Raw genomic sequence first — 70,314 nt, 5'->3', positions numbered from 1 at the left:
TCTCTAAACCCGCCCCGTAACAACACGCAGCATCAAACCGCCGTCACCGAGGCTGCAGGGAGGGTCACGTGATGTCTGAGGGACGGGGGCAGCACCTCACCACGGTATCATCTGAACTGGGAAAGTGCTGCAGGAAGCAGCAGTGGGAGAGTTTCAGCTTCCTCTCAGGTATTAGAATGAGCAACACGTTATCAGATGATCACTTACAGAGTCCTCACTCGTCACCGGGGGACAAGCGGACGGAGGCTGAGGAGAACAACCACAAGGAAAACACACAACACACATAATGACACAACTTTCTGCAGCTCGATTTCTGCCCACTGCTATAAATATATAAATATAGCTGGCTGTGAAAGTCAAGAATCAGCTGGAAACAAAACAAAGATGTGAAGCTCGACACTGAAACCTCAGTCTCTAATTTCTCTCTCCACGTTGATGCTTGACTTTTAATAACAACCAGTTTAACAAACTGCTCAATGAGAAGGAGGAGAATAAAACAAAGTAAAATAATATTAATGACAGGCTAAAAATGAACAAGGACACCTAAGGTTTCTAGATTCCCCTCAAACATTAGATTTTACAACTCAAGCATGAGTTGTAAAATCCCCATGAGGGGAAGCTTCAACAGCTGGGAAACCTTTCCACTCAACACTCCGGCTCATGGAGATCGATGGAGCTGAACGCACATTTCCGGGTTTTGTCGTTTTCTAAGAGCCAACGTTTGCAAATCCTCCTCAGTGAGAGTGAAGTCATCAGTGATGTGAACAAAAACAGGTTCAATGGGATCTGACCTGTTTATTTATTACTTCTGTCATTGAGATTTGTGTTTCTACTCAAGAAATATTAATTTCCATCATAGATTCAGGATTTTACTTCTTTTCTTTAACATTTCTGTGGATTTCTTAGAGAAAAACTGGACTTTTTCATCATGACGGGAGATTTTATCACTAAATTCAGTCTTATGATAAATTAAAGCAGATATGAGATATTAAAATAAAGAAACATACAATATTTATTGTATTATTGAGACAAGTTTGTCTCAGAAATGTTTTCTCAGTCAAGTTAAAGACACTTGACTGGAAGCTTAGCTTTTTACTGGTTCTTTTCATGTATATATATATATATCTTTATATTTTCAATCATTCAGGGGCAGTTATACTTTTTTGTTATTAGTGATAGAGAGGAAGAATCCAGCAAAGTCCCTTGTTCAACTCTGAGCTGCAATCTGAGCTCTGAGAAAAGAGAAACTTAGCAAAATTTCAAATGTGATTTTCTTTAATCACTTTGTTTAAATGTTGACTGACGTCTTTTAAATCAATCAAACCTTGAGTTTGTGAAACATGAATATAAATATAACAGATTTAACAGTTTTTGCTCTGACTGCCGAGGAACAGCTGCTCCTCATCATCATGGACGTTTCCGAGTATCTAACTTTTATCTACAGTCACAGTTTAGACAGAAGTGGACGGACCCACTCTGCGCTCGCTCTCAGCTGTTCTCATCCGGCTGGTGCGTCTCTCAGCCGGTGACGCGCTGCATCTGGAGGCGGCCATGTGCACCGGCTAATGGACCCAAGGCAAAACACAGTGCACGGCTGATAGCGTCTGTTTGCACAAGCCGACCTGAACGGGCGTCGAGAGCCGAGGGGAACAGGACGTGCTCGAGACCAGAGTGTTAATGGAACCGAGACGTGCAGGTGTCTGGAGTCGAGAGCCGCCTCTAAAAGCATCTAATGCAAACTATATGAAGAGGATGATAAAAGGTCGGAGGCCGATCTGAAACGTTCGGCTTAAGCTAATGCACGGCGGCTAGAGGATAGTGCAACAGGGATTATTTGGATTAAGTGTGAGAAATGGTGAAAGGTCATCGAGGAGAGCAGCTTCAGGGAGGAGAGCCGCCTCAGCTCCTCCTGTAGAGGAGACGTGTCTCAAGACATCAGAGACAAGAGACACGTTGGGATTAGAACTGAATCCTTCTTCATGCACCAGTTTAGGTTTTGGAATTAATGTTTCATACTAATGTATTTTCATGTCCTTCTGTTTTCCTCTTCAGGTCAGAGGTCAGAGAAAGAGCCGTTCTTTACCAGGAAGCTACTTGTCCTGAACACGTTTTAATATGATTTGTGGTTTTCTCAGAAGAATCATAAAGCACAGACCTGCTTCTTCCTTGTTGCTCAGACCGACGCAGGTTTATCTTAAATAGATGATATATAAACTGATATAACTTTTAATACAAGACATTTCTAAATGGAAAATCTAATTTCATGAATGAATTCTCTCTGGTCTGACAAGAGCTCATGTTTTGCACATTTCTAAATAACACACTCATGTTATTATTCACACGTTCATTATCTTAATAACTCGTTCTTTCTGCCTGACGTGTTGAAGCTGCAGCCTCTCGTGGTGTCGCTCTGCAGAAGAAGCTCCTACCACCCACGCTGATCCTCCACCCTGCAGTTGACCTCCTGACCTCCGGCGACCCCCATTTGTCCGGTCACACACCATCTGGGCCTGCAGCGGCGAGCGGGGGTCTCCACTCCATCAATGACATCAGCACCAGTGGCCCCCGCTTCATTCCTTTAATTGTGCTAAATGAGCATCAGACACATTTGTACTTGCAAACCCTCGAAATGTTTGAGCCTCTTTCCTGCAGGTCAAACATGCATTCGAATCAAATATGCATTTATTATTCATAACAGGTCGACCAGCCCACGGATTGTAAGTTCATCAAAAGCCAGAGGATTCACAGCTGTGGATGAAACTGTCTGGACGAAGTGGAGGATTGTAGAGAAACAGAGGAATAGATGACGGCAGTAAAACGCATCCTGGCTCTGCTCCGTGGTCCAGGTCTAAATTAAGATGAGCCTCGTTCACTGCCGTTCCCATCGTGTGAGATTTCCCAGGTGGCCCTCAAATTGACCTCACGCTATCCGGAGCACATGCTAATTACATGTCTTTATCCTGGGTGGACCTGCAGTGCACACTGTGGTCAGGGGCCTGGCGGTCTTCATAGCCTGTGGCCACACTTAACTGTGTGAGTTAAAAAGTCTGGTGTTCGACAGCATGGAGCGGGGGATGATACCCGCCGCTCGTTAGGACTTTTGTTTTATCATCATAAATCTCTATTAAACACGTGCAAGAGACAAAACACTCACTGGTTCATTCTGTCTAGAGGAATTCACCATATGTGGCATGATCACCACAAAATCAATTAATATCATTTTCAGCTATATCCAAGGATAATATTAGATTGAGTGTAGCAGCATGATGGTGCTTGGTTCGAATCCCTGTTCAACCAGGGTCGTCCTGCTGCATGTAATGTTTGCATGTTCTTTTCTGCTGCGTGTTGTATGTGCGTGTTCTACTGTGTGTGCATGTTGTGTTGCGTGTTGTGGGTTTTCTGCAGGATAGAACAGGATGAACAGATGCAGGAGTTTCTCCTCCTCCTGACGCAGCAGCTGCACTCGGGGAAACTCTGAACCACGTGTTGGTTAAAACTGTTTTTAATGACGACGAGTCGACCAGGACAGAAACCGTGATGAGTGATGAACGAGAGGCGGCAGCAGCTAAAACTGTTACAGCTTCAATTCACAGCAACAATGAAGACTGACACACAGCCCAGTTTTCATCTGGAGACAAAAAGTCCTCTCTCTGTGAGGGAGTCAGGATTCTCTCTCTCTCTCTCTCTCTCTCTCTCTCTCTCTGCACATACTTGTCATTCTCCCACTCACAGCCCATAACTTCATTCTTGGTCGCTCTCCAAGAGACTCATCGCCGGCTTGACCAGGACCTCATGTATTCAGTTAAACCAATCAAAGCTCCATTCATTCCACCAGCCCCATAGTGGCCAATTAATTTCCAGCCAATAATAGAGAAACTGTTGTCGTTTTTAAATAGAGAAGGAGAATTATTTCTTCTCCCTCTATAAGCCGGAGCAGCGGCAAGTTTGAAATGCATGAAAACCTGAGGTAATGCTGCGTTAAGGAAACCCAGCGTGTTTACTTTGGATGTGTGAAGAACACAGATAGTTGCAGTTTCTAAATTCACAGGCGTCCACTGTTCTCCAGCCTCTTGGGCTCCTCGGACATTTATTGGGAGAAAGAGAAAGAGAAAGGAGCCGATATATTGAATTTTCCTTCTCTTTTTTTTTCAACCTTAGAACAACCTCTAGGCTGTAGGTGCAGATAATCAACAAAGCAGTGCTGTGTCTAATTGACCAGTTAATCTGAACATGCAGTGGCCCAGTACGATGGAAAAGGCCCAAGATCGTTGGATTTGAAATGAAATATCTTTGAGCCTCGTGCTGGAGGCTGAACATGATGTAATAAATTCAGCTGCAGAAATCACGTGTCTTTGTTCACAGCTCATCATCACCAGCATCAGCCCAATACATCACAACTTTATTTAAATCACATTTTATATAATCGCTCTAAACGGCGGCGTCTGAGCTTTTCAGTCCAGGTTGACACAGGATCAATCTTTTGTGTTTTGACTGCATCTACATCATAGACAGATTTTAAGAATTGAAGGTTTCAAACCCAAGTTGCTGCCAACAAATTCAGCAACAACAACAAAAAACCACTTTCCACAGTCGAAGCCCGACGCAGAGAAAGTTATGTTTAAAGCCGAGAGAAGGAGACTTGGTGTGAAGCCAGAATCAACAATGTAAAAGAAGGTAGTAGACGTACAGGGGTGTTTTCTATATGTTGGTTCAGAGACAGATGTTACAGACGCACAATGCACAGCTACAGACCTCACACATACACGCCTCCACAGGTTATCACACAATGTCCATTCATGCACTGAGGTCTGATGCAGTTATGCTGCTCTGTGCTTCCTTCCGATGGTTCCTCTCTCTCCTCCACACTGGGACTGGGACGCGAGCTGGAGACATGTGGTCCGTTCACAACAACACGTCATCGATCTGGAAGGAGACGGCCGCTCGCTGAAGCCTTTCATGGCCTCAACATGTGATCAATACCAAGCAGCACTCAGGCCGAGTTGAAAGCAGATGAACTGAATTCAAATGGGATTTTCTTTCCATGTTTACAGTTTTTACCATGAAAAACAGAAGCCGCGTGTTGAGCGTGTTAAAACTTACAAAAAGTATATTTTTGCCGAAATATTTTGAAATGAAAAACTTATCGTGACGCTCTGGAGAAAAGATGCAGATCCAGAACTTTTACATCTCTTTCTTGAACGTTATGAGATGAGTGGTTTTGACATTTCCACCAGTTTCCCAGGGAATAACTCCTAGTGGATCTTGATGAAAGCAATCAATCAATTTATATATTATTAAGTTATATGTATGTTCTGGACTTTCTTTGCAGTTTGCACACGTGTTCACAACAGCAGCACATGCTCCAGAGGATTCAGGTGAGGGGTGGAGCAGCTTGAGTCCAGTGGAGGATCTCCACTTCATACTCGGAGGCCGGGTGCAGGAACTCATCAGAAGCTCCAGAGTTCAGTGCCCGTCTGACAGCAGCTGGTGAGCGTGTGGATGTTGGTGCAGCTTGATGAATATACAGAGACTGTTGAACCTATTCTCTCTACTGAGCTACATTCTAGATGTAACAGTGATCCTGTGTCTTTGGGTTTGATCCCGTGGGACGGAGAGAGCTGTGAACTTGGTTTAAAAGATGGAAACCACTGAACAGCTCTTTCATATCAAACCAGATGAAAGCAGATCTTCCTCATCCGGGTGTTTTCTCATGTTCCAGCTGAGTCAGGAAGTGAAGGCTGATGAGAGGCCGGTGATGGACGTGACTGATGTCTGGGGCGCGTCCTGATCCAGAGGAAGGTCTGACCTCAGTAATCACAATTAGCTCGACCGACACTCAATCCCACTCGATGGCTCCCGAGCGGATGAGACCGACTCACCAGCGCTGCATCCTGGGAAATGAGCCCGTCTTCATGGGGAAGGAATGTGCTTGGGTCGAGCGCTCTGGTCATTTATTTGGTCTGGAGAGAGAGTGAAGGACTTTGGTTCTTCTGGATGTTTCCGGGAAGTCTCCTCCTGACTCGAGGTGCTGACACCATGATGTGTGAGCTGGAAGCGGTGGAGCTGCTGGCCGGCCGGCGCTCGTGTCCCTGATGGTTCTCACAGACACGTCTGCAGGAAAACTCCAGGTCCTCTGTGGGATTCGGTTTTTACGACTCGAACATGGTCGACACGTTTTTAAAATGTCTCTTTCTGGAGTGGTGACATGGTTGAAGCCTCTCAGGGTCTGAGAGCCACTTGTGGTTCGGCCTCTGAAAGGGTTTTTAAACTGTTCATACTTCTAACCATTTATTCCTCCATGTTCTGCGGCCTGAGAGAACAGATCTGTTACCGACATACTTTTAACTTAAGGTCTGACCCAACAAAACACACTTTGTAGGAGCGAGTCAGAATGAATAAAACATCCACGTTGATCCTGGAGGGGCGGCCGCCAAGCTGTGTGTGAGGTGAGCGTGGAAAAGGAAACCAACGACTTGATGCACTTCCCTCTCACGGAAAACTCAAGGCCGTGCCCAAAGAGTTTCATTCACTCCCTCGGCCGCCGGCTGCCAACAAAGTGTCAGGAACTCACCTGAACTGCAGACGCCTGCACCGGGAGCTCCACACGTCTCCAGCTTTCCCAGGCTAAATGTTGCAGCTATGAATTACCAGCACATATTTAATACACAGAACATTTTGGGGGCTAAAAGCTGCCGGCCTCATCTGGAGAGATTTACAGATGGAGCTGCCACACGGTGCAAAGAATGAAACCTCAAACACCTTGTATTGATTTCTAGTTCCACATTTATGTTAAAAATAAGAAACACTAATAAAAACGAAGTAATAAACAAGTAAAATGCAAAAGGAAATATTCAAAATGTGTCTCTGAACTTTGTAGGTCAGTCATAAGCTGTACATTTTGTGTATCTGTGTCCAAACCCATTTCCAAACATCTCCTGAATTCACGTTTAGAAACAGCCGGGGATCTTTCACGCCCAAAACACCATCACGCTCATTTTCATTCCCAACATCCTGTATGTGTAAAGTCAGCGTATTATCCTGTTGATTCTGTGTTAAATCACAAATATTAGGTTTTTAAAGATGGATTTGAGAAGCACGTCCCCGACTTTGGATCATGAATGTTTATGAGAAGGTTGCTGCTTTGACAGAGCGGCTCCAGAGTTCCTCTCCCAGTCTCACCAGTCTGGAGACCTGACTCACTCTGACAGACTCCACTTGGACTTTCCTCAAACAACTTGAAAACACCTCCGGGCAGAAGAGAACAAGCCAATTCCTCACTCTCCCAAGTCATAAGCAAATAAAATCAAGGCCAAATATTCCCATGTCATTGGAATAATCTTGTACTGCAGAGAAATGCCAGCTACAGAAAATATTTTTACAGCCGTATATAAAAAGAGAGAGAGAGCCTAACAACTTGATTTCCATGAAAATGTTATTGCAGGAGGATTTTCACTGTGATTCAGAGTTTCAGTTCGATGCCAAAGCTGCGGTGGAACGAACACTCGAGCTGTCAGACGGTTGTTACGTATCGGGGGGGGGGGGGGGGGGGAGAGTGACAGGAGCTGGGAGCTGGACCACAACCAGTAAGAGAGAGAGAGAGAGAGAGAGAGAGAAAGGGGCGAGGAAGAAAAGAGAGACCGGGGCCAGGAAGTGAAAGATTCAAACTCATGTCTTTAAAGCCCCGGTGAGTGAGAGGCTCTAAAACACCCCCGCTCTGTGGCAAACAGAACCTGAGCCCGTCCAGTTCCCCGTGACGCAATCTGCCAACAATTCACAACACAATAAAAAAAGCACGAGGGGAACAATGTGTGTACATGTTCCCCTCGGAGCGCGGCCGTCCGGTTGCCACCTTTTTACAGCTCGAGAGGCAATTTCCTGTGCGGCTCGGCTGATGAGCTTCCAGAGCAGAACCAGTAATTGAATCTCCGAGCTCTTGTTAAAAGTGCAGCTGTCGATGGTGAAGCTCGGTGGAAGCGGAGTGTGAATTCTTGTGCCGGTGCTCACGGCTGGCACATGTGACCAGGGGGCTGTGCGGCGGGGGCCTCGGTTCAAGTCCCGGCGGAGACTTCTCACGCACATGTGTGGACAGATGACACAAATACACCGAGTGCAAAGACTCACACTTTATATGTGTTTGTACCAGGGCTGAGAAGTAACTGTACTACAGTTAATGCTATTCGTTATACTCATTCACTGTAACTCAGAGGATCCAATCTTTACTCCATAGTCACTTGACTGAACTAATGAAATGATCCATCCATTCACTCTCTGCACCAGCAGCTTCACGGGCACATTAAAGTCTCCCCCCCAACCTCTGATCTCAGACCTGACAGAACAGAGAGGACATTCAAACTCCACAGAAACTCCACCATCAAACTGGGAATGATGCAAATTGATGATGCGGATTGGCTTTCAGGTTTTTTAAATGTTTCAGCAGGAGCGGATGAAGCAAAAGATCCACGTCATTGCATCTCTACAGGTTCCTGGATTGACCTGTAGAGATTCTCTCCTGGTGTGGACGCACCTTCCAGATCTCACAGTGGCTTTGATTCATTCTTTTCTAGAGTAGAAAGATTTCACTACTTGTAGATGTAATTCAAAGTAGAACTGGTAACTTAGATCTTCATCGAGCCCCATCAACGAGTCACTCGAGTTATTACACATCCTGAAGACGGGAGATTCAACTGCATTGAGGGAAAATCTCTAAAGACCTGAGTATTCTCTCAGTATATGTTGTTTATCCTCTTGGGACAATGAATTTCAGTCCAAATTCTGACGTTCTAAACATCTCAATGTCGAGGTCGTAACTTCATCATGTCACAACCTCCATTTCCTTTTACAGCCTCAGAAACATGTTATACATTTGACAGAGATGATTTGATAGTGCCTCTATTTTTACTTTACAGCTTCCAGACTTTCATTGTGTTGCTGCCGACCTGGATTCTTGCCGTTCCCCCGGTTGCAGAATTGCACAACAACCCCCCCCCCCCCCCCAAAAAAAAAAAACACACACCCAAACCCCCCAAAAAAGGGCCAGTCTGTAAATGACATCAGTCAATCACGGTGCTGGTGGAGGAAGGAGCCGTCAGATCTGCGGCTCTCGAGATGCTTTGTCGAGGTGCATATGCAGGTCAGCACATAAAATTACACCCCCTCGGAGTTGGAAGAGTCCGGAGGGGGAGAAGCTGAGCTGCAGACAGGGGGTGGGGGGGGGGGATGTGATGCGCAGTCGGAGCAATGAGAGCACGTTGAGGGTGGGGAGTTTATTGGGATTTTATACTGCACAACTCAACTGCTTCACATTTGCCAGCTACAGATAAATTCACACCGACGTGGCCAACGCGGGCAGAGAACACTGCCACAGTCATTTTCATGTTCCTGGATCCAAGCTCCTTTTTCCAATACACACTTTTCTCTGATCATAAATGCTTCTCGCTCGGTGCCTCGTTTTGAACAGATGGATTTGAGTTCCTCCATCTTCTCTGGGCCTCGTGTCGCCTGACGCTGGAAACGATTGTTCAATTCACATCGTTGTGAACGACCTTTATTCAGCAGCAGCCGCCACCACCTGCTCCTTTACCTGCTGCTGCCCGGGGATGTGACAGGGTTCCAACTGTTCACAAGCAGCAGAGACACGAGAAGTGATGCGAAATCTCCTGCTGCAGCTCAGGGCCGTGACAATGTGAAGTGCACGACAAATCCATGTTGTGTTGGAAAAGAACACAACGTCTTTTTCTTGTAGTCGGAGCCAATGTGGACACGATAAGGAGAGTGAGACACAGGACAGGACTGGACACATGTCAGAGAGCCTGGGAGACAAGTGTCCTTTCATTAGGGTCCTGGTTTCATTAGGGTCCTGGTTTCATTAGGATCCTGGTCTCATTAGGATCCTAGTTTCGTTAGTGAAGTGCATTTGTTTTGTAATTAAAACCGCTAAAGAGAAAGCTGCAGTAGTAACATTTATTATTGTTATATTTAAATTAGTTTAATTCAACATTTATCCAAGAATTGACATAAATATAAACTTTTTTATGGAGGAAACAGACAAAGTAATATATTTGTATTCTCATTCTTGGATTGATCTGTCCAAAAATCCAAAAGGATTTTCCTTACCCTGTCTAGTGCCATTGAGCAAGGCACCTTACTCCCCCAACATCTGCTCCCCGAGCGCCGTACATGGTCGCTCACTGCTCTGTGTGTCCTGAACCAGATGGGTTAAAAGCAGAGGTTAAATTTCCCTACCTGCATGAGTGTGCCTGTGCATGTCTGTGCATGTGTTTGGGACAAATAAAGCATCTTAATCTTAATCTTAATTGTTTAAACCATCAAACTTTTGGATTTTATATTTAAATTGTCTCCACACACGTGTGATTCTTTATCTCAAGACACTGCAGCACCTTGAGACAGCGGGTGCTGAGCCACACAGGGAGCATGGGAATGATTGCGGGAGGGGGGGCTGGGGGTGGGGGTCAGAGTTCACTGAGGGAGTCCAACAGGAAATACCCAATATGCTGAAAAGCATTAAGCTGCTCTGGTCAATTACAAAAAGTGTTCATCACTGGTTCTCTGCCTCCACGTGATGGATGAAAGCTGTCACTGTCTATTCTGGAATTCATGTCCAATGAGTGTCAGCTCAAGTACCAGGCAAACATATTTAAAAAAGGTTCTAATATATTACATACATAGAACAATAAAAACTGGTTGAGTAGATCTAAAGTTCTAAAGAGTCGTGTTTGTCTTGGGGACGGACAGAGGACACATTCTGACCTCCAGTCCTCATAAGTAGCTTCTCATCGGGACACGAGGTCTCTGCTGGTCTTCTGCTTCCAGCCGACGAGCCAGGAAACAATCAACGCAGTTCAAAAATCAGCCCGGCTGTTTCAACCCGACCAGGGAGGCCCGGCTCGCTGTTTGTTTTCCTTGTATCGCGTTGCATTCTCTTTTTAATTTCATGGCCAAGTGGACCTCCCTGACATCCTGCCGGGCCGCCATCCCCACGTCCACCTCCACCCTCACCCCTCTACCACCACCCCCACCCCCCTGTGGCCTTGAACCCCCTCGTCACCACCACTGGAAAACCCCTGAAAGGCCGAGTTGCTCACACAAACACACACACACACACACTTTGGAAGATGCAAGTAAACTTTCTCATGAATTATACCTTGTCTACATAACTACGTAAAAACATAAATCATTTGACCAGCCTGAAATTAAAATCATATCAGACACATGACGTTGTCCAGGTCAAGATTCCTGAGATATTTATATTCTTTTTCTTTCTTCTTTTATTTCCACCTGGGAATTTTTCTTGAAATTTATTTCCTGACATTTTACTCAAGGCAGGAAAAGTTCTGGAAAACGTTCAGAGAAACTTAAACTTCGGTGAAGTTAAACCCTCAACTCTCTCACTCAGGTTCTCTCAGTTTAACTGTGCAACTATCATTATCAATTGATGTATATTAAATTTGATATAAGTGCAATATATTTTGTTTAAATTTTTCTTCATTTTTTCGTAGTTCCTTGTTTATTAATTGTCATTGTTTAACGTTTGCTTTGTGTATTTCGCTCTTCACTCACTTTCCCCATAAGAACCATATTATGTGAATTAGATATGACAACATTAGCTTCCAATCCAAACATCTGAAGCACTAATCAGTAATTGGTGTGAAGATTGGGTCAAATTATTAATGTTTAAAAAAAGGTTGTTTTGGTTTTACGCTACAAAACAAAGCTTCAGATCCATCAATTGGCCGGAGCTCATCCAGATGTGCGGCTCAGTGTCTGCTGGGTTTGTACAGATGCAGCTGTCTGGTAACAACTCTACAAGGTAATAATATATTTTCCCATTTCCCCCAAATGACCAATAACAAATGAGTTGTAAGTGGAATAATTTGAAACAGCCGTTTGTGTTTATAAAGTTTTCAAAGTGAACGAAAACATCGACTCCACTGCCAAAGAGTTTTGTTTCTGTGCAGTTCATGAAGAAAGATTCATAAAGTTTTACATTAGACTGATATGAAACAACAAGTGTAAAAAATGTAAATTAAAGCAGTAAGATATGAAAACTGTGCACAATCTGTCGTATCAGAGACCGATTTTATTTCCTTCTGCCCTCATCACATCTTTAACAATGGCTTCTATAGAAAATGGGAGGAAGAAAAATCCTGGTTTGAAAACTGAGACAATACTGCTCTGAAATTTAAAACAGCTGTGAAATGACCACAACTTGGACGGACGCCGCACATCGTACAGTATGAGACACACACATAAAACACACAAACACACATGCACAGAGAGAACTGCACACATTGTGTCATGTTGGGAAAAATAAATATGCCTGCAGGTATGAAGCCTGCAGGCAGCAGCACAATTACTTTGCACCATGTTTGACAGATTATTCTTAAAAACATGACATGGGGCAGATCACACACACACACACACATTGAGTAATGCATGTACTGTACACACAGGGTTCAGTGTGCTCCTGACAGCTGCTGTGTGTGTGTGTGTGTGTGTGTGTGTGTGTGTGTTTCCAACCCCGACATTTCCATAAGGAAAGTGAACGTGGCTCCGCCTCCCAGCAGATCCTTTCTGCACCACATAAAAATGTCATCGAACGGCTGCTGTAAATTATTCAGCTGGAGCTCTTCATTCCAGGCGTGATGAATGAGGTCGATTCAGGCAGGAGCCATATACCATAAACGTACGATTACATGTCACTGGAGCATTGGCACATTTCATTCATCTGTGTTCTTAATAGAAAAGGAAACTTACCGGATCTATTTCAATGATAACAATGGCACCTCCACAGAAACTTGCCAAACCACATGTACAGGTTCATTTACTCATTGTCAAACTACATGAAGTCATACGTTTGTTAAACTACTTTTTCTTTTTTCTTGAAATAAAGATTTTTCATTAAAGTAAGTGAAATATTTGGTTTGAAGTTAGATATAAAGTTCAAATCAATCAAACCAAGTAAAAAGCGTCTGGGTCGGTCCATTTATTTCTCAGTCCTGCTAAACAAGTCATATCAGAACCTTTCTTGGTTTTACAGGTTTGTGAGGAAACAGGTCACACTTTGGTTTATCTGCAGCTAAATTATTGCGTAAACATATTCATAACATACAGGCTTATGAAGTATGTGGAAATATTGTGATTCATATAAAACCATTAAATCAAGCTGCAGAGTTCTCGCTTTCAAAGTCTGGAAGTTAGAGATAAATAATCTTTTCATCTTTTATTTGATCTGTTTAAGTTAAACGCTCAAATTCCATCACATCCTTTGGTTTTTTAACCCGAACTTTGCAAATAAATCTGCTGCCAGTGAAGAAAGACAAATGACCCGCCACCCCCCCCCCCCCCCCCCCCCGCAGGTTGCAGCCCACGGCCAATCAGCAGCGGATGTTTGTAGAATCACGTTCGTCTGTCGGCTTCAGGACTCGCTGCCAAACCAGAGAGGAGCCGAGGGGCCGAGGGCCGCCAGCTCGGACCCGGTGTGTGTGTTCGAGTCCCGCCAGTACCTGCAGGACACCGTGAGTCTGCTGATGTTCACGTCAGATAACATCAGCTGAGGCTTCCAGAGCTCGGACCACCGGAGAGGAAGCTGCTCAGACTCCAGGGTTTGGTCTTTTTTGCTTTTGAACAGTTTTGGCAAAACACAGTTCAACACAAACACACACACACACAAACACGATAGATCACATTTTGATACAAAAACCCTTCATGACGTCAGAGTCACCACGTTGTTCGTTATATTGCTCAAGGAATTAATCATAACATAATGATTGACAGCTACACTTCTTCCATAGCTGTCATCCCCTCGCTAAAAGCTTCATCTCCACCCAGAGTGACGAGGCTGATGAGTCAGTCGCCCCCCCCCCCCTCCTTCTCACTGGGTGTCCCACAGTTTGTTGCTCGACTGGTCTGGAAACAGTCAAATGTGTCGAGCGCCTGTTCGAGCCAACACAAGCTCAGACACTTTCCTCCAGGACACTCCTTAACAAATTGGCTCCCAGCAGAAAGCGGTGGTGCTCTGTCGTGGTGCGGCCCTCCTGCTAGCGCGCCTAGCTGTGCCGTGCACGCAGCCAAGAGAAACCCGTCACCGGTAAGGTGTGACGGGCGGCGTGGAACAGCACGCACAGTGCAGTGTGTGAACTTGAAATGGGTTGTGCAAACACACGGCCTATGATTTGGGTTTGGAGCCGTGAGGCTGCCAGGCTGAGCGCGGGTCCAACAGAAGGACAGGAGCTATGTGGAGCACAGATGGTGCAGCATATGGGCGAGTTTAGGAATAAAATATATCGTATTCCATTCGTCCAAAAACGTATGATTCAACAAACAATACAAAGATGAATTCACTGTGAGAAAACGATATTTAAAAAACACATCTGTGAGACTCATTTTGGATCCGATTGAGTTTGAGTTATCTGGGTTATACATTAATTTACTTCCTTATAGGAAATGTTCTCTAATTTCAGTTTCAATGGTTTTCATAATGAACAGAGTTATTTGTTTGTTTGGTTTTCAATTTTGCAGTCGTTCTATTAAATTACAAGTTAAGGCATTTTCAAATGAATAAAAGGAGTTTTAGGAGAATGGCTTTAGAAATAAAAAGGTATTTACAGTAATTTCTAAATAATTTGGCATGAATTGGAAAATACTGATTTAAATAAGTTCAGATTTAAGAAGGAATAAATCAACACAGTGAAAAGGAACATTTGAAATATTACCACCAATCTGTGTTGCTCCTCTACGAGGGTACGTTTTGAGAAGTGATTCATAAAACAAATAAAGGAGGATTCATGTTGTGTCTCTGTTTGCAGAGATGAATATGATATCTACGAGCACGGAGCGGTTTAATTGACTGAATGTTGGAGAATGTCCAAGACATTGAAGCCCATGAAACTCCCTGTTGAAATTATAATTACAAAACATTATGCATTAATTACACTAACACACACACACACAACTGATGTCAAACCTTGCACATCCTCTGCACAATATTTTGTATTTTTAATCCATTTTACTGCAAAGCTCTCTTCATTCACAAGGTTCCTCTCGTTCTATTTTTATTCTCAATTCTCTTTCTCTCCTCCCATTTTTCAACTGAATATTTGTTAGGCACCAAACACAAAAGTCAAATTCCTTGTCTGTTGAAATCTACGTCCCAATAAACACGATTTTGATGCATCCTCGCTAAAAAAACACTTATAGAGAACGATAAAAGAGAACGGACATTTTGGAGTTGAGAGATTTGACCTGCGGTGACATGTTGTGTTAAAACTCAGAACCAAAACGAGTCGGTGGTGAAACCTCTTGAAACGATGAGTCTGATTCAAACGCGTCCGCTTGCTTTGAGGCTGCAAAGAGTCGTAAAGGAGGAAACTCAATAATGAATTCCTACAGATAGAGGGACCACAGAACAGAGCAGCAGCAGGGGGGGGGGGGACTGGTGGCTTGACATGCAGAGGTGGGTTCTTATCTCGATACCGTGGATCTATTTGATCTGAGCTCAAAGCCCCAGAACCACTTCAAGTGAAGACATTTCACATTCCATTAAAAAGGTGTGAGCAAATCTACCCGTCCTGCAGGGAGACGTCTCTACTGAAGCTTCAGAGACGGACGTGAGTTCTTATCCATGAGAAAAGAGACAATCTTCTTAGATTTTGAAAGTGTGGGACAACAAGGAATCCGGTGCAGCGCGAAACCTGAGACGGGTTTATTCTGCTGAACATGAAACTGAAGGATTTCGATCAGTGAGAGTTGTGTTGTGTTCTTCTAACTTGTTGTGACAGTAAATTTGTCTGTTTCCTCCTCGGTGTTGATAACAGTGCATTCATTCACGATAAGAAGGAATTGGATGAGAGGAAGTTGCAGAGGGAACACGTATCACCTGCCTCTACGTTGTGAGAGGAGGATCACAGGACGCACAGGAGAGGAGGGATGAGAGGGATGTGAACACACGTCCTGAAACACTCGGGATAACCTGCCTCAGAAGTGAGCTTGTGTTAAAAGCTTACCATGAACAGGTTCAACACTGGCCTTTGTGTTCTGGATCAAATCAATTCATTGCAGTAGCTGTGTGGGAGTTTCTGTGGATGAAGTAAATGCAGAGAGTGGCAGCAGGCTCGTCCCATAATGTTGTTACCGTCCACGCAGACGGTCGATCTCATAGTTTCACCTGCAGTTATGGAAGCGATGCAGCTCATGATGTTTTCCACCAGGGTCAAGAAATGGTGTTTGTTTTACTCTGAGGTTTTGTAAAGTTTTTAATTCATTTTCCTTTAATTAATTATTCAATAGACATGCCATTCAAAAACTGCTGTATAATAGCAGAATATCATATGTACACACAAATCATCATATCATATATATATATATATCAGCATGTGGCAAATAGCAAATAGAAAGTTCTCTAACTTTTCTGCTGCTTTAAAGTGGTGCCCCCCCCCCCACACACACACACAGACACACACAGAAAAGACTCTGTATTTGTGAGCGAGTGCAGTGGTGATAAAATTCACTCTTTTCTGAGCCTTCATTGAACAATCGCCCTCTCTCTTTATAAGTCGGGCCGACCAACTGCCTCACAGATTTGTCTCCTCGAGCTCTCGCCTCCGTCCCGGTGCCTCGCCGCTCGTTTCACAGCCGCAGCTGTGCGAAGGCAAATTAATCATCAGCCTCAGTGTTTGTGACAGGCTATCCGGCAGACGCCCGGGGTCCTTGAAGTGCAGAAAGGCCTTCCCCATCGCTGAGCTCCCCCGACTCCCAGCAGGGCTGCAAAGGGAATTTACTGCCACTGTCAAAACTTCTGTCGGTTCTCAAAGGGGGGAGAGCGAGAGGGAGACTGAGGGAGTGAGAGAGCAATGTGGGGCTTCTTCTTCTTCTTCTTCTTCTTCTTCTTCTTCTTCTTCTTCTTCTTCTTCTTCTTCTTCTTCTTCTTCTTCTTCTTCTTCCACAGACGCCCGGACATGCAGCCGCTCCATCCAGAGCAGCCTTTGAAATCAGTTCGTTTATAGTCCAATGGGGGGGAGAGAGGAGCGTTTGACTCTGAGTCTGTGTGGAGACACTAAAGCTCCGTTTTGTGAAGCACTGAGTTTTTCATTTTCACCTTCTCATTGTAAAAAAGAAGAAGTTTCCTGCTGCATTTCCTTGCCAGTGTGCCCCCCCCCCCCCACACACACACACACACACTTTTTATTTTTTCTTGCAAATGGAAGTGGAGTTGAGTTACGGAGCAGATCCTCAGCTGCTGATGAGAAACCCAGTCCTTTGCACTGGAAGTGAAATGTTGTCTCGAGGAAAGATCAGATTTATTATCTTTCAGGCTCCGAAAGTATGAAGCTGTAGTTTTGCTCTGTTGTGTCTCAAGTTGTAGTCGGTTACTATAAAACAAATCAGAACACAGAACCACTGCTGGGGAAGTTGTGGTTATTTTCAGGGTATGATGCAAATTTGTTGAGCATTTTATTCTAGATCCGACCCAGATGGATTTCCTGAAACGAGGAGTCTTCGATCTGATTTTGAATGTTACAGTGAATCGATCATCTCTCATTAGTGTTTGTTACATTGTTTATATTTGATGTGGTTAGTTGTGGTTTCATGTTGTAATGTTGTATCACAAATGTACATTGTGTCATCATCACCGTGTCTGTTCGGACGTAATGAGTTGAACCCCTTCTTTTCATTGTAACTTATTATAGAATCATCTATTTCATAATCCTGCAAGCTGCTTTCTGCAACAGGTCTGAAGCTGCAGTTATTAAACTCTAGAGAATTGAGCACTAGATTCATCCATGTGCCCGACTACATGGACACCATCTCTTCACGTGTCTCAGTCTGAACTCTGGATTCAGGATTCCTCTACTGATCCACACACTCAGAACCACAGAGCAGAGCTGCAGCTCTATTTCTGGGATCTGGAGGGTGAACACAGCCCTGTACTTTAAAAACAAGTGAAAACGTGCAGACATTCATCCGTGAGCCGGACCTCTCGCAGCCGCATACCTCCACGTCCTGTCTCAAAGGCGTCCAAACATAAAGGCCGAGACAGAGCGCCGGGGCAGCGCCAACAAGAGGGGCCCTGAGCAGCCGCCCCTTTCACACAGGCCAATATAAAACCCATCAGCCTCCCAGTCCAAGGAGAGACAAAATAAATACCCTCTCCACCTCTTCACCTCGGCCCTGGTGCATTTCTTTCCCCGACACGATCGTCCCAGGGAGACAGACATGTTTTGCTGCATCGGTGTCTCCGTCCAGTTGAGGAGGAAGTAAACAGGTCGACTCTTTCAATTGGACCGTACCATTAAAAAGGGGGATCCGGGGGCCTATAGGGGCATTTCCCCTAACCCTAACCCTATAACTATTTACTGCAACAACTTCAATTGCAAACACAAAAGGATTCAGGATGATTCATTGTAGGAGAGAGGGAGATGGAGTTTGCAGAGTCAGATTTGGCTGAAGGAAGATTGAGGGGGCAGAGGTTTTTGAATTTTCAACTCTAGAAAGACGCGTTTGGCTCCTGGAAACACACAACTTCCTCTTTTTACAGAGAAATCTCACATTACAGTTACATCTGTGTCACAGGCAGAACTAGAGTTACCTCCTCAGGGTTCTGGGCCTCCGCAGCCGCTCTAGATTCTGTCTACACACATTCGCAAAGCCATAAAACAATAAGAGAGAAATTACATTTTGTATGAGACATGAGAAAACTTAAAAAACTTGTTGTGTTGTGTTTTTATTTCACGTTGTGTGGTAGATGATGCACAGTGACGTGCAGGAACCCTGAGAACTCACAACAACACCAACATCAAAACACTCCACACTGACCCCCACACAATGTCAAGGCCGGCAATAAAACTCTGGACAAAGAGGGGGGGGGGGGGGGGGGGCGTCACAGGGTCTCGAATTATGGTTGTTTTTTAAAGTGGGCCCTCAGACGCCGCTGGTGCTTGTGAACGAGTGTGAGTGCGAACACAACAAACACACACTTATCATTTCATTGAGTCAAGGTAAAAACAAACTCCTGCAGCGTCCGGTGAACAGGAGAAAAAGTATTGTGTATTTTATTTCTGCATCTCTACATAAAGTATTAAATTATAATAATTGGCACGTGAAGTTGTGTTTTCAAACACAACCTCCTGAAATCGCACACATCAGCAGTTTGCTGAGCACCGCGGGTTTGGAGGAGTGAGGAGCCTGCGGGTTTGTGCGCTGCAGTAAAATGATGTGTTGTATAGAAATATGAGGTTTGAAGTGTGATATCTCCTCCAAATACGTTTAACAGCTATTTCACCGTATTGTTTTTGGCCGTGAGAGAAATATTCATCCGTCATAACTCAGAGGTGAGAAGTCTGCAGCGTCCAGCTTCATATTTCATGCTTCCTTCTGAGCTGCAGCCACAAATTCCGATGTTCCCCTCTTTCTGTTTTCACTTTGAACGCTTGCTGTTATTCTGAGAAGCTGAACGAGCGGATGAACCCACTGAGAGGTTTAAAGATTTAAACTCTTTGACTTGATAAACTGCTTTTTGGGGAGAAATCTGACTTCAGAGAGGAAATCAGCAAACTGTACACAACTGATTTATGAAACGTTCCCTTAGCTCACATCAGACTTTCTCCTGTCAGGTGGTTTACAGCTGCTGTGGTTGTTGTGTCTCTGGAATGTTCATTACACAAAGTACCAGTGAGTTTGTGTGAAGTAAACTGTGATGTCATCATTTCAAACTCTCAGTTCTACATGTTTACACAGAAACCAGAATGTTTTTTTATCTGCACGTTAGAGGGAAAATTTCAGTTTTTACTTGGATGAAAGGAAAGTTTGTTTTGCGTGTGTGTGTGTGTGTGTGTGTGTGTGTGTGTGTGTGTGTGTGTGAGATTGGTTTAATTAACAGTGCATAAATAATACTGTAAATATGTGACATGTTGTGTCTGTTCCCTCTAGATGTATGAAGCTGGACTGATTCCCACTGCTTTGGATATACAATTAAAAAACAAGTGATAGAAAGTAAAGCACCAAAATATAAGTCTGTTTATTTCTGAGTTTATATTCTATATTATAGTTTTGTTCCAGCGGCTGTGACGACTTCAAGTCTCCGACGGCCGGAACCAGACTCACTCACCGAGTCCGTGTGGGACAACACACAAGCAAACATGCAGTTCAGCGTCAGATGGGGGGTGGGGGGGGGGGGGGGGGGGGTGGGGGGGGATGGGGACTTGAACACGGCTCCTACTGCACCTTCACATGCAGCCTGTCAAAGCTGTCAGGACCCCCCCCCCCCCCCCCTCCCCAGGCCCTGCTGCTGGAACAAAGCCCCCGCTGTGTGTGTGCCTGCTCTGGGATCAGCCTGGGAGAAAGCTGGGCCGCCCTCCATCGGGGGAATGAGGCCAGTCGGGCGAGCGGAGGTAGAGAGGGGGGGGGGGGGGGGGGCTGCAGAATGACGAACAGGGTGTGTGTGGGAACCGTGCCCCGGCCCGCCTGTCCACTTGTGAAAAGGGCCAGTGCGCTAACAATTTGCAATTCAGACCCCCCCCCCCCCCCCCTCCTCCCCCCTTCTCCACGCAGCCTCAGTTTTGAAAAGACGCATCAATGGCTGATGGCAAATGTCATTCCCATTTTGATTCTTGACCCCCTTTCTTTTTTACAAACTCTCGGCCCACTCCTCCCACAACAGAACCCCCCTGCCCCCCCCCCCCCCCCCCGGCCCTCCCTTTGTGAGGCTCGCTCTCTGTCGCTCGACCGCCACATTTCGACTCTAAGGACGAACGAGAAGAAAACAAAGTTCACGGCCTCCTTTCACCTCGGGGGGGGGGGGGGGGGCAGTGATTGTCATTCACACTGCGACGCTGTGAAATACGTCGGGATAAGAAAGAGAGAAAAGACGCATTTGGAAATTGCTGGGAAGTGAGCGGTGTTAACTATCGCGGTGATTATCGTTACACTCTAATTTGTCACTAAGCCATTTAACTCCGGCAGCTAAATAAAAAGATGGATGACAAAGAGCCGGTGGCCGTGGCATCGGGGGGGAAGAAAAGACTCTTTCACATCACAACTTGTCCACAGACACGCAAATCAGGGCAAAGTGGGAAGAGGCAAAAAAAAACAATGTTTCTCTCCGCCATGGAATTCTAAATCCGTTCAGGTTCTCAGAGACTCAAAGAAACGGTGGAACAGGAAGAAGAATAAATCGTTTGGTTCAGTGTCGACTCGCTCGTCTGGAACTCAAGGTGCAGGAGGCAGAAACACACAACTGTCAGGGCAGCCATTACATATTCAAAGTTTAAATAGTTAAACTACTTTGTCTGCAACACAGAAAACAAACTTCTCATCTCTTTGAATCATCAGAACTCAATTAAAGTCAGAAACCAAACACAACGTGGTAATGACACGTTTAAATCTCTAACGATGACTATCACAAATTAAATAATGATTCCACAGAAACAAAGATTATTTTGGTAGTTTGAGATTCTAAGTCGTTAAGTCCAGATTTTAAGATGTTATCAAGATTCCAGGTTTATTATGTTATTGTGTTGAGATTCCTCAGTTGTTATTTCTAGATTCTAAGTCGAGATTCTTGTTATAATGAGAAAGTTTCTCATGAAAGACTTTTGTAAAAACAAACTGGCCGTGACAGGTTCTTCCAGACACTGAAAACTATTTGTCACATCTCTGCACTGGACCCTAAATAAAGACACACATATTTTTGTGTGTAGTCACATTGAGCCGTGTCAACACCTCCTGTGCCCGTGTCTCCAGAGCAGTTTAATTTTAGTGTCCCAGTTCACTCCAGAGTTTTCCCAGGGATTCGTGGCTGGAGCCCAGTTTGTTTTCATTTCAAAGTTTGGATGAGTTCCTCCCGGAGCCTCCGAGGACGAGGCCGACGCTCCACGTGATCAGTGACAAACACCGACTCTGGACGTCATGGGGTATCTGCTCATTGGCGTGTCCCTGTGAGGTTTTCACCGGAGGGGTCGGATCTCATGGTCGGGATTCAGCCGACACGAACACGTCAACAACACGTCAACAACACGTCAACACTACAGACGAGTGCAGCTCTCCGGTCCCGTCCCAAACCGGAACGGGAGCAGAAAGAGATTTGACCTCCAGGGGGCCACACGAGCGATTTCGGTTATTTGTTCACTTCTTACCTCGACTGGGTCACGCTGAGTTCAAATAGAAATAAAAGTTTAAACGTCACCTTTCAGGTCTCACTGCAAACTCCAGTGCACTGTTTTGTTTTCACAGAACAAAAGCTTAAAAACTTTTTATTCAGTTTTAATGAGGTTTGGTACCGAGTTGAAACTAAAGCTTAATGTGCCTCATAGCTCCAGACGCCAGGAAGAGCTTCTTCATGATTCAGAAGCAGAAATCAAAGTGTGTGAACTCTGCGAGGAGGCAGCAGGATCTATTTCCACCTCTCAGAAGTGGCATCTTTTGGAAGGTGGAGGTACACGCTCCAAACCGCGTCCCGGTGAGCCGTGTCGCGGCTTGAGTGTCATCACCGCCAGCAGCTCAGCGTGGCCCCCCCGCTCGGCACCACTTGGCGTCGGGTTCTTTTCAAGTGTTTGTATTTGGCTCCGTGTGTCTAGGTTACACTTTGAAGCACTTAGGGACTAGATGAATATGTTTTCCCCTCCCTCGTCATTTGGCATGTTGTTGTGGGTAAAGAGGGAAAATATGGTGAGTGCGCCGGATGTCAATAATTTAGCAGACGCCTCAAAACAGCTCTAGCTGCAAGCTATCATCTGCACGTGTGTCTCATGTTGTCCTGCTTTTCAAATAGCTTCTCCTCCTCCTCCTCAGCCTGGTGGCGTCTCGCCCTCAGAGCGGAGCTCGTTAATTATTGAGATTTTGACCGAGACTAATTCTTCTGAGTTGCGACCATGACAGAAACGCTCGGACAGTAAATAACTCTGAACGGCGGATAATAAGCTCTAAGTTCCCCTCTTACAGCAACGCTACTGTCTGAGCTGCTTAACTCAATTACTGCAACATAGTTCTGCAACCCCCCCCCCATCCTCGGACCAATCCTGGTCTGGACGTCCACTGACATGCATGTAATCTGGACCTTGTGCAAAGGGATCATGTGAGTGTTTAAACATGATGTGGAACGAATTTCAATTGTAGCAGAGCCTGGGGGGGGAAGCGGGGGGGAGGGGGGGGGGAGTGACTTATTTCTGGGGAGTGATTGTTTTTTTTCTTCTTCAGCGTTTTCAGAAAAGAGAAGTTAATCTTTGTTCCGCTGGACGGTAACAGAACAAGGACGGACTTAGTTTCAAGAGGCTTCAGGGAGAAGAGGCCTCGGCTGTGCTGTCGAGCCACTGTGGAGGAGGATGGGGGGGGTGGGGGTGGAGGGGGGGTGCGAGGGGGGGCAACATAATGGACCTCTATGACCTCTGTAATAGGCGCATCACTCCAGAGGCAGGAGGACACCAATAAAAACATCAGTCACACACAGAGGAGGTCAGGAGCAGAATCCACACAAATCACACAACTCTCATAAAACACGTTCAGCCGATGGAGAAAAGGGCGAATTATGAAATATGGGTTTAACACAACTCCAAAAAAAATACCACAATAGAAGATTTGACTTGTATCACCTTTATAATGATGATTGGTATAATGAGCCCGATTCTATAAGTGGACAACGGCCAAATTGTAGTAATTAAATCTGTCATTAAGTTGTTGTGACCACTTTGCAAACTACCACGTGTGTATTGACTTTTCAATATCTGCTCACTTTGGGGCCCTGACCCCCCGAAGGTTTGTTTAAACATCGGATTGGGTTCATGAGCAGAAATAAAGTGTTAGCCGCTGTTTAGCTGGAGCTTTAAATGTTTCTGTATCTGTGTTTAATCACAGAAGCTCCCGGTTCACACCAGATTCACCTTTCTAACAGAATGTGAAAAACAAAAACAAATTCTCAGGATGGAAAAAGAGACGTCTCCTTGGAAAGGGGACGAGGTTCGAGAGACCCCGGGGATCCAGTCCAGCAGCGTCACTCAACATGTGCCGTAAACAGAAAAGACGATAAGTTACGTCCTGATCAACTTGGGTAAATGTCTGGGGATGAAATTGTCTCGGTTCAAATTCAGGAAAGATCCGTGGCTGAATAATAAAAATGTCACTTTCTCCTTGTTGGAAAAAAAGGGAAGTGAACCCCGGACGGCGGAGTCGGAGCCAAGAAGCTCCACAGATCCATTCATCACTGGTCTCTCCACAGCTTTACTCCTGGCTGCTCACCATGAGATCACACCACATCCTCTCCGCCACTAAACATTCTGTAACTCAGAGGATCTGGACGTGGACGTAACTCTGCCGAGACGAGGCCGGACCCCCCCGACATGTGGACGCTGCGTCGCTGAGTGTGTTCACGAGAAACGAGGAGAACCCAGGGGCTCTGTTCTTGGCCAGGCTCAGACGCCCAGGGGGGGTGGGTGGTTGGGGGGGGGGGGGGTCTACAAAGTCTGGAAAAACAATTCCCAGCGACCTGCAAACAGCCAAAAGTAAAACAGCCACATGGAAAACCCTTGGCCGCTCTCCAGAGCCAACAATTAAAATGAGCAATGTGTTAAAAAGCACACAAGGGCTGACGAGGACCCACTAATTTACGACAACACGGTTGTGTTTCCAGGGAAGTGAGTGATATATCATTAGAAATACACAATATATTACAGCTGCACAACACAACCCGGGAGAGAAACAGGAGACACAGGAAAAACACAGCAAACATCCCGAGTCAGCAAATCACCTGATGGGGGGGGGGACACTTCTCCTCACATTTCTCTACGTGAGATGATTTAAACTTCTCAGGTCGGTTCCTCATTGAAACTGATTTTCCCCGGGAAGCAGAGGATAATCAAAGCGGCACAGTGTTGACTGAAAGATGGAGCCTGCATGATGCATGAGCAGCGAGAGAGCGACTGATCCAGAGCGTCTGAAGAAGATCAACATGAGGAGCAGTAATAATCTCCCAGGGATATTTACCTCTGATCATTTCTTCACGGTGATTCTTATTACTTCATTCAATCTGAGACAATGAAAAAACACAGAGTCATTAAAGGGAGAGAAATTGCTCAGTGGCACGAGGTCAGGGAATGAAAGACGAATATTCAAACGGGTTTTTTGAAGTGACAGAATATATTTTTCACAAGTAAAACATCGGTGACTTGAATACAAAGCTTTACCTTCTGGAGGTTTGCTGCTCAGTGGATTTCAGCTGATTGCTCAATGTCCCCTAGAAAAATAAACTCCTGAGTTATAATATTACTGTTCTTATCTCAATTCTTAATAGGTCAATACGGCACCTCTATTTCTTGCTGAGGTCACTCAACACAGTCTGAACCTGATTATAGCCCAACCTGCTAGACACAGTGGTCCGTCTGTGGGTTCGAGTCCGATGGTGTTTTATAATCCTCTGGACCTGTGAAGGTGCAGAGAGCGTCCAGTAGGGAACACGTCTTAATGAACAAGCTGTGTGTTGCACACGCAGGACAGAGGGGGGAAACAGTGATACGCACAAAGTGGAGGTGCACGGAAGAGCCGTGTGTAATGAGTGAACAGATTTTGAGATATCACATGCTAGCGTGTTATGCATATTTGATCAGGAGTCTGGTTGGGCCGCTGCTTCCCAACAGAACAGACAGATGTTGCAGGTGCCTCCTCTGTGTGAGCATCAGGGATACAAGTACAGCATCAACACCTGTGTGTGTGTGTGTGTGTGTGTGTGTGTGTATGTGTGTGTGTGTGTGTGTGTGTGTGTGTGTGTGTGTGTGTGTGTGTGTGTCTGACAGTGAGTTTCATAGGTCGGATTTAAAAATCTGCACAGGCTGATGAAGAGTCGGACGATCTCATATTTCACTTTAGAGCTGGTTGAAATACGGGTCTTAAATAAATGTGTTAAACCAAGGATTTACGTTGTACTGGATTTACTATCTGTAACGATTACATGAGGACGACTCTTATTTACATTCCTATTTCATATTTCTATAAGGGACAGATCTACATTCTTGAAGTTTGTCCCCACAGCTTCTAAAAGGAAAGTTGTGGTTGCGGCTCCGTTGTCGTCAGCTGTTGTAAAAACCCTGGGTCCACACATCCTGTGCAGGAGGAGGAGACACATCATCAAAGATGCTTTTCAGACATGCACCGAACTTTAATTGATTTTGTCTTCGGCCCTAATGAGAAAAATGACAATTACGAGTCAAATACTCAACATGAAATAAACCTGAGAACCGTTTGAGCCCAGACAAGTGGAGCTGGAGCCGGGATTCTTCATGTTCCCTTCATCTAAAGGTGGAAATCTACTTCTGACCTCCTGCAACATGAGGTTTGTGTGATTGCTTTACAGACCATGTGGTTGTGTGTATGTGTGTGTGTCTGTGGTCCATGTGTTACTCATGTTGTGGGGACCTACATCTGTTTTTAACATTCTATTACAGGGACTTAAAGTGACTTGTCGTCCTTATGGAGACAAAAAGCTAAAATGTGTTTGCTAAGATAAAAAAATCCGGATTGTGTTGTTGATCTTCAAAACAAAAGGAAGACACCTTCTCCTTGAACTTAAGACCAAAGTGTTTTCAACTCTCGGTGGAAGCTTGATGCACGTGCAGCGGGGAAATCAAAGGAGCGCCTCAACATTACCCATGAGCCAATAAGGCATGGGGATAACCTGGGGTCAAAGGTCGCAGGAAGCAGGGGTCCAATCGTAATCCTCCCTTAAAATATACACAACTGACGACGGACACACACACTTCACTCGAGTCCTGACGTCTTCACTGGGACAGAGGCTGATGTAGGTTTTGTGTTAAGTTGTTCAAAGTGGAGGTACATCAGGTTTAATCTTTAAAGTGTTTTCAAAGTTTTGAATTATATCGTTCTTAGTTCAGGTTGTTTGATTGATGTAGAGAATGACCCCTCCCCTCGTGCAGTGGCCTGGTAGAACCATGAAACACGGTTAAATGAGACGGCATTCAGCAGTGCTTAAATGTCAAAACGCATTTATAATATTTATAGCAATGTTTAGCTTCCATACACAACCGGATGCACCCCCACAGAACCAGCCCTTTGCCCCCGGCCACCCAGTCCGGGAACACAGAGTGTGTGCCAGCTCGTCTCTCCGGCCTCACACACACTCGTCCAGCATGTTATCATGTGCCGACCCTGGATGAGGCAGCTTTTGGCTAAAGCTGATCCTGTCAACGCCACGGGGTCGGGGTCCAAGATAACCGCCATGTGGTCCAGCTGTTCCCAGCACTCAGCGGCGCCCACAATGGATCGCTTGTGTTTCCCCGAGGCCGAGCGTCTGAGCCCGTCCTCGAGTCCTCGGGTTGCGTCAGCGCTGCACAGCTGTGAGGACGTGCACTGTGTGTGTGTGTGTGTGTGTTGTGACAGCTTCAAGTGAGTGTGAGCTATTTGTTTTTGTTGTATTACAAAATTAGACCAATCAACTGAATCCAGACAGATTTCTGGAGTTGGTCGACTGATGTTGTGAGTTGTTCAGAGTGAGTGTGTGTGTTTTTACCCTCACCAGTGTTTGTGTGTCTGTGTGAGAGCATTAAGCAGTGTTTACAAAAGGCAGATTACAATGGTGCAGGTGGGGGGATGTGTGTGTGTGTCTGTGAGTGTGAGTGTTTTCCCTTCACCAGTGTTTGTGTGTGTCTGTGTGAGAGCATTAAGCACTGTTTAATACTTGCAGGAAAGAGGCAGATTACAATGGTGCAGGTGGGGTACGTGTGTGTGTGTGTCTGTGTGTGTGTGTGTTAACGTGAGCAGTTACACACAAGACAGACAGGCTACAACTGTCGACATAAAAAATGAGTGTCAAGCAATTTGATTAGCGAGAGCTGGAGAGATACCAGAGTCAGATTGAACTAAATAGGAAGTTAAACACCTCTCTCTCTCTCTCTCTCTCTCTCTCTCTCTCTCTCTCTCTCTCTCTCTCTCTCTCCTAAGTGGATAACAAACCAATGCCATGTTTTAATCAAACCCTCAGTTGGTGTTAAATTATTATATTTTTTTAAACTCACAAACCGTGACATTGGAACAAACGGGTTAATTACTTTTTAAAGACCCGGTCCTTAACCACATTTGTTTTCTCTTTTCATGGAGTCGTAAAGTTCCTGTCCAGGGTGACCAGGGCCACGAGATTCACTCTAAATGTAAATACGTGGTGTTTTTAAATGGCTGTTAACCGGCCGCTCGCTGGAGCAGGAGATAAACCGGGTCGCTCGTTCTCCACGTGGGTCAAGTCCCTCATTAACCCAAATCAGCTTCTATCACATGGAGCGCCGCTACCGCAGACAGATAAACACGAGTTCCCTCAGTCTGCGGCGCTGCCTCTTCTTCTGATGTACGACAGATAGCGCTGAGTATAGGTGTTCAGATTAAACTGCTCATTAGGGAGTTTAAAGGAAAACAAAACAAGCTGATTGGAGATTCAAGTTCTTTCTCCTCCAGCAGGAAGTGGATTCCGCGGCCTCGTCCAGTGAGGGACGTTCTGTTTCTGAACAGGAACGACTGGAGGACGCAGCAGAACGCGATTCAGATCTTCAGTGTTGCAGGTACAGTGATGTATATGGTTTGTGTCTTTACCTGCTGAGACACAATCTAAATTGCATCAGCTCAGCAGTAGCACCATCGGAGTTGAGATTCCGATCGAACGTCGAGATGGGAAAGTTTGATGCGGTGGAGGGGATTATGTAATTTCCTTCTTCAAGCCTCGTTTTAATGCATCTGACCTTCTATCAGTGACGAGGAGGAAGTGGATCCGGGACATTAAGTCATGGGAGGAGAAGTGGAGGAGGAAAGATGAACAGAAAGCAGAACATGTGTCAATCAACCGTGATGTCACCCTTTGGTTTGAAACCTCCAGTTTGACCTTTTGTCCTGCACCATCTTCGGAGGAGCAGGGGGTGGAGCCTAACTGAGAGTTCGAGCACACTACACGCCCACTTACACCTTCACCCTGTCAACTGCACGAGCTGTCAATCAAACTGTGGTATGCCCCCCCCCCCCCCCCCAAAAAAAAAAAGAAACTAGAAATCAAGATCTTCTTATAGACTTCTTTTGGCCGCCCTCCCCTGTCCATTCTAGATGATACTGGTTTCAGGCACTTTCCAGACCCAGAGTCTACGTCTGTCCAGTCTATGGAACCCAAACACTGCCAATCACAAATGCCTCTAAAGCAGAAACAACATTTTTGATGAATGAATCTTCATTAAATAACAACCAGGCACTTTTCAGGAGCTGATATCTATAAGTGGGTGAAACTTGATGCATCCTGATTGAGTTAGTGAGGAATGTGGGGCCTTGGTGGAGGAATGTGCTCTACTGACTCACCTTCTATTTATTTTAGTGAGGACATGTCATGCTCTGGTTGTATTTCAAGCATAATCCCCGAACCTTACATTTGACAAAGTTAGTTTAACTGCAGATCTACTGCAATAGTCTGCATTATATCATAGTACCGGTCTAAATACTCGAATATATACTACGTGTGTTTCCAGTTGTTACATCTTGTGTTTCGTTCAGATTCCATTCTTGTTGTCCACTACCACCCAGGTCTGAACGCCATCAGCTCACACACGACAGAGCACCAGAACCAGTGCTCCACAGTTCACATCCTGTGCCTGGTTTCAGTCCTCTGGAAGGAGGAGGTTCCTCTGCTGGTTCCCTGCAGGGACGTCTGACACGGTGCAGGACACCTCCTGGTTCCAGCCACGGTTCATCCCTGTGATTGGACGTCCTGCTGAGGAGCCGCTGACCCTGAATAGAGTGAGAGGCGAAGGAGGAGAAGGAGGAGAAGGAGGAGAAGGTTGAGCAGAAGAGGAAGAGAGACTCAGGATGAGTGGCAGTGGGGAGGATCTGTACACACTGGGATATATGATGTTACTATTTAAACATTTCCACAATATATTTTAGAGTAGGACTTCAGAGAATTGTTTATCTAATCTATCCATACTAATCAGATGTTAGACAATGTGAACTTTAGATTAACTTTGCACTGAATTAATGAGAAAGTTCTTCAACAGCATTTCAGCGACAGTTGTGATCCCTTCATCTCCGTCAGCTGCCTCTGATGATCCCCTCATGTACGACTCCTATTTCCCAAATGTTCCAATTAAGTCTATGGATAATCAGAGTTATTGCAAGTGTAACTTCCGAAGCCAGATGATAAGGGACAGAAACTACACACAGAGGACTGTCCTCCTTTCTAATTATCTTGTCGGAGTCCAGAAATGACCCTGAGGCTGCATCCACCCTGAACGCACCACCTCTGCTGCTCTGACAGTGTTGAACGCACCATGGTAGCATGGGGTACTTCCTGTTATATGATGGATATTATGTCCCATTTGCATCTTAAAGGCTTGTTTGTCCTTGTTAAGAGACTATTGGACATTATGGATTGAGCTCTCAACGAGGACAGAGTTCACAAGAACATCGTGCCCACAGAGAACAGTGTGTGGTACATTGTGAGGAATTACAGCAGCAGCAGTGTTCACTCTCTCTCTCTCCCACACACACACACACTCACACACACACAGAGCTGTTCCATGGACTCTCCTCTCAGCGGGGATCCCCTTCCCCTCGGCACTGAGCCGACACACACCGCAGAGCGTTGACAGCAACATGCTGATGTCTGTGTCACGGCTTCCCCCCCCTCTGCTGCCTGCTCCACACTGACGACAGCAGACCTCCTACATGCTCTCGCTCTTTATCTCTACACACTCTTGTGCGTGTGTGTTTTATTTACACACAATGTTCTACAGCATCATCACAAACCAATGAAAAGGGTCAGATTCGTAGAGTATGTTTTTTGGTCTCTTCTGTGATGTAGGACTCTGCAGGAGTCTGAGGGAACAATTATAATTGTTCCTAATGGGCAGAGACAGAGGCCGACATCATGTTGTGAAATCTAGATATAAACTACAGGCTTCATGTACGACTCTACAATCAACATCCAGTTATAAACAAACACACAAGCGGACGGGGCAGCCCTCAGGTGAACACGCAGCCGGGCCTCCAGGTGGTCCGGGTTCTAACATCTGTCTAAACAAGGAGATCCTCCATGAGAGATTTGGATTTCACGCTCAGCCACACTGAATCCTTTTAAAGATGCTGCTGTGCCGGACGGCTTCTCCACAGCCTGGTGGAGAAGTCATTCCTCTGACAGGACGGAGCAGCCAGCGGCTCATTAGGCAGCGCTGCCCCGAGGGCTCGGCTCCAGCTCTGAGACACCGGGAGGCTGAGGTTTGAATCCCTGAAGTGTGTGTGTGTGTGTGTGTGTGTGGGAGAGAGGGGGAGAAACAAAGGGAGAGACAGTGAAAGGTGAGGGAGACAAATGGAGATATCGATGGTTAGCAAGGTCTGAAGAGAGACTGATTCATGGACTGTAAATAAAGAGGGAGTGAGTCTGGTTCTTCCATCATGACATCTCAGATATCGTTTATATCAAATAAGAACTTATAACCATACGTCAGTGTGATCAAAACTAAAAGGACAGAAAACATCTTGAATTGAACACGTTCTTTTAACACCATTTTTTAGTTTGGTCTACGTCCCATCTGCTAACACGGAGGAGATTGGGTTACACTGTAACACTGCAGCCAGCCACCAGGGGGCGATCCAGAGGACTTTCTGACTTCTTTATCTTCAAACCCTAGTATGTCCTTACTGCAGGTCGGGTAAAAGTTACGTTTCTGCGATTTCTCACTCACGTGAAACTTGATGAATTCTGGAATATGAGAGCCTTAAAGCTCCCCCACCCCCCCATTCCCCCCCTGCAATTTGAACTCTGAGCAAAGGCAGATGACAACATCGTCCATAAGACGTTGTCCATATTGGACTAAATCAAAGAATAGACTTGTATCCTGTTCACATGAGTCACCTGTTGATGGTTGAGTTGTTTTGATTGATTGTGTTCGGTAGAGTTGTGATTAGGATTCGGCAGAATACGGCGAAGGTATATTTCTTCGCTGTTTCTACAAAATCCTTTAAATAACATCCACGTTACATCCGGACGATGACACACCTCCGTGATTTTATGTTCAGTGTCAAAACTCATTCAGTCACGATTGTGTTTCCCTCAGAACAGATGTTCGTTGTCCTAACGTAATCCTTCAATATCGTAATTCAAGTTTAGGAAGTTTTCAGGCATGAACTGTTGCACTTGCTCTGAACTTTCTAGAAATTTTTTATATTCCCAAGTGGATCTTCATTCTTACACAAAGCAATCTGGAAGAATGTTAAACTGAGCTGTCACATAATCTTCAGTATCTCAACCTCACTATATATATATAAGTACACATTGTTGTGGAATATCAGCTGCAGCTACACACTTTTAAATACTTTTTACTTTGTGTAGTTTTCAGAGTTGATTGTGTAGTTTGTTGCACCTGGCTGTCGCCCCCCCCCCCCCCCCCCCCCCATGTAATCTGGCCTGGTCTTCAGTGTGTTAGTGGAACTGCAGTGAACGTCCCTAATCAGCTAATGGACAAATAATCCCCCAAAGCCCCAAACTGCATTTAGTCCGAAGCTTTCCGATGCTAACGAGCCGTAAACAGACAAGGAGAATGGTCAGACAGCACAATACACACTTTAAGAAACAACCTCCCCCACACACACACAGAAACACGCACACACACACACACACACACACACACAGCTTCTGTCTGAGCACATGCTTCTTACTGCCTGTGTGTAACCTAAGTAATGGTTTAGTTAATAAAAAGCTGTAATGGTGAATTCATCTAAACTCAGCTAACAAGGCCTTTTACAGGAAGTTGATTTATCTGTATCCAGATAAAGACTCACAAACAACTTTAGTTTGTGAGACACAACTTCCTCGGGCCAAGTGTGTAGTAAATTAGATGAACAATTTGCCAGATGTGCGTTCCACAAACAGACAAAAAGAAAGATAGACGTTTGAAAGAAACCAAATTTAGTTAAATCCATGTCTGAAAACGTCTTTCCTGTCTTTTCTCCTCCTCCTTTCCTTCCCTCCTCTGTCCTCTCTGTCCTTTCCTCCCTCATCTCTCTCCCATCTCCTCTTTGTTTAAGGTCAGCGGCTTCTCGATGGGATTTCACATCAGACACATGGAGTGATGGTGGAAGCAGGAGGGCGGCAGATCCTGATTGGCTCCCTCTGACCTTTGTTCTTGACCTCTCAGCGGTCCACTTCTCCTCCGGTCTTCTTCTTCTCTTCCTCAACATCGGCACTTTTCTCTTCCAGCCTCTTCTTCTGCAAATTTACCTCCTGTTGTTTCTCCTGCCGCCGCTCAGGCTGCTCAACGCATCTCTTCTTTCACCTTTTCATTCTCTCGCTCCCTCTTTTATTTTCCATCCTATGCTGTGCCAGAACAGTGCACTGGAATTGAAATCGATCTGGACACACACACAGACACACACACACACACACACACACAGACACACACGCGTTCTCTAACCCAAACCAGCAAATTCATTAATTTTGCTCCGGGAGACGTTGTGGTTTCTTCCTGACATGGACACGGACGTGTGTGACTGCCGCGGCTTTGTACTGTGGTGAATTGAATTTCTTTAACTGGGTGGTCATGGAGCGAGTGGGAGCTGGAAGCATCAACAGCACCGTCTGTTTTTAATCTGATTCCAGATTTTGATCCTGAAATGTGAGAAAATGAAGTGCTGTCATCTAAAGAATGACCGGGTGTCTATTCTAATGTTTTTCTTTCCATACATTGAATTATCATTTTACATAAAGGTTACTACTGCAGATCTCTGTGGGAGGATTGTGTAGTTGTGTGTCGACCGGATGGACAGAGGTAGTAAAACAATTAATTAGTAAAATCAGGAGACGTTAAGGATGGAAAGGAAATATTCTGAGAAGATACAAGCCTTTTTGTTTATCGATTTTGTTATTTAAAATTTTGTTTAATTCTTATATTAACTGCATAAATATTCTTTTTTACATTCACATAGATATCAATCAGACGAGCTTATAGAGCAGACCGACAAGTCTTTGGGAACCAGCTGAAAATCGTTTTCAATTAAATGAATTTGTCTCATATTACATGCACAAAATATTTCTAGACTTCATTGGAAAATAGATGTGTAACTGCATCAGGTGTTTCCAGACGAGCCAGAGAGGAAGACCACACACAGCCGAGGAGGGTCAGACACACACTTCCCCTCTCGTCTGTAAACACAAAGTTGTGTCTGTATCCAAACTAAAGAAACTTTCACTGCTGCTGAGACCACTTCATTCTCACTGAATGACTTCCTGCAAACTGAAGCTGCAGAAGAGACAATGAAGAGATTTGCATTTCGAGAACATGTGACTTTCTGCAGAGCCAGTTTTGAACCATGATTTTGCGAGTATCTTCCACAGCTGAGGACATTGGGTCAGATATATATATATGACAAATACTCGAGGTTCAGTGCAGGTCTGAAAGCAGCTCTAGAAACTCGGTTTAAAGGTGAAGGTTGCAATGAGAGACTTCTGAACACAACGCAGATAGCAGTGTTCACACCCTCCCTCCCGTCAAGGACACGTTTGTCCACAATGTTTCAAATACACGGGACCAGAGGAACAAACATTTAACTCCTGTTTCCCTGCTACGTCCTTGAACCAGATCTTTGTTGTTTTTTGGACATGACCTGAGTTTAGAGAAACATGTTTACGTGTTTTCAGCAAACTTCTGTTCCTGCTGTGGGATACACATCTGTAAGGAATGCAATGGGATGGGACGGATCACAGTTTGATGAGATTTGGGATCATTGACCTCGGATGTGTGACACATTAGAAACAGGTGAGAACAGAAGAGAGAGTAAGAGAGACACAAAGAAGTTTCAATGTAAGGCAGGAAATAAAGAACTCAAAGTGCAAACAAGGATTTAAGTACATGACAGAAAAACTCCATAGAACAGAAAGATTCACAAAGTGTCCAAATACAAAAAGTCTCTCAAAAGTCCAAACCTAGGACAGACACTTGCCTTATGCTCACTTATTTGACTGTTTACGAAGCCACATCAGAGGACACAGTGGTTATTTAATTAACATATATTGACTTTATTAGTTTGTTAACTCTCTTGTTTATAGGTTTATATTTGTTCTATTATATTTAGTATTTGCTGTGTATTCTAGTACTTTAAAGTGTATCATTAACTGGGAGTATGTACAGTTTTTTTGTACTTTTTATGTTTATTACATTCTATTTTGATTCTTCGTATCTGTTTTATTGTTTCTTCGCTCTACGTGCGACACCCCTGATGTGCTGTAACACAATAATTAACCAATTTGGGATCAATAAGGTAAATCAATCTATCTATCAATAAGGTGAGCATCAAGCTAAACAATAGCTACCGATCATGCATCATAATTAATAACCTTTTTGTTGTTGAATAAGTATGTTTTTTGCAGAGACGTCTAATCCTACCTGCAAAAGGCTGCAGACGTAATCCTGGGGGGGGGGGGCAAGATCCCCTTTCAAAAATCTCTGGAAAGTTGGTGGCTAATGAATCTTTATGTTTCCGTGTTGTGGTTGTGCAGTTTTAACCATGACAGCAGTGTTGTGTTTGGTTTGTCACGTAGCCTAATGCCAGGACCAGCGAGTCATGCTCTTGGCAGCAGGACAGCTGCAGACATCTGGCTGACAGTGGCACTCAGAGACGTTAACCCCTTCTCCGCCTGAACGTCAGTCTGCAGACACAGAGCTGCACGATGCATTAAAATATGTTTGTTTGTTGTTATTTTCTTTACGGCGATGACGCCTTATAAGTTCTTCCTCACTTTTGAGCCCTGTCTTTTCTAACTCTGTCTTTTTTTTTATTCCAAATGAGTCTTCCTGAGCTTGTGTCCCATTCAGTCACTTTCTGAATCCTGTTAACATCGTCTTCATTATATTTATTTTGTGTCTTTCCGTGTGCGCATGTTTACAAATAGGTTTTAAACATTTGGTTCTTATTTGTACCTTTACTGCTGCAACACAATTTTCCCCACAATGTGACTAATACAAGTTATCTTATCTTGTCTCATCATGGACGTCTACAGAAAGAAGCTGGTTTTACTCCCCCCCCCCCCCTCCCCCTCCATGTGTCACTCAGGATAAGTGTCAGCCAACTGCCGCAAATGTAACGTAAAACATTTCCACCGCTGACAGATTCCCCGTTGAGTGATGGTATATGGCTTCGACTCAAAACCTTCAACGTTTAACCCTCAAATTAATAGCAGCCTGTGGCAGATAGACAAGACAGATAAAGATGCAGGCAGCCAGTTTGACAAGCTGGGACAGAGACAGACAGGCAGGCACGCTCCCTCCTGGCAGCTCTGCTACAGCCACAGAACAGCCGGGAGAATGTAGCTTCCACCAGAGGACAGTGATTTGTGTCGTGCCTCTGAGCATTTTAAACTACAGTCCTCCGCTCTACAAACTGAGCTAAAGCTATCGAGGGATAGGACAGTTTTTCTAGTGAATCATACTTATGGAAGATGTTAGTATCCTGGTTAGAAAATGGGAACATTTTCATCTATTGTCAGAGTCCCTGTGCTAAACATTCAGGAAATAAACTGCCCCTCCCCCTCTACTACCCTTTGGTTCATTGAGGTACCCTGATACAGGTGTGAACGAATGCCCTTATCTATCGAGTCAGTAAGCCTCATATGCAAATTTCCATCTGTAAAAGAGTAATCCTTCGAACCGGAATTGAACCAGTGACCTAAGGATGTCAGCATATGCATCCTACAGTCCTCCGCTCTACCAACTGAGCTATCGAAGGGACATAACAGGCACAAAAAAAGAGTGGGTATTCTTGGAATTTGTTCGTATGCTGGTTCGAAAACGAGGAGTATTTGTAAGTGTCTTTAGAGTCTCTGTGCTAAACATTCAGGACATTGACTGCCCGGCCCTCTCTACCTGCCTTTGATTCATTGAGGTATCCTGATCGAGGTGTGAACGATCGCTGTTATCTTTTGAGTCATTAAGCCTCAGATGCAAATATCCCCCTGCAAAAGGCTCCTCCTTCGAACCGGAGTTGAACCAGTAACCTAAGGATATCAGCATATGCAACCTACAGTCCTCCGCTCTACCAACTGAGCTATCGAAGGGCTAAAACAGGGTCTCTAGTGAAACAATTTTAATGAAAATATCAGTATCCTGGTTAGAAAATGGGAACATTTTCATCTATCGTCAGAGTCCCTGTGCTAAACATTCAGGAAATTGACTGCCCCTCCCCTCTGCTTCATTGAGGTACCCTGATAGAGGTGTGTAAGACATTTCATATCTTTCGAGTCGTTAAGCCTCACATGCAGATTTCCATTTGTAAAAGTCTCCTCCTTCGAGCCGGAGTTGAACCAGCGACCTAAGGATATCAGCACATGTAACCTACAGTCCTCCGCTCTACCAACTGAGCTATCGAAGGGACAAATTCTCACAATAGGGTTTTTTTTTTTTGTTGAAAATATAAATTTCCTGGGTTGGAAAATGGTACATAGAGACTTGTCTTCAGAATCATTGTGCTTACCATTGCGGACATTGACTGCCTGGCCTGCCTGCTTTTGGTTCATTGAGGTATCCTGATAGAGGTGTGAACGAATGTCCTTATCTATCGAGTCAGTAAGCCTCAGATGCAAATTTCCACCTGTAAAAGAGTCCTCCTTCGAACCAGAGACCTAAGGATATCAGCATATGTAACCTACAGTCCTCTGCTCTACCAACTGAGCTATCGAAGGGACAAATTGGGCATAATAGTGTTGTTTTTTTTTGTTGAAAATATAAATATCTTGGGTTAGAAAATGGTACATAGAGACTTGTCTTCAGAATCATTGTGCTTACCATTGTGGACATTGACTGCCCGGCCTGCCTGCTTTTGGTTCATTGAGGTATCCTGATAGAGGTGTGAACGAATGCCCTTATCTATCGAGTCAGTAAGCCTCAGATGCAAATTTCCACCTGTAAAAGTCTCCTCCTTCGAACCGGAATTGAACCAATGACCTAAGGATGTCAGCATATGCAACCTACAGTCCTCCGCTCTACCAACTGAGCTATCGAAGGGCTAAAACAGGGTCTCTAGTGAAACAATTTTAATGAAAATATCAGTATCCTGGTTAGAAAATGGGAACATTTTTATCTATCGTCAGTGTCCCTGTGCTAAACATTCAGGAAAATGACTGCCCCTCCGCTTCATTGAGGTACCCTGATAGAGGTGTGTACGACATTTCATATCTTTCGAGTCGTTAAGCCTCACATGCAGATTTCCATTTGTAAAAGTCTCCTCCTTCGAGCCGGAGTTGAACCAGCGACCTAAGGATATCAGCACATGTAACCTACAGTCCTCCGCTCTACCAACTGAGCTATCGAAGGGACAAATTGGGCATAATAGTGTTGTTTTTTTTTTGTTGAAAATATAAATATCTTGGGTTGGAAAATGGTACATAGAGACTTGTCTTCAGAATCATTGTGCTTACCATTGCGGACATTGACTGCCCGGCCTGCCTGCTTTTGGTTCATTGAGGTATCCTGATAGAGGTGTGAACGAATGCCCTTATCTATCGAGTCAGTAAGCCTCAGATGCAAATTTCCACCTGTAAAAGAGTCCTCCTTCGAACCGGAATTGAACCAGTGACCTAAGGATGTCAGCACATGTAACCTACAGTCCTCCGCTCTACCAACTGAGCTATCGAAGGGACAAATTGGGCATAATAGTGTTGTTTTATTTTTTGTTGAAAATATAAATATCTTGGGTTAGAAAATGGTACATAGAGACTTGTCTTCAGAATCATTGTGCTTACCATTGCGGATATTGGCTGCCCGGCCTGCCTGCTTTTGGTTCATTGAGGTATCCTGATAGAGGTGTGAACGAATGCCCTTATCTATCGAGTCAGTAAGCCTCAGATGCAAATTTCCACCTGTAAAAGTCTCCTCCTTCGAACCGGAATTGAACCAGTGACCTAAGGATGTCAGCATATGCAACCTACAGTCCTCCGCTCTACCAACTGAGCTATCGAAGGGCTAAAACAGGGTCTCTAGTGAAACAATTTTAATGAAAATATCAGTATCCTGGTTAGAAAATGGGAACATTTTTATCTATCGTCAGTGTCCCTGTGCTAAACATTCAGGAAAATGACTGCCCCTCCGCTTCATTGAGGTACCCTGATAGAGGTGTGTACGACATTTCATATCTTTCGAGTCGTTAAGCCTCACATGCAGATTTCCATTTGTAAAAGTCTCCTCCTTCGAGCCGGAGTTGAACCAGCGACCTAAGGATATCAGCACATGTAACCTACAGTCCTCCGCTCTACCAACTGAGCTATCGAAGGGACAAATTGGGCATAATAGTGTTGTTTTTTTTTTGTTGAAAATATAAATATCTTGGGTTGGAAAATGGTACATAGAGACTTGTCTTCAGAATCATTGTGCTTACCATTGCGGACATTGACTGCCCGGCCTGCCTGCTTTTGGTTCATTGAGGTATCCTGATAGAGGTGTGAACGAATGCCCTTATCTATCGAGTCAGTAAGCCTCAGATGCAAATTTCCACCTGTAAAAGAGTCCTCCTTCGAACCGGAATTGAACCAGTGACCTAAGGATGTCAGCACATGTAACCTACAGTCCTCCGCTCTACCAACTGAGCTATCGAAGGGACAAATTGGGCATAATAGTGTTGTTTTATTTTTTGTTGAAAATATAAATATCTTGGGTTAGAAAATGGTACATAGAGACTTGTCTTCAGAATCATTGTGCTTACCATTGCGGATATTGGCTGCCCGGCCTGCCTGCTTTTGGTTCATTGAGGTATCCTGATAGAGGTGTGAACGAATGCCCTTATCTATCGAGTCAGTAAGCCTCAGATGCAAATTTCCACCTGTAAAAGAGTCCTCCTTCGAACCAGAGACCTAAGGATATCAGCATATGTAACCTACAGTCCTCTGCTCTACCAACTGAGCTATCGAAGGGACAAATTGGGCATAATAGTGTTGTTTTTTTTTGTTGAAAATATAAATATCTTGGGTTAGAAAATGCTACATAGAGACTTGTCTTCAGAATCATTGTGCTTACCATTGTGGACATTGACTGCCCGGCCTGCCTGCTTTTGGTTCATTGAGGTATCCTGATAGAGGTGTGAACGAATGCCCTTATCTATCGAGTCAGTAAGCCTCAGATGCAAATTTCCACCTGTAAAAGTCTCCTCCTTCGAACCGGAATTGAACCAGTGACCTAAGGATGTCAGCATATGCAACCTACAGTGCTCCGCTCTAACAACTGAGCTATTGAAGGGCTAAAACAGGGTCTCTAGTGAAACAATTTTAATGAAAATATCAGTATCCTGGTTAGAAAATGGGAACATTTTTATCTATCGTCAGTGTCCCTGTGCTAAACATTCAGGAAAATGACTGCCCCTCCGCTTCATTGAGGTACCCTGATAGAGGTGTGTACGACATTTCATATCTTTCGAGTCGTTAAGCCTCACATGCAGATTTCCATTTGTAAAAGTCTCCTCCTTCGAGCCGGAGTTGAACCAGCGACCTAAGGATATCAGCACATGTAACCTACAGTCCTCCGCTCTACCAACTGAGCTATCGAAGGGACAAATTGGGCATAATAGTGTTGTTTTTTTTTGTTGAAAATATAAATATCTTGGGTTAGAAAATGCTACATAGAGACTTGTCTTCAGAATCATTGTGCTTACCATTGTGGACATTGACTGCCCGGCCTGCCTGCTTTTGGTTCATTGAGGTATCCTGATAGAGGTGTGAACGAATGCCCTTATCTATCGAGTCAGTAAGCCTCAGATGCAAATTTCCACCTGTAAAAGTCTCCTCCTTCGAACCGGAATTGAACCAGTGACCTAAGGATGTCAGCATATGCAACCTACAGTCCTCCGCTCTACCAACTGAGCTATCGAAGGGCTAAAACAGGGTCTCTAGTGAAACAATTTTAATGAAAATATCAGTATCCTGGTTAGAAAATGGGAACATTTTTATCTATCGTCAGTGTCCCTGTGCTAAACATTCAGGAAAATGACTGCCCCTCCGCTTCATTGAGGTACCCTGATAGAGGTGTGTACGACATTTCATATCTTTCGAGTCGTTAAGCCTCACATGCAGATTTCCATTTGTAAAAGTCTCCTCCTTCGAGCCGGAGTTGAACCAGCGACCTAAGGATATCAGCACATGTAACCTACAGTCCTCCGCTCTACCAACTGAGCTATCCAAGGGACAAATTGGGCATAATAGTGTTGTTTTTTTTTTGTTGAAAATATAAATATCTTGGGTTGGAAAATGGTACATAGAGACTTGTCTTCAGAATCATTGTGCTTACCATTGCGGACATTGACTGCCCGGCCTGCCTGCTTTTGGTTCATTGAGGTATCCTGATAGAGGTGTGAACGAATGCCCTTATCTATCGAGTCAGTAAGCCTCAGATGCAAATTTCCACCTGTAAAAGAGTCCTCCTTCGAACCGGAATTGAACCAGTGACCTAAGGATGTCAGCATATGCAACCTACAGTCCTCCGCGCTACCAACTGAGCTATCGAAGGGACATAATATGTACAAAAAGTGGCTATTCTTGGAATTTGTTCGTATGCTGGTTCGAAAACAAGGAGTATTTGTAAGTGTCGTCAGAGTCCCTGTGCTAAACATTCAGGACATTGACTGCCCGGCCCTCTCTACCTGCCTTTGGTTCAATGAGGTATCCTGATAGAGGTGTGAATGGACGCTATTATCTTTTTAGTCGTTAAGCCTCAGATGAAAATTTCCACCTGTAAAAGAGTCCTCCTTCGAACCGGAATTGAACCAGTGACCTAAGGATGTCAGCATATGCAACCTACAGTCCTCCGCTCTACCAACTGAGCTATCGAAGGGATGACCCTTGTCTAACAGAGTAGATGCTTTCAGGAAAATATCCATATCCTGGTGAGTAAATAGGAAAATGTTCATCTATCGTCAGAGTCCCTTTGCTCAACATTCAGGTTATTGACTGCCCGGCACTCTCTAGCTGCCTTCAGGTCGTTGAGGTCCTTAGACTTCACATTACTTTTTGTCATATTGAGTTCAGCAGAGACATCATGTCAACAGATCGGTCTGTGTCTCTGTCCTCTTGCTCACACACTTTTTTCAGTGATAGATATCAAGTATCGCTGCTGAACTCCCTCAGAAGCCGAGTGCAGATTGGAAACTTGTTCATTACTTCGTAAAGAGCGTTCTCCACATCTGTTTTACAGCTGAGATCTCCCCCCCGCTGCCACTGAGCTCACTCTGTAATACAGTTTGTCGCTGGAAAATTCATAAATTAATATCTCTGCAGCAGAGATTGAGTTAGTTCTGTTTAGCAGAGGTTGACAGGACCCTTCTGGAAATTTGGTCCATGTCAGACCTGAGCCTGAGAATTCTGGGAAATGCATTTAGCACTGCTCCCACACAACAGAGGGAAATGCATAGTGTCAGAGTCCGTCCCTGCTGTAGGTTACCAACTCCCCTCTGCGCATGGGAACCCGTAATTTCCCCTGTAATTACATTCAGCACAGAGTATTAGCTCGAATGGAGAGGAATGTGCAGCACTCGCCCGGCCACCCCGGTATTGTCTATACTTCTGAATGTTGTGTTTGTTTTCAGTTGTGTTTTCTCTAAACCCAAACACTGGAGCCTCTCAAGGAAAAAAAGAGGAACGGCCACTGCAGTGGGCTGTGGGATCTCTGCTGCTGCTGATACAGATGTTTATTGGATTGACCAAATACTGATATAAGGTTTCATATGAGAGAGAGAGAGAGAGAGGACGAGTCTCCAGCACTGAGGTCAAGTTGTTTCTGAGCTACAAGCTATTTATAACATTAACATACAGTACATCCATTACTAAGTTCTTCATCCACCTCACAATAACGTGTTTTATCCTTGAAGAGATATGCAGATGCAGGTCACGTGTAAATATCAGGTGTAAATGAGTCTGTGTTCAACCAGACCTTTTTGTTTCGAGCCCTGGATTATCAGCAACTTTTCAAGAATGATTCATTGGGTTTAATTAATCCTACCTTCGGTTTAACAGGGAACAGTGGACAGTGAAAACCAATGAGCCTGAACACTGAGGAACAAACGTTACTGAACTGTGTTATAAGTCAGTAAATACAAAGTTAAAAAAAACTCTTGATTAGAGAATGAGTAGAGTAGAGTGAAAAACGTCCACCAAGGCCCAACAGTCCTTTTATTGAACCCACATTTAAATCAGCTTTCTGCTTTTTGTTTGGATCTGCACCAAACTGCACAAACACATTAATACAAGTCCCATAAATATGCATCATCTAGTTCTGTTTATTACTCCCTGGGAAACCAGAGAAAATGTGGTGATTTCATAGAAAAGAACTAATTTCACAAAAATGTATCAGTAGAGTTTGTGTAATGCTGCTGTTAATCAGACTTTATTCTGGACACACAATGGACAAAACTGGACATGAACAAGCGACAAAATAAAGTCAACAAATCCTGCATTCAAAAGAAAGAAATAACCCATCTCATTGGAAATTCAGGAGATCTAAACAATAGTTTTTTTATAATCCTGCTGACAAACCAACAATCCCCAGCAGCTCCTGAATGAAGGTCAAGAAGGATGACCAATGACCTTGTCTCAAGAATCCAGATCTGTCTTGCAAACACCCCCCCCCCCCCAGTCTTATGTAACCTCTGGTGGCTTCAGGCCAGTAGGATGTGTCGTGTCGGTAATGCTTGCTCAGTGGCACGCAGACACAAGCATCTGTCTGGTACTAAATCCATATTTGCACAGAGAGTGTTTTTTTTTCCACCAGTCACTCCCATATAATTACACTGCTAAGTGTTTCAGAGGGAGACAGGGGAGGAGATCTGGGTGGTCTCCTCACGTCCTCGCTCCCTCCAGCATGTCGACCAGAGACCTGTGATTCACCGTCATTAGCATTCCACCACAGTGAAGGATTGAGAGAGGAGCAGCCTCGACGTGTCCGTGTCTGACCCCCACGTCACATATATCTCTTATTTTGACAGTTTGACTGGATCGTTTACTTTTTCGGACGTTGATTAATATTTATCTTGTTGTTCCAAGTTGGTTCTTCCTCTAAAGGTGTCCTGGTGGTTTTGTGATCTTATATGGAACTTTCTGGATGCCGGATCAAAAGAAGAAGAGGAAAGAAGAAATATATTCTTAATTGGTTTTATGGTTTTGATCAATTCTACCACAGACTATTGTAAACTCCAGAATTACACACAAAACAAACCAGACTGATATTTTTGTATGCCCTGATTGTAACAGCGACATCAGAGACCTACAAGAACATTAAGTTGTTGGACACATGTGTTTGTGAAAGCTTCACCTAAGACACCTCCTTCAAGTGGGAGTTGAACCAGCGACCAGCTAACAAAGTTAAATTGATGCAATGAACATAAAACATATTTTTTGAACAGATATGTCTCATGTCTGATCCTGTCGATGGCACGATGGGAACTCTGGGTAACATGGAAATAATACAAATGCATCCCATTATTTGTTTGTATCTGCTTCACGAAGAAAAGCCTCGAGCCGGAGTTGAACCATCAACCTAATGATGTCCGCTGTGTTCAGGTGGAGGTTGGTTTTAAACCAATGAAGGTGTGATCCCGGTTCAGGTGAGGAGAACACAACGTCAGCGGGTACAACACAAACTCCCAGCAGAGACACACACATGCTCCTCATGTCCAAGTCTCTCCTCGACAACAGGTGCTTGCTTTTTTACAACACAACACAACCGCTTCAGCCTCGTCAGTCAGAATATGATCCAAACGAAAGCTCCTCTGTTCGGCTGTGCTGCCATGACACTGTCAGGACAGCTATTTCCTGCAGTCACACAAAATTAATGTTGGCTTCATGCAAATGTTTCAACCTCAGCTCCCGTTTCCTGTTGTGGCATTTATCTGTCATCCGTGATGATTTATAGTTTGGAGCTTGGGCCGTGTGCTTGGACTCTTCTGCTGCACGTCCTCTGAATGATCCGGGGATTTGAGTCGTGTCACTCGTTGTTATGCTCTGGAAATAAAAAGAGCATCAATTTAATTCCTCGTTCAAAATGCAGCCATGGCTATTTAGCTGCAGTTGCTGTCTTTCCAGATGCTTCAGCCTGGAGCCATATTGACTCCTGCCTGTCTACCGGTCAGCATGGCCGCAGGCGCTGCTCAGGCACAGAGACATCGGTCTGCAGAGTCAGGCTCACTTCTGATTGGACGGATCCATGGGCAGAAACTCAGAGAAGGGCCCCCCCCGGGAACCCACAAGGCCATGTTGTGGTTCCTCACTCGTGCTCCCTAACCCTTTCTGCTGCTGGGTCTGAATACTGATTTCATATTGATTGATTCCAGCTCACAGCTGCAGCTCTATCTGACTGTGACACTTTTTATTCTGCTCCCAAAAGTGTGATATACAAAAATATACAAACTCCATGAAAGGGATAGTTCACCTAAAAATGAAAAATGCACCCATTATCTACTCAGCACTTTGCCGATGGACAAATCCCTTTTTGGAGTCTCAGGGGTAAACAGGGCTGCAGGAGAATCCATTACAATTTAAGTAACTGGTGACCAAAAACCACAACATTACTTCTCACGTGGTGTCATCCGAGTGTCTGCAAGCCCCCCAAGTTATATTCAACTTGAAACTGAGTCATTTGCACAAGTTTTAAGCCTAAACGTCCACTGATATGCTCCAGGTGCATTCAGGGACCGACAGAAATGCTAATGTTCGCTAGCTTAGCCATTTCTGGTGGATTTAAGGCTTAAAACATGTTATAACAACATAACGACCATGTGAATGCTTTGGTGATGATGGAATACAGGGGCACACAGCTTCATCATCATCTTAAAGCTATAAAAAGTCTCCTCCTTCGAGCCGGATTTGAACCAGCGACCTAAGGATGTCAGCACTGCTCCTCTACAGTCCTCCGCTCTACCAACTGAGCTATCGAAGGGATACAGAGTATGCTAGACTGTAAAAGCTAAATTACTAAATTTTAGTTGCAACTATGAACTGTAGTAGAACATACACACAATGCTACATTTATATTTGGAGAAGTTTGACTCTTGAGCTGCTCGTATGTTACTAAAAAGAAAACCTTTTGTTAAAGCTGAAAACCACACGCTTGCGATGTTGCTCTATATTCATGTCCTTCGCCCTCGCGCTTATGCAAAGCCACCGTGTCTTGACTTGACTCGACTGAGCCTGTGAATAAATCGTGGCCCAGCTGTTGACTAATAGTCCACATTCACCGCTTAAAAAAACACCATGTCACCACTCCTTGTGTCCAGAGTGGGTGGTGAGAGCAGGGAGGGGCTGGCCTGGTAAATAGGTTGGGGGTTGGGGTTGGGGGGGTTGAAGTAGGAGGCAGCATTGTATTGTTTGACTGACAGTGGGACAGCGAGGGGGAACGGGTGGCCCCCGCCCGGAGACAATGACAGCACGCTGCCTCTCTGCTAAGCCCCCTTTCTGTGGTCGGGTGGGAAACTCCATACAAACAGCCATCACCAGTTTGATTCATGCCTTTATTGTGACTTGGGAATCTACTCGTTGGAAATGTGCCACAGACTCACATGGCACATTTTTGTGGATTGTCAGGAATACTAAGAGGGGGGTTTCAGGGGATTTGCTCAGGTTGCAGGGTCTGAATGTTTGTGATGCAGATGTAAAAAAACAGAAGAAAAACAGTACACAAAAAATCCCTTATCTTAAAACATTTGGAATCTGCAGTAGTTTGCGATATCAAAATTTTGTTTAATAATCATTTATTTGTAGTTTTGAGTTTGTTATAGATTTTAACAGCGTAAATTTAAGATATTGTGACTTACATAAATTGCCTAGAGAAGAGGATTGACTTTATATACAGGCCATCAAGTTGTTGAAAAAATATATATATTTTTGTTTTATATATTCAACTGCTCAGTGTAAAATTATAATCTTTACTGAAAAAGATTACTTTTAAATTATGTTGTACTTGTTATTTTTGTGTTTAGATAGTTTCGTTTTATCATTAGTTGTCTCTGATTATAATTTAATTGTCTTTAATGTTTTCTAGTTTATATTTGTCCTCTTTGTGAGGAACTTTGTAACGACTGCTTGGAAAGTTATTCTTATATTATTATAATGATCCTTATGGCTGAGTGTTGTTGGCTTATTACTTAAGGGCACACATGAGAAGTCCTTCACATGATTTTGTGCAAAACAACCGAATGTTGTCCGATACACTTTCATTAACTTAACGTCCTTTGGCTTGTCAACGCTCTGTTTGTATTCAAATTGTTTGCTGCAATAAACAAACAGTTAATCGTCTTATTCACTTTGCTTAACTGGGCTAACGAGGAAAAACTCAATCTGGGCTTTAGCAGAAACACACCTCCTGAGGTCGGGGCTGTTTATTCAGAGGCTTAGGACTGTATTCAGAGAGGGGGGGTGGGGGGGCTGTCAGAGTATCTGCTTACATTCGGCCCAATTAACAATACAATAGTGCCGGGATTTGCAAAGAATAAGGTAAGCCTATTTGTCCGCATACATCTGTTAATTATTAGTGTAAATTAGGTCCCAAACTATAATTATCACCTACAATTGTGTGAGAGAGGAAGAAGGAACGTAACTGTCATTAATTGTGCTTAAAACTCTGTCAACACTAATTAGTCGTGAGACTCGTCTGTGCTGTTGCTGCCACCCAACGACTCATTACACTGGCCGGCAGCACACACAGTTCCCAGTCATACTGGTTCAGCTGGTCAGCCTTTCAGCCCCGGCACACAGAGACACAGGGAGATGTAATGTAATCTGGCATGAGGTCATACAAATGTGTGGGCAAATCATTCCCACTGAAGAAAATGATACAGTGGGACTGGCACTGATAGGGAACCTGTGAGAAAACGGCCACAGAGAGAACAAGTGAAGAAACGTTTCTCTGTTTGACCTGCGGAGGAGAAACGTGACAGAAGAACCTGTGGCTGCCGAGTCAGGGAGTTGGAACACGAATGTCAAGAACAACACTAAGCTGCTATTGACGAGTGCCTCATCTGACTGGGTCAAAAACTCTATGGTTTATTGGTAAAGTGGACACAGTAAATGCGCAACACTTTGTTTTATCTGTAAACTTCACCCACAAAAAAAACAACTGGGACTTGTACCAGCATCTTAAGGATGTCAGCTTGGTTTTCTCTCCTCCAGCCCTCCACTCTACCAAGTGAGATATGAAAGAGACTAGGGCTAGGGCCTTAGCCGAGACAAACTAAAGAAAAGATGCATTCAAATCTGCCACTAACAAGCTCTTCATGTGGCCGATGGCTGTAACAGTGACTTCACTGAGTATGGGAATGCTTGGTGGAGGCAGAACATTTAGTCAAACACGTTTTCTCGGTAAAAGCTTCACTTACAAATTGTATTTGTGTCGCCAATATTCACAAATCAGAATGAGTCTCATTGAGCTTTACGAGGTTAAGCTCTAGCATCTGAGCTAAAGCTGAGCTACCAGGGTCTGAACAGCATTTAAACCACACACAGAGAAATTAGTCCGGACTAGTTGAGGAGAGTTTAAGTTATATTCATTTAAAAGGTTGATATTCTCTGAGTTTGTCTGTGTGCTGTTCGGTGCTGGGCAGGTTGGTGGGAAGTTCATCAAGTTTCATTTCATCGCAGCTTTTAGATTAGAGCAGCTTTAAAGTAACTCCTTGTTGCCGTCACGTACTGATATCCAGCTTCCTCCTCTTTTTCCGTTTCGCTCGGCTGACAGCGGAATGCCTTGCCGAAGGACACTGCAACAGTCACTGCTGAGAGACAGGGTTTCCACACCCAGCTTCCCACACAGTCCGCAGGTTTGAACTTGTGACTTTAACCGGTAACCTTGATCTGTGAGGACGTCAGAGTTCACTTCCCAAATACAGACGACTTGATGTTTTACATCTCGTGTTTCTTCAGAGCTCGATGTCAACGTGTTGTATCTCAAACCACGAACCATTCACTGCTCCTGACTACCAGAGAGATGCAGTGTTTCCCCAAAGCAAATTACCTTAGATGAATCAGAACTTTCACATCAGCCTGTATCTTTCTTGATGCATCATAATGTTTGTGAAATACAAGATGAAAACCAGTAATTGAATTGTGATTAAACAACATATTTAGTCCAGTCCTGGAACTCACTAAATCAAGTCTTTCTGGCTCGTTCAAAATTCCAGTTCCAGTCCATCTGGAAGATGAGCTGTAAATTCAGTTTGCATATGCTGAATGTAAAACAGATTAGTTGTTGTACGACCTTCACTTCTCTCCTCCCTGCAGGCGACGAGCTGGCCGGTGCATTAAGTTCACCTGCTTGTCACTACTCAGCAGATTCTGAGCAGCTCGTGGCCCAAACCACAGACTACAAATAATTCAGGACATTAACGGACCTCTCTTCCTGCTTTGGGCCGTCGAGGTGCCCTGACTGGAGGTGTGAATGGCAGTTTGATCTCCTGTGATTGTTGAGCATATAAAATAAACCTCCTTCGAGCCGGAGTTGAACCAGCGACCTAAGGATGTCAATTTAAAACCTACAGTCCTCCGCTCTACCAACTGAGCTATCGAAGGGATAAACCTAGCATTACAGTGATAGGTTTTTTTCTAAATTTTAAATATACTGGATAGAAAATGGGAACATAGAGACTTGTCTTCAGAGTATTTGTGCTAAACATTCAGGACTTTGACTGTCTCCCTCTCATTGAGGTACCCTGATAGAGGTGTGAACAAACGTCTATATGTTTTGAGTCGTTGGAAAAGAGTCCTCCTTCGAACCGGAATTGAACCAGTGACCTAAGGATGTCAGCATATGCAACCTACAGTCCTCCGCTCTACCAACTGAGCTATCGAAGGGATGAAACAGGCTGTCTAGTGAAACATTGTTCTAGAAAATGTCCGTATCCTGGTTAGAAAATGGGAACATTTTCATCTATCGTCAGAGTGCCTGTGCTAAACATTCAGCACATTGACTCTCCGGCCCTCTCTGCCTGCTTTGGGTCGTTGAGGTACCCGGACTGGAGGTGTGAACGAACTTCTATATCTTTTGATTTGTTAAGCCTTAGATGAAATAAAAAATGTCCTCCTGTAAAAGCCTCCTCCTTCGAACCAGTGACCTAAGGATGTCAACATTTAACCTACAGTCCTCCGCTCTACCAACTGAGCTATCGAAAGGATAAACCCTCAGTAATAGTGATGGGTTGTAAAATATAAATATCCCGGTTAGAAAATTCAAACATACAGACTTGTCTTCAGAATCATTGTGCTAAACAGTCAGGACATTGACTGCCCGGCCCTCTCTACCTGCCTATGGTTCATTGAGGTACCCTGATAGAGGTGTGAACGAACTTCTATATCTTTTGAGTCGTTAAGCCTCAGATGCAGATTTCCACCTGTAAAACAGTCCTCCTTCGAACCGGAATTGAACCAGTGACCTAAGGATGTCAGCATATGCAACCTACAGTCCTCCGCTCTACCAACTGAGCTATCGAAGGGATGAAACAGGCTGTCTAGTGAAACAGCCTAAATAAACATGTCCGGTTCCTGGTTAGAAAATGGGAACATTTTCATCTATCCACCCTGTGCTAAACATTCAGCACTCTGCCTTTGGGTGTTTGAGGTACACGGACCGGAGGTGTGAATGGCTGATGATATCTTGTGATCTTTAAGCATATAAATGACTCCTCCTCTGAGCGTGATTCGAACCAGCGACCTAAGGATGTCAACTAATAACCTACAGTCCTCCGCTCTACCAACTGAGCTATCAAAGGAATTAATCTAGCATTATAGATCTTTTGCAAAATGTAAATATCCTGGTAAGAAAATGGGAATATATAGACTTGTCTCCAGAAACCCTGTTCTAAACATTCAGGACATTGACTGTCTCCCCCTTATTGAGGTACCGTGATAGAGGTGTGAATGAAAGCTTTTATCTTTTGAGTCGTTAAGCCTCAAATTCAGATTTCCACCTCTAAAACAATCCTCCTTCAAACCAGAATTGAACAAGTGACCTAAGGATGTCAGCATATGCAACCTACAGTCCTCCCCTCTACCAACTGAGCTATCGAAGGGATGATACAGACTTTCTAGTGAATCATACTTATGGAAGATGTCCGTATCCTGGTTAGAAAGTGGGACCATGCCTCAGATGCAAATTTCTGTAAAAGTGTAGTTCCTACAGATGAACCAATCCAGATATTGGTGCCACTATCTCTCGCTGGTGATCGTTCAGGGACTAGGTTGCAGCAATTGCTTGACTAACCCCTGACCCTTCTATAGCATCCTATTAAAACCAAACCTACTTGGTCCCATCAGCTAACATGGAGGAGGCTGGGTTATGTTTTTTTTTCAGCTTGAAAAGATCTTTGCACAGAAACAAAAACTTGATCAGTCGATCACATGTTGAAAACAATGAACCAATGAGGATTCTGGAGTTGGATCAATATCAAGCAAACTCCGACAGCGCATTAGAAAATCCTTTCTTCCGTGAAACAATAGAGTAAAAACCGAAGAGAAAAACCCAAACAATAATCCCTGTATAATACCTACAGGCATATCGGCTATGGAGCTGCACTGAAACACCCCAAAATGAATTGAAACAGAAGGAGCTAATTGGATATCACATTTTTACAGATGCAGCCAACTCAACAAATTAACAAATGAGCCACAACACGGCACAACGCCGAGGGAACCAAGTTAATTTCCATTAAATGATAACACATTCCAGCCCATTCAGTTGCTCCTTTTATTTTATTATTTGCGTATTCATAAATTCCGGGCACGGGCGCATGAACCTCAACCTTTGTTAATATGAATATATTGTCATGCATTTGCATAATCCACTTCATAATCCACTGCAGCACTCGGCGGTGAGGGAGATAAGGAGGGGCAGCCACTGTTTCTCCTGGGAACGCTACACAGATAAACGGAGGAAGAGAGAGACGCACTTTCTGCTCCTATTATGAGATAAAAAAAAAGAGGAAGGCTTTGCAAAGTTTTCACTTTCCAATGCATTTCCCTTTCAGAGACAGATGGCGGTGGAATATCATTATTTGTATGTTTTTTCTTTTTTTTTGTATTTCACAGACATTGAAATTTACTGAATTTCCACCGAGACGTTGTGCATGGGTTATTTATGTATCTGCCACAACACAGCGGGCTGATTTTATTACGCCGCTGGAATCTGCTTCTTGCAGAAATTGTTTTTCACAGAGAAGCTGAGAGGCTGCTCGGCAGCGGGAGGAATCACACGGCGACAAATGAGCAAACAGAAAACTCCCAGCTCGTCCTGAACATCGCTAATGAGACCCCTTATAGCTTCAATGTGGATGGAAAAGTGTGCATGTGTGTGTCTGCACCTGTGTGTGTGACCCTCTGCGTGCATGAATGTGTGTGTCGTGACTGAGGCAGTGAAAAGCTCTCTTACCCCCCCCCCCCCCAAGTCTTCCTAAATTGGCCTCTGGGATGACGCCACCGCACAAGTACATCCATCCCCGCTGTGCTGCATGCATTCCTGGTGTGTGTGCGTGTCTCTCTGCATGTGTGTGTGTGTGTGTTTGTACAATGGCAACACTTCCTTTTTGGCCTAAATGGCAGGGAGCCCCAGCTATTGTGGCCTGATTAGGGCTCCCATTCAAGCTCTCTGGGATTTCTAATTGCGGGGCCTTGTGCGGGCGAACTCCCCCTCACTTCCCACCCTGCTACACTCCCCTGCTACTACTGTAAGACTTAATGAGACACAATTACTGCCCCCTAGGAGTCCTGGAGTGAGCCAATCACAAAGGCAGACAGAGACCCCCAGTGAATGGCCACTCGGAGGAGAAAGAGACAGAAAGAGGGAGCGGGAGGGAGGGGAGAATCACAAGCCCTCATTGTCCAGAGAAAGCAAAGAGAGAAGCCTTTTTTGGGGGGAGAAATATAAATGTTTTTATTTAATGCCGGCTCATAATTGGGCCCCTGAGAGGGAAAGGGAGAGCCAAAGGAGTGGAGAGGGTGGGGAGTTCAATAGGGAAAAAGGCCTGCAGGTACAAAAGACTAAGAATGACATGTTAGACGTGCTCAGGAGGAGGAGAGGGGAGGAGAGGGGAGGAGGTGGGAGGAGGAGGAGAGGGGAGAAAGAGAAAGAGGAAAGCCGACAACTAGATACTGAGGTGAAAAAACACAGGAGCAGAGGAAGAGAACAAAACCAAGTGGAAAAACTTGACAGGACTTTCTCCTTTTCTTCCCTTGTCACAGCTCTAAGCCCGTTCGGCGTGGGAAATGGCCGGTCGCTGAATGATGCGTGCCGGGCCAAGTGAAAAGCCGAAGCAGCGTTTCGGTTCAAGAAGTAAAATAATCCTGCATTTCAGGAGCTCTCTCTCCAAACCTGTGTGGGAAGCAACAGGAACCAGGGAAGTCCAACTGAAGATCTGCAGCTCTCCACTGTTCGGGAACATTCACTGTGTTATTCCTCAGGAATAGAGGCGATATTGTTTTGAGCACGTCTGGGGATTTTGAAGCGTTGTGAGGGGAGTTTATTGTGAAAGCCGAGCCGCCGTGTGATGTTCGCAGACAAGGAGGCTGTGAGACAACACCGAATAAAAGACTTCACGTCAGTCAGTTCTCTGGAGAAATGCTGCATTCCTGGTTGAGTTCACCGCACAGCACAATACTCAGCCAGCAGGAGAGAGGGCAGGTGGGACCTGACACACAGGGAACACATGATTAACTATTAATACAATAAAAGGCTTTTAAAAGTGTCTGAATTGATTTTCTCAAAGATGCACCTGTGAAGAGAAAGCACTGCATAATGTTTCCAAACTGTTTCGGCAAACTGAACTGGACACACACACCCACACACACACACACACACACACACACACACACACACACACACACACACGCTCATATACAGTAAATATGTTATATATGTGCTAAGTTTGGTTTCTAGTCTTATCGACTGCTCAAAGTCACATTCACATACTTTAGGGGCCTATTGGAGGCGGAGTGTCTTGCCCAAGGACACTCAGGCATGCGGCCCCCAACCTTCTGAGTAGTGGACGTACCACTCTACCTCCTGAGCCACACATGACATATCCCCTCTTTACTGATCTGATTGCAATTTAACTTGTGGCATCCGGTCTAGATTTTACGTAGAAGTCTCAGGAGGCTTCTGCTTTCAGCTCATTGAGAGTGGGAGAAGAAGCTTCTACTTTATATCCTGAGACATTTGTGTTCTTATAGTTTTTTGTACGTTGTTGGTACGAAACTCGCTTGCTGTGAATAACACGAAAAGTTCCAGAAAGCATTCGGAGCGACTGACTCTGACCTGAGTGCACTCTGCACAGGGAACGAGACAGCACCACCCAGGAGAAGCCGACCTCCCTTATCATGATGTGCGTTGTCACATCATCTGAACAAACAAAGGGTCGGAGCTCAGACAAACTCCCCGAGGAGCCGTTAGAGTGATGGAGCAGCTCCCGCCTCCTCTGATGACGCTCTGGGGAGAAGCTCATTTCACTAAATACATATTTCCTGCATCGCTCTTTCCTCGTGTCTTCAAATGGAGGATCCCAAGACATGCGAGTAAAGACTCAAGGCCGACATTTCTCCTCCAGAATCGTTTTGTTGAATTGAAACTCCAACCTGCAGCGTACACACACACACACACACACTCAGTGCCTTGGCCCCACCGTCCTCCCGGTGAGTGCAGCCTCTCAGCGAGTGACTGAACCCCCTTTGTTCGGTGGTGACCCTCTTAAGCGCAGGTTGAAGCCTGCAGCCATTCCACTTTGGATTTGGACCCTATCGCGTGTCACACGGCTAAGTCGACCAGGACCGGGCCTCTTCATTCAAACACACGGCAACAAGTATCCATTCACATCACAATGGACGCTGTTTGAGCTGTAATAACTGGATGGTCGTCATTATGAGCAGACACAGGGAGGCATCCAGAGGGGGCCGGTCAAAGACGACCTACAAATCATCTGTTTTTATTTGAAATGCCTTTCACCCAAAACAAAACGTAAATTAAAGTGGTAATACTTTAATTTACTAATAATTGTCCTTTTAATGATTGCGCCAATTAGCCGGGTTTGCTAAGTATAAGTAAATAATTTGCTCGGTAAGTGGTCGCACTTACGCAGCTTAAGTAACCAGGTTATAGCTGATAATAGTTTTTACCATATTCAAACTAGTTCATTTATGCCAAAGTCCGGGTGGTTACTTTCATTTTCGTATCTTTTTAAGGATAAGTTTAACGGATCTAATTTATCGTTGAAGATAAAAACATAAATTTATTAAATTAGCATCCAAACCATCAACACTATAGATAACTGTACAGAGATAAATTCGACTTATTCCCTCGACAGATCATTTTGTTATGATTATTATGAGTTTTCAAATGTGTTAAAATCAATGATCCAGTGGCAGTCACGTGTATTTGAAGTAAGTAAGTTATTGTAATTTGTCCTATACATTTTTATCCAGGGCTCAACCCTGAAGAACAAAATAAATACAGTTAAATCAACACAGTTTACAAAAGAATCAAGTCAAATTGTGAGAAATTGTTTTTGCGTTAACACGACCTCTGCTCCGGTGCCGAGATGACGCCACGTGAGGGCAACAGGGTTTCTTGATTCCAGTTCTTTTGTTCTGGAAACCAGTGAACTCATCTCACCTCTTTGGGACGAGTGTGTTTCAAAGACCGGTTCAGATGCTGTGTTTCTGGGAGCTGCCTTCATGTGACTGTCAGCCTGTTGCTGCTGGAATAACAAAATCTGAAACGTGCAAAGTGAAACACGTCTCAGTCAGTTTCAAGAGGCTCTCTGTGGGTTTCATCAGCCTCACCAGGTCAAACTGTGACTGGATTGACGAATGGGGATGTTTCCTGGAGCTACTTTTCAAACCTCTCCCTCATGTAGACCGTCCAGGAGAAGTTAGCTAATCCCTCACGTTTTTCTTATTTCCTTGATTTCCCTCGTTCAGCTCCACACGTTTAGATCCGGTAGCAGCTCAACGCAGAGGCAGGTCTGAAAGTACGACTATCACACTTGTTCTAAAAGTACAGGCTTTGTCGTTTGGAGGCGTCCATGTACTTTTGGAAGCTCCAGAAAATCTCTGAGAAGCTGGGTGAGGTCAGAGAGGGAGGTTCCTGGGTAGAGCAGCAGAATACAGACAGGACGTCTAAACCTCCAAGTTGGCGTCTTCCTCAGCGTCTTCTTCGTGTTTTGCTTTTCTTTTTAATCCTGAGATATTTGTATTGGTGGTTTTTATCAGTCCGTCGTGTGTCGGAAATGTTATTGACACGATCACTCGGACATTTAACTCAGGGGCTGGCAGGAGGATTTCCAGAAAATGTCCAGAGAGATTCATTCATCTCACACCAGGACTCAGAGACTTGCACCAACACAACATGTTCTTTAGATCCAACTGAGAACAGGAAGTCAATGCCTGTTGTCAGAGGTGTTGTTGCCTCTCACACCGACTCTCAGACCCGTTGTTGCTGCTGTCGACAATGAGCTTTGTGTGGTGTAGTGAACTCCTAAGAAAACATTAACAGCGTCTGCCTGGTATCACAGGTTGGTAATTATTATCCAACCTATCACTGAAGAGAGGGGTTGTTGGGCAGGGAGGCTGTTTGACGAATTCTTATTTCTTTGATGACTTTAAAGTTTAAAATTTGTTGTAAATGTTTTTGCGTTGCCCTGCACAGACGAACCCTTTGCAACACCTGTGATTCACTTTTCAAACACAAACACAGGATCAGCTTCATGAGGATCAAAAAAGGTTCTGATGATAAAAAGCAGAAAGAGACAAAAGCAGCATCAGGTTGAGTGAGTGTGACGTCCTTTAAAAAGACAGACGCAGTGAAACGGTTCCTGTCTCATGTCTCTCTCTGTCTCTTTGGCTGCAGCAGGCGTCTTCACAGCTGCAGCACGGAAAACACTTTCAAACTTTGATGTGTACCCGCTGAAAACCTTGATTGACACTTGTGTAGTGGCACAAAAAAAAACTTAGCAACACAACAAATCTTTCTAAATTCACAGCAAAGTGTTTTTTCCCCAACGAGCTGCAGATCAGATTCTCGTAAACAATCTCCTGTTTTACAGCCAGGCTGAAGGTGTCGGGTCAGGCTGCCCTCTGCTAATCATTATCCACCATTTCAAATCTTTAAATGTCTGCAGATGGGCCGTCGGCTCCACTGAGCGTGCAGCCTGAACAACAAGTGTAAACCATTTACCAGTATGCCCAGTGCTTCCTGCTGGCCGGGCAATTCAACCAATTTATTATTTGATTCTGTCACTTTTACCACCTCACGGGCCAATCAGAGATAAGGGAGATAATATGAATCCTCTGGAATGTGTATTGGTCTTATTTTCAGTCCTTTATGGGGATTTTTATATTCCTTACCTTTAGACTTAAGATTTAAAATCTGACCTGGTTGAACTCAACTATAAATTTATTAAATATGGGTTGATCTGTAAGGAAGCTAATTTGATAAAGTGTTTTTATTATAACGTTGACAACAATATCTTATTTTAAAACAGTGTTGTCACCTGAGTTCTTTCTATCTATTTTATCATTGATTGTTAAAGTTCAAGAATCAATCATAAAGATCCTCATAAATGTGGTTTTATTGTGGTTTACACCTGCAGACACATGTGTGAAGGATCTAATGTGTGATAACTTACACCTGAAACCAAATTATCGCCGTTAACATTAGATTAAATCAACCCTGGACTGCTGACACACACACTTAGTTTTTATAATACGTGATTGAAACTGTGCTTTCAGCTATTAGGCTCAAAAGATTAAAAGAAACATTACAAAGGTCATAAGCACTAATACGGGTTCGAAGGTCGTCTGTTCCCTTCTCCACGCCTTGTTCTGTTTGTGCTGAGCAGCTTTGCTCGGGGTTTTTAAAAAATGCAGCGGAAGTCGTTGAGTACTTGGAGAATCTAAATGTTTTGCTGCCGGTGGTTTAAGTGGTTAAATTAAATTACATTTTCCATTAGCAATTTCTGTCGTAGCATTTTCACCTCTGCAAAGGAGGTTTATGTTTTTGTTTGAATGTTTCTATTAATCAAAAACCACTGGATGGATTGTCATGGAACTTAGTGGAAGATGCAGTGTAGTCGCATCAGCTGATCCAGGAACTGTTTTACTTTGTCTGCTGCGTAGATTTAATTCAATGAATGGTGGTAGCGGGGGGGGATAAATCTACAAAACACAGCAGATCCTGAGATGTAGATGTTTAGAGTGAAAGACAATGAGTGAAGACTTTAATTTACAACGCAGGTTCGCACAAAACTGCGGCTGAAACCGAAACGAGGTCGGACCACGAGGATGGTCACAACTTTATGGATTAAAGCGAACAACAAATATGACTTCAACAGAAGAACGTTTTCAGATCTCTTACGTTATTGGGAGAAGTGTGAATATAAGAATATCTGCATAAAACCAGGTGTATGGAAAGGTGCCTCTCTCTTTTCCTTTCTTCCATCTGTTGTTCACTTTTCCTCCATCGTTCCCCGTCCCCTTTTTGTCCTCCCCTCTGCCTCTCTACCGCCCCCCCCCCCCCCGCCTCTTTCTCTCCCTCTCCCTCATTTGGCCGAAGCTAAATGTCTTGTGTGAGATAACATCACAGTAGGAAATTCCGCCTGTGTTGCCAGACTGCTCAGTTTTCTCCCCAGGGCTGGCAACAATGTGCGTCCTTCATAAGTGCCTGTGCAGCGCTCAGGATCTCCACTCATCCCCTGTGAGCCCGGTCAAAAGACCCGCCGGCGAAACCCAATGCCGCGCTCCCAGCTCCGCGCCAGAGCCCCAGCCGCTCGCCAGAGGGATTACTGCAGCGAGGAGTCCGGCCCACAATCATACATGTACTTGTAAACAATTTCAACAGGCCATTTGCAAAAAGCTGCGATTTGGTGCTTTAGCTATTTTGCCATACCAATTCTCTATGGGGAATATAAACGGCCTTTTCAAATTAAAGTACATAAAGATTCGCTGAATAGGCTCGGGTTGGTTTTTGGAAGAGTCGACTATTAGTTATGTTCTTTCAGAGGATTAGTTCTGATGCTCACGGCTCCTCAGGGAGAAATAACGTGCCACGTGATCCCGGTAAAACCAAAACCTTACTATGGTTCCTGTGGTTCCTGTACAGATTGATGTGGCTTCATATTTAATGCTCAGACATGATATCGTTCCTCTCAACTGACTCTCTGCAAGAAACAAAACAAGTGGGTCACAGTTCACTAGAGTTGAACTCCACGTGACGTGAACCAAGGGAGAAACCAGTACATCTTAGACTGGTTTTTAATTGACCTAAACATGCATGAAGGAGGGTTGGTCTGGGTGGAGGTGTGAAGTCTCTGAGCGTCCTTCTAGTCGAGGTTGGTGATTGGATGTTTCTCACCAAAATGCTTGTTTATAATGAAAGAGATTTCCCTCTGTGGAGATATGTGTTGTTCATCATTCATTTTGTAGTTTTGTGCCCAAATACAGCAGAATTTGAAATGTCTCCTCACACTTTGCGACTTTTAATGAACCGATAATATCTCAGAAAAACTCTTGTTTTTAATTGGCCTATATATTAAACAAGTAGGGGAATTATTTTTTTAAATCCTATATCTCAGTCACATTTGGAGATGGTTTTATTTGATGTGTCAGCTTCATCAATTTGCTCATTTCAGTGGGAATTTGTAGAAAACAGCCAGTTGCATCACCCCCCCCCCCCCCCCCCATCAGGCCCACCCTGTGTGGCACTGAACCACAGAGTCTCCCAGCAGGACGACTCCCGGTTGCTTGTGAGATTTTCACAAAAACAAAATCCTTCCCTGTCGAGCCTCTGTTGTTTCACCCTCACTGCATTTAAAAGAATAAATAATCAGGCACCCAGAAAAATGAGAAGAATGTTTTTCACATCCGAGCCTGAATTCCCCAGAGACAAATTGTTTGTTTTTTAAATACTCTGGAGAATGAAAGCTTCTCGAATGCACAGAGGCTCCAGAGGCTCAGGGACGTGGAGGAGCTGCTCTGTAAAGTCTTCACTCTGGATTCCAGAGTCAGACGCTCGCTCCGGAGTCGCTGAGAGAAGAACGGATGTGTAAGTCAACGCTATATGACAAACCAGTGGAACGGTCAGGTTGCCCAGACGGCTTCTCTTCATCCGTGAAGGGCCACGGGAGCTCGATAGCATTTATCCGCTTCCTGTAACGTAAACACTGATTTAAATCCAGAGTCTTTATTTAGCCGTCGCTGCGGAGCACCACAACACACGGCCTCACCACAGTAACCAAACAGTTACCTTCAGCGTGCCCCAGATTAGTGGGTTGTTGTCTGGGGAGGATGAAATGTTTTACCCTCTGTATGGTTTCAAAGGGTTTTATGTATTTAGGGTTTTGTCTCTAAATGTGGAGCGTCTGCGCCATAAGCGCCCGAGCGCTCTTTGACAGACAGGGAAGGAGTGTCTCAGCCTCGCAGCCGGCCGTGACCTCTGGAGCCGAGTTCAGGGGCCAAAGTGTTCGTCACTCTGTCATAGAGCGTCCACCACAGAGCAGCAGGGAAACAGAGGGAAGCCTCAAGACTCCCTGTTCCTCCAGGCAGCGTGAATACACATTAATGTAAATGATTGTGCTCAAGAAGAAGAATTATCGATCACAGCCGCCAATCGAAAGACTCTTTTGATAGATAGATAGATAGATGGATAGATAGATAAGATAGATAGATAGATAGATAGATAGATAGATAGATAGATAGATAGATAGATAGATAGATAGATAGATAGATAGATAGATAGATAGATAGATAGATAGATAGATAGATAGATAGATAGATAGATAGATAGATAGATAGATAGATAGATAGATAGATAGATAGATAGATAGATAGATAGATAGATAGATAGATAGATAGATAGATAGATAGATAGATAGATAGATAGATAGATAGATAGATAGATAGATAGATATGGGTACAGGAATGGGTCTGACCCTATGGTACAGAATGCAATGATGTGATTGTGTCAGTGTCTAGTAGGAAAGTGTTCTCGTGCTGCTGGAGAGGATAGTACAAAAAGATATATATATAAATATAAAACAAAACAAAAAAATATGTAAATATATAATAATATGTAAGTGAAAAATCTGTGCATGGGGCTCGTATAGCCAGTAAAGGGATGGACAGTGGGTTTCTTTAAACAAGTGGAATAAAAGCAGATCAAATATAATAATCTGCACGATTATGTGGACCATTTGGAAACAAGGGCAGTTTAATAACAATATTTAAAATGCTGTGGTCCTGGATTACGGTGGAATGCAATCAGACGGACATCTTTCCGGGCGTCCAGACGCTCACAGCCGTCTCTCCTCGGGCTGGTTAGCCTTCAACAGCTCTATCTCCTCAACGAGGGCTGTTGCACCTGCTGTCAGACCCATGTGAGGTGAGATAAGGTTAATGAGGCTCAGCCCGAGTGCTTTATCATCGCTAAGTGACACACCTGGAGTTTGTACAGGGGCTGCACTTCCAGCACAGAGGAATGCCACTCAGTGGAAGCAGTGCTCCCTGGGAGATAACTCAGCTGTCATAAACACATGCCTCATGTCCGCCTGTCACATAATCATTTACTCTGTGAGCCAGTGGAAGTGGAGACTGGGGAAGATGGAGCAGAACCACAGTTGAGTTCATGCAACAGAACCTTTTCCCTGGGGTCTCCAAGTCTCCTGAAACACTCCTTTGCTTTTTCTGTTGTGATGCGTTTGAATCCAGTAAAGAGAACGTTCTGCTTCCAACAGGATTAAACTGGAAATCATTTATCTGTGATGTTCTCTTTCTGGATCTGTCCATTGATCTGGATCCACTCCGACCTGCAGAGTTCTTCTTTGGGTCAGGACGCACCCCTCCTCAAACTTTCATGGAAATAGGTTGCATAGATTTTAAATTATCCTGCAGAAAACACACACACACACACAGACACACACACACACAAACACACACACACACACGCGCACGCACACACACAGACACACACACACACATTTTCCTCCTCACACAGTCTCATCTACTCCTCTTTTACTCCCACATCGACCGACATTCACCCCAATAAGTCACTCCTGTCTGTCCAGGGTAGGCGGGGGCGCTCACAGTTTACTGTCAACCTGTTGCTGTGTGTGTAGGTGTGTGTGTGTGTGTGTGTGTGTCTGTGTGTGTGTATGTGTCAGGGTTTGGACAGAAGGACTTGTTTGGGTGGGTGGAGGCTTCTGCCAGGTTTTGGTCTGGGTCAAGGTCAACTCGTCACCTTCCTGTGGAATGTGTCGAGGGCTCAGGTACGAACACTGAACCCAGAGAGCGGCCATACCGCTCTGCCACTGTAGCAGACACACGCAAGAGACTCACAGCTGTAAACACACAGTCACAGACAGAACCCACAACCTCATTTCCATCCATGAACACAGTAGAAAAACACCTGCAAGCAATCTGTGAGACATGACACTGATAATCTTGTATAGTAGCCATTAAATTGTCATTAATCAAACAGTTCCAAGCACACAAACACACACACACACACCCAGAGAGAGAGAGGGAGAGAGAGAGAGAGAGAGAGAGAGAGAGAGAGAGTGTAAATGCAGAGGAAGCTGTTACTTAAGAGGCTAACATGAGTAAATATTAGCAGGGAACACTTGATGTGTGTATTTTTGTGTAGGAGTGTGTGTACACGACTGACTGTTTACCCTGCGGATGTGTGTGAGTGTACGTAAGTCAGATTTTTGCCAAATGACTGAACCGAGGCCACTTGAACCCTCCAGGAAATCAGCCGAGCCCTCAGACTCAGGCATCGCGTCCATGTTATTTTAAGCCTGAGCTCCACATCATCTGACATCTGTCCTAAATGTCTTTTCCAGCTCCACAGCTCCGAGGCAGGAGGACGGAGGAGGACGGAGGAGGACGGAGGAGGACGGAGGAGGACAGCTTCACCAGGAGACGAGAGGGTCACCTCCACATCTCCAGCTCCCAGAGACGCAGAGGGCGCCGGAGATGTTCAGCTACTTAACTCTTTTTAAAACATTTACACTCAGGACTTCTGGGAAGTTGATGTCTCTGAATGTCCAAGATGAACCCGAGTTAAAAACACTGCTCTTAAGGCTAATGTGTGTGTATTTAAGTGTGTGTGTGTGTGTGTGTGTGTGTGTGTGTATTTAACTTAATTTTCAATCGCCGAATATTTGCGTCAATTACATCACTTACATCACATATTTCAGAGAATACGACCGAGTTACCGGCTACTTGCAATATAGTATTATATATCATAACTTATGGTTTGATAAACATCATCATAACAAATGTTACTCCATAAATTCATGATGTTTCATATTAATAATAATTATAATGAACATTTTAAATCATTGTCCAAAGATTTCTACAGTTTTTGCATAAGGTTTATTTTGGGTTCTGTTAAGAGCGTCGAGTGGCAGTGAAATGAATTGGCAGCTAATGCCAGGCCAGCTATATACAGTATATATATATATATATACACACAATACCTCCGCTTTAATTGAATGGACGCTGACATCTGACCGACCAGAGGAAAATGAAATGATGCCACAGATGTATTTGAGTTGGTTGTTGTTTGTTAAAGTTTTGCACCTGGCGTCATGAAGATGTGATTAAAACAGAAACATAATCATATTGAACAGCTTCCACTTTGTGTAATTACATGTTGACTCAACCCGGAGCAGAGTCGATGAGTTTAAAATCACATGTGACGCAGCAGGCACAGCCGTCAGATCCAGAAGCCGCGGTGTGTCACCTCGGTCTGGCCGGGGCCTCGCTCCTCGAGGCCAAACACTAATGGAACACTAATCGCTTTCAACATGGCCGCCTCGTCACTGCTCCTGCCATCAGGCACCGCCGACCAGCTCCCTCTGAGGCGAGGGCCGCTCGTAAACCACCGCCAGCGGCTCGGGGTCGGCCGAGCTCCGGGGCTGTCGTCGCGCCTCCTGATGAATCCTCGGGTCTGTGCCGAGCCGGGCCGGGCCGGGGGAGCGTGTCTGCCACGAGGAGAACGTCATGGCGGCCGAAGAAAGAGCCCAATTATACCCGTTTCCAGCGGTAGCCATTTAAGAACAGGCCCTCCTGTCGCTCGGGGGGGTTTAATGACGCCGGGAGAACAAGTGGCAATTTAGAAGGAGTCACCATAATCTCCTCGGTGTGGGGCTGGCACTCTCCACATTTAAAGTGCCGTGTGGAGGGATTACGGAGGGTGTGGGACAAATGGTCCGAGCCCAGCAGCTGGTTTCATCCCCTGAGAAGAGAAAAGACTTCACTGTTGTGACACGGAGACTTTAAAAGACACAGACAGGTTTTCGTGTTTGATCCTTGTTGTGCTTTCAAACGTGCATTTTCAATTTTCATTGCATGTATTGTTTACTGCTACTTATATGATTATATATATAATAATCATATAAGTTATTCTGTATATATGTGAGACACTTTGTGCCCCGGGCCTCCTCCTCCCACTAGGTCTCGTGGATGAAATCATAACCTCCTCTGCAGAGGGAATAAACTTTACTTAATGAGTCAATAGCTTGGGACATTTTCTGGAATGTTTCCTTCCAGAAATTCTAAGGGAGTTGATAAAGTTTATAACATGCGACAGATGCAGAAAGAATAGAAATATGTCAGGATGAAAAAGGAGGAGTTCATACGTCACGTCCGGCCTCCTGCTGCTGCTCCACCTCTCGTCTGAATGTTCAGAACATTTTAACATTTTTGATTGAAACAGTTGTTTTATTGAAATCATTAACATTTGAACCTCTACTCCTCAACTTCATGATTCTGATGGGGTAACATCCAGTTACCCCATCAGGTGTTCAGGTGTGTTTCAGTTCAGAGAGTGGCACCATTGATAGATTTAATTATAGCAAATAAGCGATTGTGCGTCACATTGAACCAGAGAGATGAACTCTCCCTTCTACACACTTCTTTGTGTAGCTGAAGCAAAGAGCTCCAGGAGGTTGAGTAGGTTTGAGTTTGGTTTGGGTTCAGGAGGTTGGTTAACAGACCTGTCATCGTCCCGTCCAGCAGCAGACTGATTGGTTGGGAGGGTTTTGTGTCACTGTTTGCTCTGGTTAATGAGCGGAAGGAAGGTGAGTCAATACAATACTCACACTGACAGGGGTGTGTCTGTGTGCATGTGTCTGTGCATGTGTGTGTGTGTGTGTGTCTTTTGAGTTACGGGTGACTGCCTTAAGCCTCACATCTCGCGTCAGGCTAATTAGAAGTCGTTTTTAAAATAAACACACAACTAACAGCGGAGGAATTTAACCTGTGGAAGGAAGGGGGGGGGGGGCGCTCCATCCATCACTGACCTGCAGCAGCACCGACACACACATGAGCAGGAACTCACATCTTCCTCGGTCACGGACAGAAAATGAAAGACTTCCTCTCCATAATAAGAAACTCAACTGCTGACACAGAGAAGTTCACTTTCTTCTCCATCGTCTCCTGGTTCGTAACGTTGACATCAGCAGTTTGACAGACAGCCCAGAGAAACTCATTAAAAATGTAATAACACAACATCATCGTTGTTTACTCTCTCCAACAAAAGATGGACAGATGTTTTTATTAGGTTTGTTATTCATCTGTCCTCTAAGAACTCTGAGGAGTTGAAGTTTTCTAATGAAAACCTGAGTCCGGCTGGTTGTGGGAGAAAAGTAAAAATCAACTTGTCTTGTTTTTGTAAACATCTGGAATATTGGAAATACAATTTTTTTGTAAAGTGGTGCCAAACCAGTCTCACTTTGTGTTATTTTTATTTTGTATATATTTGCTGTTTTTGAGTTGAATGTACCCCCCCCCCCCAATTCATACACACAATAATAATGAAAGTTGTTAGACAGCACATGATATTACACATGAAGGACAGATGAGTTTGAGAATGTCACCAGGACAAACTTCCCATGAGGAGGTTACAAAGACAAACATTTCAGAGAGTTACACAGCATGCCTCAGTAACTCTGTGAGAACCCCCCCCCCCCTCTTCGCCATGAACTTTGAGAGCCCTGGGAGAGTCTGAGGGGCTGGTGGGGAGGGGGGGGGGGGGCTGGATAGAGGAGTGGTAGGGGGGGGCAGCCTGGAGAATGCTGAAATTGACTTCTAAACAGATGCAGTAATTCCATTTCCCCCCTTTTAAATTTGGTATGCAAGGGGCCAGCGTGTAACTCTACACCCGCTATCGCCGCTGCTCGGGGGGGGGGGGGGGGGGGCGACAGTTGGTGGCCGGGGGCCGCCGGGCCTATCAGCCTTGTTAATCAATACGGGTTCCACTCTGATAGACAGCGGATGGTGCAACCGATGCTCTCAAGGAGGAGAAGGAGGAGAAGGAGGAGAAGGAGGAGAAGGAGGAGAAGGAGGTGCCTGTTTCCTCAGACTTTCACCTGCGGTTCAGAGCCCGGCTGGAGGAGGCCCGGCTGGAGGAGGCCCGGCTGGAGGAGCCCCGGCTGGAGGAGGCCCTGCTGGAGGAGGCCCGGCTGGGGGAGGCCCAGCTGGAGGAGCCCGGCTGGAGGAGGCCCGGCTGGAGGAGGCCCGGGTGGAGGAGGCCCTGCTGGAGGAGGCCCGGCTGGAGGAGGCCCGGCTGGAGGCCTCGGGATCGGGCCCAGACAGAACCGACAGTCGCTCAGACGTCTCATTCCAACGTGAGGAGAAAGTCCCACCTGCTCTGACAGGACACATGGCTGCTGTGAGAGTAAAAGTAAATGAGTATTGTGATCACAGCTTCACTGAGCGTGCACTGTGAATAAAGAGCTGCTGGTGGATTATATTGTGTTTAAAACTCCAAATCTACAAGGTCCACATCCCATTCATGCAAACGTTTAGAGATTATAGATATCGATAAGTGACCTTATGTCTCATGGACCTTAAATCTGTTTGTTTGTTTGTCGACCAGCAGAAAACAGATGGAAATCAAGAAGTGTCTCCTCGCTGACCTCGCTGTCGTCCCAAATTAGTCTCCCGATAAAACCCAGTGTCTCATTTGACCTGGAAGTGAACGGTGACGAGTCCATTCAGACAGAAGACAGATGGTTGGTGGCTGTTTGTGGGTCGTTGGACCAGTAAAGGGAACTTTCCCACTTTGTCTGCTCCAGACTTTCGGGGTTTTCGGGTTCAGTCTGAGCACGATCGGAACCAACGGGCTGAAGTAAAAACACTTGTTTGGGGATAAGTTGGACTTTGTGATCAGGTGCAGGAAGTGGAGGCGTCAAGCAAGAGAAGAAGAGGAAGAAGAGGAAGCAGCTAAACTAGAACTAACCAGGTCACATGACAAGAATCTTGGGTTACAGCTAAAAAATGCCCTTAAACTCAATTTATAAACTTATTTCTGATTAGCCCCCCCCCCCCAGCTGGTATGTTTGTCTGAGCCAACGCGAGGATCCTTCAGCAAACACGGGAGTTTGCAGCTAATTAGTTGTGATAAAACCTGTGGATTGAAGAAGACGTCTGCGCCTCAGCTCCATTTGAAGCTGATGAATCCAATAAGGAGTGTGACTTACTTTAATTAGTGCTATCACGATTCTGTATCTGCCTGCATTAGCTTGTTTTCTTTGGGCTGAGCTCGGAAACTGTTTACACACACACACACACACACACACACACACACACACACACACACACACACACACACACACACACACACACGCATGCAGTCTTGTTTGTTGGGCCTGGTGGTGCGTCGCAGTAATCACCGGCTCAGCAGGCTCCGAGTGAAACATTGGCAGCAGCGTTAATATAAACAGCCCCCTCCCTTTAGTCCAAGACGACCCCCTGCTGTGGGCTAACAAGACCACATTAAACTGCCTTACCACACACACAGAGACACACACAGAGACACACACACACACACACACGCACTGTATGTTGTTAGACATATCCTCACACTGTCTTACATCAGCATGCTTCCCCTCATTCCTTCACTCACCCGTCCAACACGTTCTCAGGGATCTGTCGGCCACTCACTCCAGCGGAGGGTGAACGATGGACAGCATCAAACCAGCGGGACACTGTCTTTCAGAGACATGTGCTGATAAATGACCATGGGGCAAAGTAACATTAATAATCAAAACAGTTGCGGCACAAGATAATAACAACTCATTTCGATTTAGCTGCTTTGAAACGCGGGCTGAAGTCTGGAAATGTACCTGAGATATTCCAGACATGGAGTTTTTATGAGCCCATGTGAAAATACAGCAGAAGTCAGAGCAAAGTGAAATGTGTGTGTTGAAGTTTCCGACACACGACACAAAAGTGAAGACAGAAACTTCTCCTGCTGCAGAAACTGTCCGCACCCAGTTTTCTGAGCTTTTCCCTCCAAATGAGTTAATGTCTGTAAAACACGTGAAGACAGAACTGGCAGATCTGAGGTCAGTAAAACATAATTCAACAAAGTTTCTTAGTTTGTATGATGCACTAATTAACACAAAAATTAGCAAATCATCAGAAACAAGTCGAGGTGAAGTGTGGAGCTGGAACCACTTTGACAGAGACGTGTGTTTGACAGGGACAGAAATGTAAATATGAGAAATTAGCATGAAAACCTTATTTAAGTTTTTTATTTGTGCAAAGTTTAACATGCAGGAAAATGTTTTAGTACATATTTAACTTTATTCATGTCCAGGGGAGATGCAACCATTAGCCGTTAGCTTAAGTCAATAACTTAATGATTTATTACTATATTAAGTTCTCATAAAGTTAGTGTCGCTCTCTCTTTGAAAAGTGTCAAATCAGAGTTATGTCGTTTGATCTCAACCAAAAATAATCAAATAATTTGAATTAACCGACTCTGATAATTAAATTTAGAGAATATATTCTGGGGGGAAATCCTCTCAGTTTAAAAAACCGTTACACAGGCTGAGTTAATGACAGTTTACTCCCCATTGTCTCCAGCACTAATTACATCTCCTCCTTGTGTCTCTATTGTACTATGACCCCCCCTGAGTGTGTGTGTGTGTGTGTGCGCGTGTGTGTGTTAGTGAGTGTGTGCGTGTGTTAACAGAGACAATGTGATTATAACCCTTCCTCCAGGGTGAACATTTTAAACAAACACCTATAGAATGAGTCGTGGATTGACTTCTTCCCCCTCCCCGCCCAGGCTGGGGGAGTGTCCTCGCGGCCCCTGTATAAAAACAAACACACCCTCCATCCACAGAGTATTCAATAAGAGAGAGAGAGACAGAAAGAGAGAGAGCGGGAGAGAGAGAGAGTAGACTGACAGAATCACAGTCGGTGGTGAAGTACATGTGGGCTCTACCAGATCCACCCTCACCTCTCTGCGCTCTAGCATGACTCCAGCAGCTGCTCTGGATTAAGACGCCGTGCGTAAAAGACGACCCCGATGGAGCGGAGCATGGTCCCGGGCTGGTGCGTGCTGCTGACCCTGGTCTGGCACGGGACGCGCTGCATGGCGGCCAAGGAGCTCCAGTGCCAGGAGATCTCCGTGCCTCTGTGCAAGGGCATCGGCTACAACCGCACGTACATGCCCAACCAGTTCCACCACGACACGCAGGACGAGGCCGGTCTGGAGGTGCACCAGTTCTGGCCGCTGGTGGAGATCAAGTGTTCCCCGGACCTGAGGTTCTTCCTGTGCAGCATGTACACGCCGATCTGCCTGGACGACTACAAGAAGCCGCTGCCGCCGTGCAGGAGCGTGTGCGAGCGGGCCAAGGCCGGCTGCGCGCCGCTCATGAGGCAGTACGGCTTCCCGTGGCCGGACCGGATGAGGTGCGACCTGCTGCCGGAGCAGGGCAACCAGGACACGCTGTGCATGGACCACAACGGGAGCCAGACCACGACCGCCTCCCCGGTGGTGGTGAAGCCGACCAACCGGCCCCTGAAGCCCTTCAACCCCAGGAAGAAGCCCAGCTTCGGTCGCGGCATCCCCGGGAAACTCAAACCGGCAGCTCCCCCGTGCGAGTCGGGCTGTTTCTGCCGCGCGCCCATGGTGCCGGTGAGCGGAGACCACCACCCGCTGCACAACCGAGTCAAGACGGGACAGATCCTGAACTGCGCCATGCCGTGCCACAACCCCTACTTCACCCAGGAGGAGAGGACTTTCACCGCCTTCTGGATCGGCCTGTGGTCCGTCCTCTGCTTCATCTCCACTTTCGCCACCGTGGCCACTTTCCTCATCGACATGGAGCGGTTCAAGTACCCGGAGCGGCCCATCATCTTCCTCTCCGCCTGCTACATGTTCGTGTCGGTCGGATACATCGTGAGACTGATCGCCGGACACGAGGAGGTGGCCTGCAACCGGGAGAACGGCGCGGAACACATCCACTACGAAACCACGGGTCCCGCGCTGTGCACCA

At 44.9% G+C, this 70,314-nt stretch overlaps 1 protein-coding gene and 19 non-coding genes across 20 annotated transcripts in view; 1 reads left to right on the top strand and 19 right to left on the bottom strand.

Moving 5' to 3' along the window:
- Positions 1-36,665: 36,665 nt before the first annotated feature.
- trnay-gua (transfer RNA tyrosine (anticodon GUA)) lies at positions 36,666-36,753 on the bottom strand. Its single transcript is given in 2 exon segments — positions 36,666-36,701; positions 36,717-36,753. It is a non-coding gene; the product is annotated as a tRNA-Tyr (tRNA).
- Positions 36,754-36,993: 240 nt separating this feature from the next.
- trnay-gua (transfer RNA tyrosine (anticodon GUA)) lies at positions 36,994-37,081 on the bottom strand. The gene is given in 2 exon segments: positions 36,994-37,029; positions 37,045-37,081. It is a non-coding gene; the product is annotated as a tRNA-Tyr (tRNA).
- A 226-nt stretch (positions 37,082-37,307) lies between these two features.
- On the bottom strand, positions 37,308-37,395 carry trnay-gua (transfer RNA tyrosine (anticodon GUA)). The gene is given in 2 exon segments: positions 37,308-37,343; positions 37,359-37,395. It is a non-coding gene; the product is annotated as a tRNA-Tyr (tRNA).
- Positions 37,396-37,939: 544 nt separating this feature from the next.
- Positions 37,940-38,027, bottom strand: trnay-gua (transfer RNA tyrosine (anticodon GUA)). The gene is given in 2 exon segments: positions 37,940-37,975; positions 37,991-38,027. It is a non-coding gene; the product is annotated as a tRNA-Tyr (tRNA).
- Positions 38,028-38,248: 221 nt separating this feature from the next.
- Positions 38,249-38,336, bottom strand: trnay-gua (transfer RNA tyrosine (anticodon GUA)). Its single transcript is given in 2 exon segments — positions 38,249-38,284; positions 38,300-38,336. It is a non-coding gene; the product is annotated as a tRNA-Tyr (tRNA).
- Positions 38,337-38,571: 235 nt separating this feature from the next.
- trnay-gua (transfer RNA tyrosine (anticodon GUA)) lies at positions 38,572-38,659 on the bottom strand. The gene is given in 2 exon segments: positions 38,572-38,607; positions 38,623-38,659. It is a non-coding gene; the product is annotated as a tRNA-Tyr (tRNA).
- Positions 38,660-38,895: 236 nt separating this feature from the next.
- Positions 38,896-38,983, bottom strand: trnay-gua (transfer RNA tyrosine (anticodon GUA)). The gene is given in 2 exon segments: positions 38,896-38,931; positions 38,947-38,983. It is a non-coding gene; the product is annotated as a tRNA-Tyr (tRNA).
- Positions 38,984-39,204: 221 nt separating this feature from the next.
- Positions 39,205-39,292, bottom strand: trnay-gua (transfer RNA tyrosine (anticodon GUA)). The gene is given in 2 exon segments: positions 39,205-39,240; positions 39,256-39,292. It is a non-coding gene; the product is annotated as a tRNA-Tyr (tRNA).
- Positions 39,293-39,527: 235 nt separating this feature from the next.
- Positions 39,528-39,615, bottom strand: trnay-gua (transfer RNA tyrosine (anticodon GUA)). Its single transcript is given in 2 exon segments — positions 39,528-39,563; positions 39,579-39,615. It is a non-coding gene; the product is annotated as a tRNA-Tyr (tRNA).
- Positions 39,616-40,471: 856 nt separating this feature from the next.
- Positions 40,472-40,559, bottom strand: trnay-gua (transfer RNA tyrosine (anticodon GUA)). The gene is given in 2 exon segments: positions 40,472-40,507; positions 40,523-40,559. It is a non-coding gene; the product is annotated as a tRNA-Tyr (tRNA).
- Positions 40,560-40,793: 234 nt separating this feature from the next.
- On the bottom strand, positions 40,794-40,881 carry trnay-gua (transfer RNA tyrosine (anticodon GUA)). Its single transcript is given in 2 exon segments — positions 40,794-40,829; positions 40,845-40,881. It is a non-coding gene; the product is annotated as a tRNA-Tyr (tRNA).
- Positions 40,882-41,102: 221 nt separating this feature from the next.
- trnay-gua (transfer RNA tyrosine (anticodon GUA)) lies at positions 41,103-41,190 on the bottom strand. Its single transcript is given in 2 exon segments — positions 41,103-41,138; positions 41,154-41,190. It is a non-coding gene; the product is annotated as a tRNA-Tyr (tRNA).
- Positions 41,191-41,425: 235 nt separating this feature from the next.
- trnay-gua (transfer RNA tyrosine (anticodon GUA)) lies at positions 41,426-41,513 on the bottom strand. The gene is given in 2 exon segments: positions 41,426-41,461; positions 41,477-41,513. It is a non-coding gene; the product is annotated as a tRNA-Tyr (tRNA).
- Positions 41,514-41,749: 236 nt separating this feature from the next.
- trnay-gua (transfer RNA tyrosine (anticodon GUA)) lies at positions 41,750-41,837 on the bottom strand. Its single transcript is given in 2 exon segments — positions 41,750-41,785; positions 41,801-41,837. It is a non-coding gene; the product is annotated as a tRNA-Tyr (tRNA).
- A 4,007-nt stretch (positions 41,838-45,844) lies between these two features.
- trnay-gua (transfer RNA tyrosine (anticodon GUA)) lies at positions 45,845-45,932 on the bottom strand. The gene is given in 2 exon segments: positions 45,845-45,880; positions 45,896-45,932. It is a non-coding gene; the product is annotated as a tRNA-Tyr (tRNA).
- Positions 45,933-49,466: 3,534 nt separating this feature from the next.
- trnay-gua (transfer RNA tyrosine (anticodon GUA)) lies at positions 49,467-49,552 on the bottom strand. The gene is given in 2 exon segments: positions 49,467-49,502; positions 49,516-49,552. It is a non-coding gene; the product is annotated as a tRNA-Tyr (tRNA).
- A 194-nt stretch (positions 49,553-49,746) lies between these two features.
- trnay-gua (transfer RNA tyrosine (anticodon GUA)) lies at positions 49,747-49,834 on the bottom strand. The gene is given in 2 exon segments: positions 49,747-49,782; positions 49,798-49,834. It is a non-coding gene; the product is annotated as a tRNA-Tyr (tRNA).
- Positions 49,835-50,384: 550 nt separating this feature from the next.
- On the bottom strand, positions 50,385-50,472 carry trnay-gua (transfer RNA tyrosine (anticodon GUA)). The gene is given in 2 exon segments: positions 50,385-50,420; positions 50,436-50,472. It is a non-coding gene; the product is annotated as a tRNA-Tyr (tRNA).
- Positions 50,473-50,662: 190 nt separating this feature from the next.
- Positions 50,663-50,748, bottom strand: trnay-gua (transfer RNA tyrosine (anticodon GUA)). The gene is given in 2 exon segments: positions 50,663-50,698; positions 50,712-50,748. It is a non-coding gene; the product is annotated as a tRNA-Tyr (tRNA).
- Positions 50,749-69,172: 18,424 nt separating this feature from the next.
- Positions 69,173-70,314, top strand: part of LOC133967862 (frizzled-8-like) — a 2,134-nt gene continuing 992 nt past the window's right edge. The window contains exon 1 of the mRNA XM_062403537.1: positions 69,173-70,314. This exon is cut by the window's right edge and continues 992 nt beyond it. Coding sequence (XP_062259521.1) covers positions 69,342-70,314 — 973 coding nt within the window. The 5' untranslated portion in view covers positions 69,173-69,341.

Source organism: Platichthys flesus, chromosome 14 (genome assembly GCF_949316205.1).
Source record: "Platichthys flesus chromosome 14, fPlaFle2.1, whole genome shotgun sequence".
NCBI lineage: Eukaryota > Metazoa > Chordata > Actinopteri > Pleuronectiformes > Pleuronectidae > Platichthys > Platichthys flesus.
This window is presented reverse-complemented; position numbering and strand designations above follow the sequence as displayed.